This window comes from Mixophyes fleayi, chromosome 3, assembly GCF_038048845.1.
Source record: "Mixophyes fleayi isolate aMixFle1 chromosome 3, aMixFle1.hap1, whole genome shotgun sequence".
Lineage (NCBI taxonomy): Eukaryota > Metazoa > Chordata > Amphibia > Anura > Limnodynastidae > Mixophyes > Mixophyes fleayi.
In genome coordinates, this window is record NC_134404.1 from 132,600,632 (window position 1) to 132,672,720 (window position 72,089).

General features: G+C 41.0%; 1 protein-coding gene across 6 annotated transcripts; it reads right to left on the reverse strand.

The window, feature by feature from the left end:
* Positions 1-15,721: 15,721 nt before the first annotated feature.
* RUBCN (rubicon autophagy regulator) lies at positions 15,722-53,371 on the reverse strand. 6 transcript variants are annotated; one of them, XM_075202348.1, is made up of 21 exons: positions 53,236-53,371; positions 47,998-48,151; positions 46,503-46,586; positions 45,068-45,224; positions 43,712-43,818; positions 43,343-43,496; positions 42,523-42,984; positions 42,292-42,336; positions 40,377-40,457; positions 39,692-39,807; positions 38,825-39,023; positions 36,962-37,048; positions 32,600-32,654; positions 29,957-30,089; positions 24,323-24,468; positions 24,172-24,236; positions 23,467-23,705; positions 23,282-23,343; positions 22,949-23,102; positions 22,597-22,687; positions 15,722-18,800 (listed from the first exon to the last, which is right to left on the reverse strand). In XM_075202348.1, the coding sequence occupies exons 1-21, from the start codon at positions 53,316-53,318 to the stop codon at positions 18,637-18,639; spliced, it is 2,838 nt and encodes a 945-aa protein (XP_075058449.1). In that variant the 5' UTR covers positions 53,319-53,371; the 3' UTR covers positions 15,722-18,636. The 6 variants fall into 6 exon arrangements, with proteins under 6 accessions (XP_075058449.1, XP_075058448.1, XP_075058454.1 ...); XM_075202347.1 differs by having other exon boundaries at positions 47,998-48,175; XM_075202353.1 differs by having other exon boundaries at positions 46,503-46,578; positions 47,998-48,175; positions 53,253-53,341.
* Positions 53,372-72,089: the final 18,718 nt, after the last annotated feature.

A 72,089-nucleotide genomic window follows, 5' to 3' on the forward strand; every position in this document is an offset into this window, starting at 1 on the left:
TAATATTAAGTATTATTGCCGAGCTAGGAGCCGCTCTGTTAATCAAGTTCTGTGCGATATCAGCTGCTATTCTATCAAGTGATGAACCTATGTTTCTCCGTGTATTGGATTCCTATTGTCACGCTGTACTTCTAGCAACATTCCTTTGCATGTCTCTAGTACTTGGACTATATACATCTGTTGTTCCGCTGATAAAGAACCATTATATTACCTGCAACTACCTGCTTAAGTGAATAACATTCCATCTGGATCAGCCAAGTCTCAATACTATCTGCATCGGACTTTCAAGCTGTGTCAGTGATTCTTCTCTATTGATATTGGTGTTACAAGGTGTCAAGTGTTCTGGATCATCATCATCTCAGCGTTGAACTGTATTATTTGTTTGCATGCTGTTGCCTATGGTTACCACCTGAAGTACTGCTGAGATTATTTTATTTATGAGTTTCTGTGTACTCAGCACAGCTGAATTGTACAATACTTATTACTGCTGTTGCACCATTGAACAATATACTAAAGTTGCAACACTACTCCATCGTCTGTATTTTTTTATTGTGACTCTCATCTGAACTTATCCCAGCGTGTTCTGTCTCCACCACCCTCTGCTTTACCACCTATGTAGAGGTTGTCGATCCAATAATATCCTTAGCCGTGACAATAAGATCAGGCCAAATGTCTGATCCCCCGGTGGAGCCTTCCACAAAGGATATGCTACAACATCTGATTGGTCGTGTGGAACGACAGGATAATACACAGCTTAAGTATTGCAATGTCTCCAAGCACTTGCTGGTCGTTTGGACTTATTGCCAACTAATCCACCAGTAGTGCCAGCTTCTTCCCTGGATCAAGTTTCGGGACACCAGGCCTCCCCTGTGATTTCATCTACACTCAGGTTACCTGTTCCAGCCAAATTTGATGGGAATCCCAAAATGTGTGGCGGTTTCCTTAATCAGTGTTCGATTCAGTTTGAACTGCAATCACAGAACTTTCCCACTGATAGGTTTACAGTGGCATATGTGGTTTCTCTGTTGAATGGCCAAACCCTAGCCTGGGCATCTCCCCTCTGGGAAAGGAATGACCCACTTTTTTCTGATTATGCAGCCTTTCTTTTGATGTTTCGTCGGATCTTTGACGAACCTGGACGTCTCACCTCTGCCTCAATGGCCATACTTCGTCTTCGTCAAGGGACTCATGCAGTGGCACAATATGTAATTAATTTTCGTATATTATCTTCAGAACTTTCATGGAATGAAGAAGCGTTGGTAGCTGCTTTCTGGCAGGGGTTATCAGACCATATAAAAGATGCATTAGCACCTCATGAACTCCCTACTGCGTTGGATGCTATTATCTCCTTATGTAACAAAGTGGATCTACGCTTTAGAGAAAGAACGGAGGAGAGAGGAGTAGGACGCCGTGTAACTTTTAAAGCGATGTCACATCCTCCTTTACAAGTACCTATGGCTGATGATCCTATGCAAGTTGGAAGATCTCGTTTGACCCCGGAGGAACGTGACCGTAGACGGCGTGAGAAGTTATGTATTTATTGTGGTGACTCTGGCCATTTCTTGAATACCTGCTGTAAGAGGCCGGGAAACACCAGACCCTGATCTGTTCTGGGGAGGTCAGATTGGGGACAGAGGAAACCTCCTCTTCTATTACTTGTACCATTCCAGTTTTGTTATTGTATTCCAAGGAACATTCTACCCAAGCCTTAATTAACTCTGGTGCTGCAGGAAACTTTATTTCACAAGATTTAGTTACCTTATGGGCCATTCCAACTGTTCCGCTGGAGAATCCTGTAGTCATCACAGCTATTGATGGCTCTCGACTTCCTAAGGGTGTAATTCATGCCCACACTAAATTAATTTGCCTTAACATAGGAGCTCTACATTTTGAAAGTATTTCCTTTTTAGTAATGCCATGTACTACGTCTCCTGTCATCTTGGGCCTCCCATGGCTTCAATTTCACTCTCCTCAACTGGATTGGAAGACTTCAGAGATTCTATTGTGGGGTCCACAATGTCATTCTAAATGTTTACACAAAGTGAAACCTCTTTGTTCTTCCAAGGTGAATGTACCATCAGAATTTTCTACACTATCTCCTCAGTATCAATCATTTGCTGATGTCTTTGACAAAGTTCGTGCAGAGATTCTTCCTCCTCATCGTTTGTGGGATTGCCCTATAGAGCTACTACCTGATAAAAATCCACCTAGATGTCGGGTGTATCCTCTTTCCCAACCAGAGACTGAAGCTATGTCCGTTTATGTACAAGAGAATTTACAAAGAGGATTCATTAGACCTTCTGTTTCCCCGGCTGGGGCTGGATTCTTTTTTGTAAAAAAGAAAGACGGTTCTCTCCGTCCTTGCATTGACTATCGTGGCCTTAATTCGGTGACTGTAAAAAAACGGTATCCGATCCCTCTGATTACTGAATTATTTGACCGAATTAAAGGTGCTAACATCTTCACAAAACTAGACTTGAGAGGTGCCTACAACTTAATCCGTATTCGGTCTGGAGATGAGTGGAAAACCGCTTTCAATACTCGTGATGGACATTTTGAATATTTGGTAATGCCATTTGGGGCTAGATTTACTAAGCTGCGGGTTTGAAAAAGTGGGGATGTTGCCTATAGCAACCAATCAGATTCTAGCTTTCATTTATTTAGTACTTTCTACAAAATGACAGCTAGAATCTGATTGGTTTCTATAGGCAACATCCCCACTTTTTCAAACCCGCAGCTTAGTAAATCTATCCCTTGGACTTTGTAATGCCCCAGCCGTTTTTCAAAGTTTCATTAACAAAATATTCCGGGATCTTCTTTACTCCTATGTTGTTGTATATCTAGATGATATTCAATTTTTTTCTAAGGATCTGGATACTCATAGGAGACATGTAGTTGAAGTACTAAGTAGGCTCCGCAAAAACCACCTTTATTGTAAACTGGAAAAATGTTAATTTGAAGCTATATCCATACCTTTCCTAGGTTTTATCATTTCTGGATCTGGTCTACAGATGGATCCAGTGAAAGTTCAAGCTATTCTGGACTGGCCACTCCCAGTGACTCTTAAAGCCATTCAATGTTTTGTAGGTTTTGCAAATTACTACAGACAGTTTATTTTGAATTATTCTACCATCATGGCTCCTATTACAGCTCTTACTAAGAAAGGGGCTAATCCTAAAAAATGGCCAGCAGAGGCTTTGGGGGCCTTTTCTTATCTCAAGAAGACCTTTTTTGTCAGCACCCATTCTTTAACAGCCAAATCTTTCTCAGCCATTTTTTCTGGAGGTAGATGCATCTGCAGTTGGAGTTAGAGCAGTTCTCTCCCAACGCTCGACGGCCAATCGTTTGTTGTCATGTGCCTTTTTCTCTCGAAAGTTTTTGCCAGCTGAACAAAACTACACTATTAGAGATAAAGAATTACTGGCGATGAAATTGGCTTTATCTGAATGGCGATATTTATTGGAAGGAGCACAACACGTAGTAACAATCTTTACCGATCATAAAAATCTGTTATATTTACAAATGGCACAGTGTCTCAACCCTCAACAAACTCGATGGTCCCTCTTTTTTTCTCGTTTTAATCTTCATGTCACTTTAAAACCTGGACATTTGAATAAAAGAGCGGATGCCCTATCTCGGGCTTTTGACACTTCAACAGATTTAGATCTTTTTGAGAATCGTCTCATCCTGGATCCCAAGTGCCTGTTGGCTTCTACTGTGTCTGAGACTCCTCCTCCTGGTAAATCTTTTGTCCCATCGACTCTCCGGAAGAAGTTATTACGGTGGTATCATGCCTCTAAAATTTCTGGCCATGCAGGATTTCGAAAGACATATGAGCTAATATCTCGCTCATATTGGTGGCCATCAATTCGTACTGATGTTAAAGATTTTGTGGCCTCTTTTGATGGTTGTGCTCAGCATAAATCTTCTCGTCTGGCTTCTAGGGGGCCCTTGTTGCCTCTTCCCATACCTTCTAGACAATGGACCCACATCAGTATGGATTTTATAACGGATCTTCCTCCTAGTAGAGGTTATAATACGGTTTGGGTGGTGGTGGACCGCTTTTCAAAGATGGCTCATTTTGCACTGTTGGAAGGATTGCCCTCCTCCTCCGTTTTGGCACAACATTTTATTAGGGAGATCTTTCGTTTGCATGGATGCCCTCAAGAAATTGTGTCTGATAGAGGAGTACAGTTTACCTCTAAATTCTGGCGAGCATTATGTAAAGCTTTGGGAGTTCAGCTTAATTTTTCATCTGGATACCACCCACAATCGAATGGGCAAACAGGGTGAATCAAGACCTTGAGACTTTTATTCGTATGTTTTCTTCTGCTTCTCAGGATAATTGGACGGATCTTCTTTCATGGGCAGAGTTTGCACACAATAATTTGTTCCATGAATCTACCTCATCTACTCCATTTCGTGTTGTGTATGGCTTACATCCTGGCTTGCCGAAGTTTTCAGCACTCCCTCCCACCCATGTTCCTGCAGCTACAGAACTTATTCAAAATTTTTCAACTATCTGGAATCAAGTTGTATCTCAACCTATGAAAACTTCTATTCAATATAAATCAGCGGCTGATAAGAGACGTAGAGCTGTACCTGCCCTAAAAGTGGGTGACAAAGTTTGGTTATCCACTCGGAACATTAGTCTTAAAGTTCCTTCTATGAAGTTCGCTCCTCGATTTCATCTGTCCATATAAGATTTTGAAGGTCATCAACCCAGTATCCTTCAAATTAAAACTGCCATCCTCACTTCATATTTCAAACTCCTTTCATGTTTCACTGTTGAAGCCTATAATTATTAATCGTTTTTCATCTACAACATCTTTATCAACAGTACCTGAACTCTATCAACAGGAGGACTTTGAGATCACTCAAATTTTGGATTCCAAAAAAGTTTGAGGAGTGATCAAATATTTAGTGGATTGGAAGGGCTATGGTCCTGAGGAGCGTTCCTGGGTATAGGCTTCTGAGATTGATGCTCCTGCATTATTGCGCAAGTTCCACATTAAGTTTCCACGTAAAGTCATGTTTAAGTGTCCAGTGGCCACTTCTAAAAGGGGGGGTACTGTCACACACCGCTCCCATGACTAGGTGCTGCTGTGTGACTTGCCCTTTAAGGAACTATGCTGGTGCTTGTCTCCTATTTCAGAGTCTCTACCTGTTCATGGCTGTTTTCTATTTTCCTAATTGGAACCTCCTTCTGAATCTTATTGGTTACTGAAGACTATTTCAACCTCTTGTGATCAGGGACTCATTGCCTGATCTTCATGTTACTTACCCTGCCGTTGGTTCTGGCTGTATACCTTATTCTTTGAGTGTCTTCTGGATGTTATCGGTTGCCGAGATCGCCTGTCATCGCTGATCTCTATCTGGCTCCGCTGAATACCAGTTCATGGTTCATCTCTAGCTGCAATCATTACTTGAACTTTATCTGCACATTGAACTGTCCCGTGAGTTGCCTATTACAATCTGTGCATACTGATTGTCTCTATTACCTCTCTGCTCGGCAGTCTGTAATTCTTATTGAACTACAATCAAGTTCTGGTCATCTGTGGTTCTGGTCCGGCACGGCTATTATTGTCATTCTGCTGTTAGTATTGCTGGACTAATATTAAGTATTATTGCCGAGCTAGGAGCCGCTCTGTTAATCAAGTTCTGTACGATATCAGCTGCTATTCTATCAAGTGATGAACCTATGTTTCTCCGTGTATTGGATTCCTATTGTCACGCTGTACTTCTAGCAACATTCCTTTGCATGTCTTGGACTATATACATCTGTTGTTCCACTGATAGAGAACCATTATATTACCTGCAACTAACTTAAGTGAATAACATTCCATCTGGATCAGCCAAGTCTCAATACTATCTGCATCGGACTTTCAAGCTATGTCATTGATTCTTTTCTATTGATATTGGTGTTACAAGGTGTCAAGTGTTCTGGATCATAATCATCTCAGCGTTGAACTGTATTATTTGTTTGCATGCTGTTGCCTATGGTTACCACCTGAAGTACTGCTGTGATTATTTTATTTATGAGTTTCTGTGTACTCAGCATAGCTGAATTGTACAATACTTATTACTGCTGTTGCACCATTGAACAATATACTAAAGTTGCAACACTACTCCATCGTCTGTGTATTTCTTCATTGTGACTCTCATCTGAACTTATCCCAGCGTGTTCTGTCTCCACCACCCTCTGCTTTACCACCTATGTAGAGGTTGGGGATCCAATAATATCCTTAGCCGTGACAGACTCCTTTCGAAAGCTGGGAACCCGTAAGCAGGTGTTGAAGTCCTACAGGTTTAGAATTGGTCTGAAGGACTGATCTGGTTTTAGCACCAGAACAAGGTGAGTGTAAAAGCCTTGACCTCTCTGCCCCAATGGAACTGGAACAATCACCCCAGCCTCCCGAAGTGATTGTACTGCCCCCTGCAAAGCCTGTCTTTTCTCTGACTCCCTGGGAAAAGGTGTAGTCATGAAACGCCGTGGAGGTGCCCCCACTAGGTCCAAGATATATCCCCTGGCCACTATACCTTTCACCCAGGCATCTGTGGTGGACCTGAGCCACCGCTCCTGAAAGAACAGTAGGCACGCTCCCACCACCGCAGCCCCCTGGTGGAGTATACAGGAAGTCCATGCTGCTTGTTTGTCTGCTGGCTTAGGGGCAGGGCGACATCCTGTCCAGGTCTGTCTGTTTCTTTGGCTACCTCCCCTTGTAACCGGTGCTTGACTTCTCTAAAAACCACCTCTACAGCGACCAACATCCCGAAAGGAGCAAAAACGCCTCCCTTTTGCTTTTGGCGCAGCTACCGGAAGAAGAGCACTCTTCCCATTGTGGTCTGAGAGATGAATTTGTCGAAAGGAGAACCAAATAAACCTGCTCCGTCATATGGGACAGATACCAAAGCTTTCTTCAAAATAGCTTCACACTTTGTCAGTACTGTCTTTAAGCGAAGCTGCCTTCAGCAACGGAAAAACAGTAGACTTCGCCAAGTGTGCAATAGGAGCATCAATGCTGGGATAAGTCTCCCATGATCCTACCTCCGAATTGGGAAAGGGGTAGAAAAGTTTGTATCATCTGGGAATCTGAAATTTATTGTCAGGCTTAAGTCTGGCCTTGTCCCAAATTTCCAACAGTTGTGCAGAAGGAGGAAAGAAAACCGTTCTTTTCTTTACCGTTTTAAACATGGAGGTCTGTTGTTTCCCCATCAGATATGTTAAGAACTTGTTGCACTGCTATAATAAGGTCCTCAATGCCCTGTCTATTGGACATATCTTCCTCACCTGTGGGCAAGTCCTCATAGTCAGAATCATCTAGAACATCACCATCTCCCAATTCGGATGGATCCATGTCCGAATCTACTAACTCCTGGGCAATAGGCAGACCCAAGCGTTTACGCCGTCCACCTGCCATACTTGAATGGAACAATTGTTCAAGGGAATTAGACACTCTGGTCAACCCCTGCACAGACCGTTCCGAACTACTCATCCAAACAGGCTCCTGGGAGAGCACTCGGACCACCCTGCAGCAACTGAGACGCCTGTGGACTGTGTACCCGGAGAAGAGGAAAAGGTATCGGCACTTACAGTCCCCAGGCGTGGGTTGTCTCTCCTTAATTCGGCAATAGTCCGTGCCAGCTCCTTGGCCCAGGCTGGTTCCATGATGTCCGCCACAGACGAGAGCCTGCCCGCCCGCCCAGGTCCTCAGCCTCACATACCGTGCACAGGCCCCCCTGGCCTGTCTGTCCACCAGGCAATTTGAACTCACACCTAGTTCAGGTGTAGTACATTACAGAGACAGCATTGGATTTGACCCCGGTCCCCCTTTCTGACATATTGCAAAACAGAAAGGTAAACGAGAGACCCACTGTAGAACTCTTATAACAAAGAAAAACTGTACAGTATATGGCAAACTAACACTATAAAAATATACAGCTTCAGCTGAGACTAGAACCAGATGTGTTCTGTAATGCACCCCCACAGGCTGTAGAGCAAATAGAAATCACACAGACACTGAAAAAGATATAAGAAAGAGCAAAGCCACTCTATATCTACTGGTTCTCAATCGCCAGGGATGTATCTGCGTCTGAGTGTCCTGCAGTCAGGGTGGGAAATGGCTGATAAGCTTGCCAGAGCCTAGAAAAAAAACTGGCGAGTTAAGTGGGCGTGGTTAGGTAATAATTAACTCTTTGCTGGCCTGCACAAAATCATCAAAAAACATACATTTGTAATTGCAGAAAAAAACACACATCCGACCCTGGTGGGGACTGCGCTCCAGTGACAGCTACCCACCAGCATAATATGCCTCACTACCTGTTTGCACCACAACTTGTACTCCAAATGCCAGCTGACAGGCTGGGCAACTGGACCGCCAGCAGCTCAGCCTGCACAGCAGTCACGGGCGACTGGCGCATGCTCCCGGGACGGCCTGCATCACCTCCCTGGAAGCGGCTGGGTCCTGGACACTACTGGAGTGCGAGGTAACCCTTTTCCCGGTAGCCCTACATAAATCAGGGGGGCGGGACTAAAGCGCCTCAGGCGCTCTCCCTGAAGTAGCCGTGGTGGTCACCCGGTGATCGCCACGGAGACACTAAAAGTGCCCTACTTCGGAGTGGGCATAGAGGGGAGGGGAGTAGTCTAGACAAATTTTTTAGTGCCATTACTCCCACAGCGCCCTCTATACCCCATGGTGAGCAGTGCCCCCCAACTAGTGTGAAAGAGGAAACTGTAATGTCAAACCTACCTCTGTAGGTTTGGTTTTGTATGAAACTGCGAACGTTATACATCCTATATGTTTTGGGTTTTTTTTTATTCTCACAATTAATTATTTTTATTTGTATTACTTGAGTTCCTGTGTGCGCAGTTGACTTAACGGACTACACCGCAGGTGAATGCATGGCAGAAGATTTTTATATTTTTTACATTTTTTTCTTTTTTTTTTAATTATATTGTGTGATTTTGCTTTACTATGAAGATGAGAATGCAGCCATAGAGGCATTACTTTGTATGAACAATGACTTTCTCTACTTCCAGCAGCTTGTTTTTAAAAAAGAAAAAAAAAAATCACACTACCAGGGTCTGTGTAATTACTGGTCCAGTGTGTTTAAATGACTGGTGCTTTCTTTAGCTGATCTGTGCAATGTCCTGCAGGGCAGGTAGGTTTCCAGAGACTGTTTAACATGTTGGAGTAAAGGGAAAATAGTGATCCCGTGGAAGACAGAGCTTGCTCTTAAAAATCCGATATTGAAAAAGGGGGTGGGTGTGACAATTGCAACAGTAACCTGTTATTTTGTATTTCCTGAAGTCCCTCCATTGGCATCAATAACTGTAAAGGTTAAACCCCATAATAGCTGAAGCTAGACAAGAAAGAAGTTTGCGTCAAAACTATACAAGACCAGCTTCTCTTTCATCCAGTGTCTGACTCTTCCCGAGCATTACACACCCTATAATTCTCTTACGTCCTATTAGGGGACACTACTAGACATTGGGTTTCGTGTTTCAGGATGCTAGCTTTGGCCGCAAGGTTTCGCGTGCAGCTGTTTCAGAGCAATCCCCCCCTTATGGACAACTTTGGTGAAAAGGTGTACCCCAATAGGACATAAGAGAAAATAGGAATTTTGTGCTCACCGTAAAAAATCCTTTGCTCGTAGTCTATTCGGGGACACTGTGCGCCCACTCTTGCTCTGTGGTGTATGTTGGGTTGACTGTTCCTGTTTGTTGACCTATTTTCTTGGCTCTCATTTGGGCTTTGTTATGCATAAACTGAGTACTCCTTCCTGTGGGAGAGGTATAGTAGGGATGGAGCTACACTCACAAGTTTTATGTTTAAGTGCCTTGACTTCCCGAACCACCTACTATACCCCAATGTCTAATAGTGGCACCCAATGGACTACGAGAAAGGGATTTTACAGTGAGTACAAAAATCCTATTATCATAAGAAAAAACACACTGCATAATAACAATAATAGTACTGATAAGAATGAAAATAGGTTGCCATGTAATGTTGTATTTCCCCTTTATACCAGCATGGCAGCAGTAACATTAGGCTTTCTACCCAAGTAGTTACATTCACTTTTATCATGCACTGTTCCAGTCTCTACTTGTATAAGGAGCTCTGTGTTCTCTGCTCTGAATCGTAGTAGCAGATGCTCAGTGCTTTCGTGTATACTTATACTTGTAGTCAGCTAACGTCACAGGAACAAGTAATTCAAACGGACCAGCCTATTGAAACCTGGCTCAGGGCACTGTTGCTAGAGTATCAGGTCTACCTGCCTGTAGCATTCTACATAGTTTCTCTCCTACTCTTTGTTAAAGACTTCAGTGTCCGCTTGACTCCAGACTTGTCACTTCTGTTCAGACTGCTCCCTGATTCCCTGCTGTCTTCCTGGTTCCTGAAGCCGATTTACCTGATTCTTCTTTTGGTTCTGAATTGGTGTTTCTCTGTCCGCTAGTTTACCAGACCACGGCCCCTCTGACCAATCTTCTCTGTACTGACTCAGCACTCTGTATTACTGGCTACCAGCTTGTCAAGGGGCAGTACAGTGGGCTACAAACTGCCGGGGTTTCAATTTCCAGACCTGGCATCTGGCATTCTTACTGCACTAACCATTCTGCTGTGGCGGCAGCAAAGCATCTTCTGGGTTCTCTGGTGATTGTAGTCAGCTAATCGCTGATGTCATCATAGGCGGCAGTTTCAAATCCTGGGAAACTATTTAAATAGTGCACAGTTTAATGACAGATTGTTTAGGTGCTCTAGATATAGTGTTCTTGGTTTCTTCCTGCTTGATATCTTGTGTTTTGACTACAGCATGTTCCTTACCTTTATTCCATCTCCAGAATTTGTACTACACTCTGTGTCATCTGGTACTGACCAGGCTTGTCTTGATTTTTTTTTTTGGTTCTCCATCTAGCCACATCAAGACCTTTCCTTGACAAAGCCAAAATATCTTTGCAGGAGTCCTTGATGAAAACCGGGGATTTGTTATAATGCGTGCCTCTGATCAGCCGAAGTGTATCTTGATTGGTGAGAGAATCCACTACTTTATGGAAAAAGACTTTGAGTAAGCCGAGACATGTTGGAAGTTTCCAGTGAAAGTGCGGCAACAGTTCTATCAGATCCATTTGTCATCTGCTGGCAATAGAGGGGGGAGAGGATCACCCGGAACCTTCTCGGCTTTCTTGGTTGCTGGTAGGAAGAAACATAGAATCATATACCTGAGAATTGTATTTCCTTGACTCCTTCATGTCAATACACGTTGATGGGTAAATTCCTCCTTCTCCAGAGTCAGAACAGGAAGAGAAGACACCTCCCAGAAAGTATGTCTAGATGGTCTGCACCACTTCCTGTGTCTTCTAGTTTTCTCAAAGCTGTAGTATATCTCAACATATTACCGTAGTATAGTAACTGAGGGATGGGCAGTGTGCTGCCATGGAGTAGTCAAGGAAACACAATTATCAGATTTCCTCTTCCTCCTCAATGGCAGCACACATTCATGGGCGATACCCAAGCAGTTACTTTACTTAGGACGAGTTACCTTAATATGTATAAGAACTTTATTATCAAAACAATTTTTTTTTATTTTTCTTATATAACTGCACTGAAGAATTTTCTGCCAAACTTGGCTTCTCCAGAAACCTTTATGTTGATACGATTGTGCTTTGAAAAAGTATGTACTGATGTCCGTCCGGCTGCTTTGCAAAGTTCCTCTATTGATGCAGATTCTTTTTCTGCCCAGAATGTGGCCATTGCTCTTGTAGAATGAGCTTTAATGCCCTCTGGTACGGAGAGTCCTTCAATTTTATAAGCTTCTTGTGCACAAGATTTGATCCATCTTGCAGTAGAAGCCTTTTTACCTTCAATTAATACAAACAGTTGTTACATTTGTCTTTATTTTTGTTCTGTGAAGGTAGATTTTTGTAGCTCTGACTAGGTCAAGATTTGGAAGTTTTTGCTCCTTTTCCCCTTTTTCGCATAAAGAAGGGAGTACAATTTCCTTATTTATGTGAATCTGCAAGTCCACTTTAGGTAGAAATGCCAGATTAGTTGGTAGTACTACTTTATCCTTGAATATGTTTAGGAGTGGCTTCTTCGCCCTTAACACTTGTTATTCTGACACTCTTCTAGCTGATGTGATTGCTACTAAAAAAAAAAGAAGTCCCTTTTCATGTAAGAATTTTCAATGGTATCTCTGTAAGAGGTTCAATATCTGTTAAGACATCTAGTAGATTCAGGTCCCAAGGTGCTATTGGTTCTGAATACAGGTCACAATTTCTTCCTCCCTGAATCAATCATCCTATGTATATTTGTTGCAAGTTATTTTATTTAGTAACGCTCCCAATAATGCTATTTGTACCTTGAAGGTACTTACTGATAATCATCTATCTAAACCTTCTTGTAGGAAGTTCAAAATGTTACTGACAAACCATTGGAGAATGTAATTCATCATCCCCCCCCTTGATATATTTTTCTGTGGGGCATGGATGCTCTATACACCAACATTCATCTCTATTAAACACAAGGTTTTAAAATTTCAGAAGCTCTTTGGGTTAAATCAATGGCCTTTGGGCCTCATTAAGTCACCCCTCCCAGTCACTGTTCAAATTGACCAGGGTATAACCATTCCCCCACCTTAAACAGTGGCTCCTGTTGCAAGGTGTTCTTGTTCCCACCTAACATGCACATTTGGCCTGTGCGCAAGGGCATGGGTACAAATGCAGCCTGGAGGGTGACGTAAGTCGAGTGCAGTTAACACATACATAGTCTTTTGTTTCCCTATATGCCCAAATCCCCTCCAATACCACAGTATAAAGTGTAAAAGATCTCAATAATGCACCCTCTCTGTATCTGTTGACATTTACATTCAAAGGCAGACAATACAGCAAAGCTACACTGAAAGCACCTCAGTTTTTAATCAGGGCCTACAAACAGATCTCCAGAATGTCATGTTACAGTCCACCCTCATACAATATGAGGATGACTTTTTTACTGTATAGACCTGACATATGCATACGACTTTTAAGATTTCCAAATCCTCTTGCTAGCCCTAGCCAGCAAGGGACACAAGGTATGCCACACCAAACTAACTAGCTCAGTAAGTTTACCTTGCCCACCACCTTAATCCTGGTGCTAAAGCCCTCTACACAGATCGCTTACTGGACCTCCATAGTCTGTGACTCTCAAACAATCCCAAGTGCCGCCCCTAGACCTCCCAGACTAACAAAAAAACATTTTATCTTTGTCCAAAAGGGGGATGTGTTTTCTCCCAACAGTTCATACGTGGGATCATAGCAGGCACCGCCGCCCCATGCCCTTAATCTCCTCCATATTAGACAGTTTTAGGTGCGTACTTTCGGATAGTCACTGTTTCAATTGTTGCAAAAGAAGTCTGACAACATGGTACTTATAGTCCTTATTAAAATACTCAAAGGGCTGCTACCAACATTTACACTGAATCTAGATATGTCTGGAGTGTCCTTCATGATTGTGGCATCCTCTGGAAAGAAAGGTTTACCGGCCTCTACTGGCACCACTAATGCTCATCTAGTTTCCATGTTGCTAAATGCAGTTCTGCTGTCTCTCAAATACATATGAAATATTCAGAGCTCATCTCCAAAAATAATGGCTCTGCAAATGTAACAGCTAAAGCCAAGCTGCCCATTTCACTGGACAGTATGCAAGTAGCTGCATGTCTCTTATACTGCAAGAGACAATATCCAGATGCAAATGGATTCTCCATTCAGAGCTAGATGAATAATCAGTATAAACTACACGGTGGTCTCTGGCGACCTGCAGTGTGGATGCTCTGCTAACTTGCTCATCAGCATGTTCCTGCATTTTCCTTTCTAGGTCACATGCATCCATAGGGGGAATGTGTAAAGATTTTATAAGACAACGGTGGGGAAAGTTTTGCCAAAATGACGACCATTGTGACGAACCGCAGCGGCGGCCGGCACTGCCGCAACTCACTCCCCTCTGTCCCTGGTGTTCGACGTCTCCATGACGAGCGGGATGCCGAGCTGTCAGTTTTTCACGACCCAGCAACACAGGGCAGCCGGGCACATGCAAAGACTCCTACTAAACCTGTGGCTATTAAGTCACAAATGGGGGCTTATTATGCCATTTCATTCTCTGCTCCTGATTGGCTGTCTCAAATATTTAAGGCAGGGAGGGCTTAGCCTCCCTGCCGGTTACAGCGTGGATACTGTCTGTTGCTGACCTGCTCCTGTTTGTCCCAGTGTTCCTGTGGATACTCTGCCCCTCTGCTATTGGACCTCCTGTTGTGACCCCGATTTCGTGCTGGTGACCCTGACCTTTTGCCGTGTTATTTGACTACTCTGTTTGCTTCAGACGCCTGACCTCGGCTTACATCTGACCATCCGTTACCATCTGTACAGCCTCCTCCGGCCCTGCCGCTGTGGTGTTGTTAATAAACTTGCACTACATCTAGAGTTAAGACTTGGGGGCATCAGAGTACCTGCAAGCGCATAAAGCTCTGCGGGAAAGGCAGCTGCTACAGACAAAGACCTCTTCCACAACTTCTGCAATTTATTATCAGACCGGTAGCCTAACAACCATATTGCATTAGGACTTTGTCAAAAACAAGCTCAACTGGGATTAACTACAAAAGAATGGCAAGGATATCTTAAAACTATTTACTTGTGTGGTTTTAGCAAAAACTTAATAGTCTGTGTAGCATTGTATCACTATTTTGTTTTAGGGGTTGATTATTGACACATTTTGTAGTCTTGTCCTACGGTTACTGTCTTGTGGTAACTTGCACATTGTTTCTTGGCCTTCCACATGGCTGTGTATACCAGTAATAAAACTACTAGGCTCAATATAAATGTATAACAGCACAATTAAACATTGACATCCAATGAGGCTCCATACTACTATTTCACCTCATAGTGAATGGAAATGTCAAAATTGAGTGACTGGTCAACCCAGCCAGGATTTATTTACATCACCCTAATTCCACAGAACAGTGCAATACGTTAAAAGCAATAATGTGTGGGTGCATCTAGATTACAATCTATTTCCACCTGATCACTTTAGGAATGCAACTTCACCACCCAATTATTTACTTCAAGTTTTATAAGTAATGTCACAAAAAAATCTGGGTTGCCATTATTACAAAATCTGTTCTAGTCAACTATGGTATTTACGATATTAGAAAATATTGTAAGATGTATTTTATTTATGTGATATTTTTATTTAAATCAGGGGTGTCCAACCTTTTAGCTTCCCTGGGCCACATTGGAAGACGCCGAGTTGGTTTGGGCCGCACATAAAATACACTAACACTAACGATAGCTGATCATCGAAAAAAACGTAGAAAACATAGTTAACATATTAAACTTACTTGGAAATGAAGTTAGTAAGAGTTAGGAAACCCGTTGCAGAATCATGATTAAAGCAGTAGTCCCATTACCAGCTACAATTTAACTTACCTGCTTCAGCCCCTTAGTGGGGTTTGGGGAATTAAATGGCAAAAACTTTTTTCCGGAGGGAGCCGGAGCGTCAGCTAACGTGACCGCAACGTAAGTATTTTCTTTTTTTTTTTGCAGGATTTTTTTTTCCAGCGCTGCCCCCTTGCCACAACCAAAACTCCTGCTGGGCCACATTTACAGGCATGGACAACCATGATTTAAATGTTAAATATTTCAATAAAAATCTAAAGTTAAACAAACAATAAAAAACACACAACTTTGGGCTTTCTTTTTCAAGTGATACATTTATTTAGGACAAACTTAAATTTGCAATTATTTTGTGCAACAGACATGAGGCTTCATAATACAATTGGAACAATAAGTATTTACAGGGTTATCTATCACCAGACATTTACAGTGTACAGGTTTCAGTCACCAATAGGACTGAGATGCTGGTCTATTTAGCTGGAGCCTGCAGCAGCAGTGCCGAAAATGTGTCATAAAGTGTCCAGTCAGTGTGAACAAGATGTACTACTTATGCTGATAAGTCTTTTGAAATCTTCATAAATATATAACAAATGGTTGATACTGGTTAGAGGATGTATAGCTTAAGCATTAAACAAACATTTTTCTAGTCTTCTCTACTGAATTAAATTACGGTATTTTTATATTAAGGAGATACAGTAGGTCAGGCAAACTGTATCCAAAAAGCAGCAATTTAGTAAAGTGCTATAACATGTAACAACCTGTAGGGGGAGCTGTGAGCTTTCCCATTTATGGAAGGCATTTTACTCGTCTTTTTTTTTTTTTTTACAACATTTTTATACAGGTCTGAAGCATGAGCAGCAAAACTTGTGTATAGAGAACAGCTGAGTCTCTAAGTGGAAAGAAATCAAGGTAGTAAAGTAAAGAGCACAAAAATCTAACTTGGTGGTGCTCAAACCAGTCCTCAGGTATCCCACAACAAGTGCATGTTCTGCATATCTCCGATCAAGGCAATGAAAAGAAAGGTGCCTTAAGTATTGCACATGTGTAAGGAGACAAAGGAAATATGGGTTAATGTAAGTAATCTAAAGACAGGTTTGAAATCTTGCGATAGAACTGAAGGAACAGAGCAACCAAACGGCTCTTTAATATAAAGCGAGAATGCCCACAAAAGTAGTAACTGCCACAAGTACTTTTAAATGTCTCATGTCATCACTCCTGTAATATGTATTAGTAACTACAACAACTCGGGATTGAAATTATCTTAAAAAAATATAATAAAGTCAGCATGTTCCCACTGAGAAATATTGTTCAGGAAACCCCAGATCACTGCCACAAATAGAACCTGTTTCTACACAATGCTATTCTATTGGGAGGCATTTGATGGTTACACATACATCTTACGCTGATTCTGTGTCCTTGGCTGTCACCCTCATTTATTCAATAGGCTAGATGTCACAAGCAGTCAGAGAAATTGCTTTGATTGGTAAAGTATAGGTCAATGTGTTTGACTTGTAAAAATACAAGTCAAACACATTGACAATTACTTGCAATACACAATGTGCCTCAGTAAAGCCATTACTAGTGAATGAGCAACATTCTTATTAATATTAATTGTGCCATGAAAATCACCGCCACCACTGTTTGAAGTGCACTTAAACCCTTAAACTGTTCTCTAAATAGTGAGTGTTAAACTGCACTGCAGATACACTGTAGTCCGACTGAGGAAACACAGCCCACTATAACTACTTAGGAGCAGATAATATGCAACGCGTTTTTCTCATGAACTGTACAGTGACGAGATGCTCAAAGGCCTTCCATGAAAATTCTATGAGCAAAGTATTCATAGCTTTGCATGACACCTTCACACCAACAATGGTCAGTCCAGTGTGAGTGCAGAGCAGATTGCAGTATTTACACAGGAGAGTGTTCCAAGAGCTGCCATATCAGATGGAATGTTGAGAACACCACCTAGCATACATTTTTTTTTAATCATTTACATTTCAAACTATCCTCACTGAGGCTCCAGCTAAATAAGTCATTTTAAATGTGGAATAAGATAGTGCATATATTTAAATAACATAAAATATACTTTAATAGACAATAAAAGTTTCTCAATATTTTGTACTGGACAAATCAATACTGTAATTGGGTATACAATCAGTTAGTACATTAGTGCAATACAGCGGGACACAGTCATGTGACCCAAGGACCTCATGGTAATGTCAGTTCAATCTAGTTAGCTCTTGGCTCCCATTTAAAATATAGTTAACATTATTTATATTTAAACTTATCTGCTCCGATTAGTCCCGTCCCCCCTGTTATGTAGCAGTTACTGTATTACTAAGGTTTACAACAGGTTTAAGTAATCTTTAATTGTATTGTTCCAAATTAAACTGCCAGTATGTGCTGCCAAAGGCTAAATAGAAAACCATAAAGGGAGTTGTAGTTTAAAGGCATCTGAAGAGCAACAGATTACCTAGACCTGCTCACCTTACAGACAAATTGAAGAACATAAAGCAATTATATTTTTTCTAGGTGTGCTCTAGATAAAGAACTTGCTAAAGCACCACATGTGCACTTTAAATTATCCAACTTGTGCTAAAGGAAACATAATACTAACATGTGTATCATTGGCAACCTTTGACTTGCCCAAATCTGCTGCAGAACATCACATGGTGTCTGAACCTGCATGTGTACATCATACACCAGATCCGTGACAGATTTGCCCCCCCCCACTTAATGGCCATGATCAGAATATTCATTTGGCAGCACCTAATTGCAATATAGGGTGAACATTGTCAAACAGATCTACATGTGAAAGTCCAACTTTGGATATTCTGTGAGCTGGGGTTTCTGGAAGCAACTCAGTCACAATTACACAAGAGTTAAGTTACCCCCAAGATACAGTATTCCAAAAAGATGTTCCTTATCCCACACTATAATATGACATTGCTTCCAAATACAAATAGGAGTTAAAATATTGATTGGCTGCCAGTAAAAAATAAAACTGAATGGATTTTGGAATCAAGATAAGAAGTGAAACGGTTGGCAGTAGCAAATGCACTTTGTCTATTTGGGAGTGTCTTTCAAGGAACCCCCTCTGCCCAAGCTGCAGTGGAATATGGCTGATGATGCTTCTAATGGCCCTGCACATTTTAACAGTACAATGGTCTTTCTAATTCTTAGCTCCCCATATGCTCTTTTAAATGCATTCAATCAGCATTCCTCTTCTGTGATGTTTCTTCCTCCTCCTCTTGTTCAGAATTGTAGGACTCGAGGCTCAGTCTGGCCATTTGATCTCTCCTTGCCCGCAATCGTTCACATTTTGGGCAGTGGTCAGAGCGGAAGCAACACTTGTGATAACATGCTTTACAATCTGTTGGTGTGGAGAGAGAAAAAAGTGTGGGTAAGATATATAGTTTGGAGACAGTTTTACAACATACAACAAATCTATTACTCAATTAGAACTGCAATGGTTTCACCACTATGAACATGGAAGCAGCCAATTAATAACCATTTCCTCTTCATTCCTCCAGGGCAGCAATTACAACGGGTAAATTCCCTTCTAGATTAGGTAAAAACAGGTTAAGTAAAAATGCCCCCAACCAGTATATAAGGTAATTCCTACTCTTCCCCTATGTCTTTTCCCGTCTCTAGAACTAGGTAGGTAGGCTTTATAGCAGCCACACATCTGGAGAATGATGGAGCATGAGAACAACCGCACACAGCAATTTCCTTTCAGTACTATTGTAGGGCCTGTAGAAGGGAAGGACAGCAAATGTGCAATATGTCGCTCTCAAGCAAAAAGGTGAAGGGGAGGAGGTGGTCAGCCCCTTTAGCAGTTTAAGGAACATATAGCCTGGAAGAAGGTATCTTTTGTGACCAAGGGGGATCTGTGTGCTATGCAAGGTATAAAGAGAGCAACGTTTCAAACAAGTATCGTTTTTGAAGATAGATACTCTCACAGTCAGAGTAGGACAACCACTCTAATACTTGATGGGATTAAAGAGGCATCTAGGATGTTTAATGTGGATTAATGTGGAAATTTTGCTTAAACACATAAAAGTCTATGGAGATGAATGAACTTCCAAGGTGGACAGTTGTTTTTAATTTCAGGGACCATAGCCTCAGTGGCCAGAGTGCTCAGACTACAGGAAAGACACTTTATTCAGATGTCCCGAAGAAGATGAGCAAACAATATATGTTGGGGTATTGCGGCTATGCAGAGATGCATATCATTTTTATGTGAAGCCTCCTTGGATACCAAGGTCAATAACATCAGCAGCAGTGAATAGGAGAACTCTCAGGTTTCACGCTTGGGTAGCAGAAGCTCAGTCAAAGAATAGTGTAGACAATATCCCATTTGAGGGATCAGTACTCTAGATAAATTAGACACCATGATACAAACTTCATCTGGGAGTACATCTAACCGCTTGCAACAGGATCGAAAGTCACACTATTTCTAATATTCCTCGTCTCGTCAATACTTCAAAGAAATGAGAAGCTATGGCCCAAGAAGTAGATCAGGCAGAATATTCCTACTGCACCCAAATAGTTCTCTTGAGCTCAAGTGACCCTCCTTTTTGAAAGAAAATGTACGGATTGTGAACAAGGCAAAAAAATCATCCCATCACAGCAGATAAAGTGTCCAGATAAACACTATACAAAACCAAGAATCTCTGTCAAAAGAAAGGTGTTCCAGGCCCTGGCACATCAACTACAGACTTGTCACCAAATAATGCTAAAAAAAAAGTACTTTGATTATCGGGAATGTTTTCCTCCACCAAAGAGATCAGACAGATTTCTCTGAATAATGCCATCACACTGCCAAGAACTACCAGGACATCTTTCAGCTGGTGGCAGAGTCTAAACTTAAAGGCAACAGGAGTGTCGATTCCAGAGCCAGAGTGAATAATACTCACAACGGACTCCAGTATTGCAGGCTAGGGAGCCCATCTTCTAGATTAAATAGCACAAGGAACATGGCCAAGAAAAGAGAATGAATGTCTCTGAAATTAAAGTGCTCAATTGCCTTCAATTAAAAGGGACATACAAGAAGGCTGTTGTGGCCTTCATAAATCACCAAGGAGTTAGTAGAAGCATAACCATGAACGTGAGAAGTAGCACAAAATCATGTCTTGGGCAGAAAGAAATCTAAAGTCACTGTCAGCGTTGCATGTAGCAGGCAAACAGAACATAGTAGCCGATTACTTCAGACAGAAACAAGTTCATCCAGAGGCACTGCATCAGAAAGTGTTCCACCCAACAATAGAAGTTTGGGCTTCAAAGAGATAAAGAAAGCAGAAATGATAACAATCCTTTCATTTTGGCCACATTATCCAGAGAATTACAGGCACAGATACAGTGCTACTCACATTCAAGCCAATGTGTGTCAAAAGTAATATATGCATTCCACATTAATCAGAAAGTTCTGCTACCATCCTTTTGTCTACAGCCTAGTGATGAAAAATAAAGAGAACTGCACTCAGACTTGGTTAGTGCAATCTCTATATATTTGTGCAGGACAGAAAAAATTACAAATACTGAAGAACATTTTGTGATGCCTAGAGGAACTCTAAAAGGATATGCCCCTACTAAACAAGCAATTTCCCGATAGGTGTAATGGTGCCAGAGATTCTGAGAGTTCACTCAACACGAGTAGTAGTAGTAGCATCTTGGGTAAGAAGGTCTCAAGCTTCAGCAACAGAGATGTGCAAAGCAGCTGGATAGATTTGCTAAGTCACAATCATCTGGATGTCTTATCTTCTATTAACGCTCAGTTAGGGGAGACATTCTCCACATAGCCACTGAATACATTCTTGAATATGCAACATATGTGGCTGATCTGGTTTGTTTTTTATAGCCCTCTATTGTATTGCTTGGGTACATCCCATTGGTATGTATCATGGAGGACTGATGAGGAAAAATGGTGAATAATAGTTACCATTAATGCTTTTTGCTCTAAATACTCCATGGCATCCCAGTTTCCCACCTATGCTTGATATGTTTATATTTTTCAGAGAAAGCTTGGTAAGTCATTCACAGAAAGGGGAAGAGTAGAAACAGCTCTATATATTGTCTGAGGGCATTTTTTTTTTTTTTTTTTTTTTTTTTTTTAAATCCAGTATTTTTATTGAAATTTTTTAAGTTATAAACATACTAAACAACAAAAAGAAAAGAAAAACAATCGCATACATATCAGAATTAAATGACGGAATTTACAAGATTACATTAAAGCATAATAGTAATAAATGTGCTATATTCTGAGTGTGTAGTAATAGTAATAAATGTGCTATATTCTATAGTCTGAGGGCATTTTTACTTAACCCATCTGTAACAATCGCCCAGCTTGTCCCAGATACAGCAATCTGAACAGCTGTCCGTGACTGGCGTCACCTTAACAATGCATACACCTTTTCTTGCACCACAAACGATTTATTATGGTGTCCTTATGTTCACCAGAACCACTTATTAATGTTTCACACTTAAATCACATACACATGTAGCATGAGCCTCCCTGAGTTCACAAAGAATCACAGAGAACACACTAGATTAAATTTATTTCATCTGAAAAATGTTTCCAAGGCTTATTTACAAAAATTAACAAAGACATACAATATGCTGCACAAATGAGTTTCAGAAAATTAAATAGGAAATAAAAGCCAGAGTCCCTACTTACAAGTTCAGGGATTGGCGTGTGAGGTGTACACATTGTGAAGACTGGCACATTTCAGTCAAGATAGACCCCCTCAAAGAAATGAACACTGTACTACTGATACAAGGATTTTTAAACCATTTCTTGTTGGCTCTTCACACCCCACCTTAGGAATATCATTTTCACCTAAGTAAATTATGGATGTCGAGACCTGGCATTTTCACAGGATCCGAGTTCTCACCTCTGCTCGTTCAGCCTGGCTAAGTCCAACGCCTCTGAATACACAAACTACTCAGAAATTTTATCTGTCTCTGGACCTGGCTACTTTCACAAGAGCCTTGACACTTGCCTAGGTCAGACTCAGGTCAGTATTCATACTCAATGTAGGTTTTATAATTTTTCCATTTATCCTTGGATTGTATGTTGAATCTTGTGCATACATTGTAATATGTTATAGCAACAGATTTAGGTCACTGCTAAATCACATGGCAAGGTTGCTGTCCACTGTGGAACATACCTTCACATCGTCGACACTTAGCCAACTCGAAGGGGAAGATGATGTCCTCATTCTGGCAGAATTCACATATGAAGCCCTTGGCTTGGCACAGCTACAGGGCAGGAACATAATAGACAGTGAGCCTATAGGCTTGGCAGTGCCAGAAAATTAGAGCACAACATTAATTAACATTTCAGATATCTAAAATGTGGACTTAGCAACAAAGGTCCAAAACAATTACACCTCTCTATAAAAACCTTTAAATAGGCTCTTTGCAGTTAATGTATGTATTTTTAGTCTGTGACATTGGAACATTCAGTATAATCACTAGAATTGTATAGTTCAAAGATAATGTTATTTTGTAGATATTTACCATGCATTTATCAACATGCAAGGTTCCAAGCCTCACTAATTCCTTCAACCGTGGAGCCAATTCCCCTTGCTTTATGGCAGCAAGGTCATTCAAGGAGAAGAGATGGAGGTCTTCTGTCAGGTGTCCAGGTACACAATCGTATAATTCCAGTATGCTATGTAAAAAAAAAAATGAGATGAGATTTGTGGTACGACTTGGACGACAAAAGGGCTACATAATAACACAAACATAACCATTTGAGATGAGATGATAAAGAAAATGGTTCATTTCACAAACCTATCACCGCCTGTATCTATGGAACAGCACCCCCAATATTTGAAATGTACCTCTCACCTTTTGGCAAGTCTGCAAGTTTTGAACATGTTTTTCAGATGCACCAGCTGAACTCTTAATAGCTGTAATAATAAACAATGAACATCCCCTATTAAGTCCAACAAAGATATATATTACATATGCAAAATTCCTACATGTCTGACCAGTTTATAATGGCCTCACGCGGACCAGGAAGCAACACCTACCCGGACTTGCTCCAGAGCTTTCACTTTTCGATACATTGCATTGTTGACATCATTCAGGTTAAACAGTGGATCACTCCAAATCTTTGTGAGAAGGTCCTTGGAAAAGTTACTGACATAATATTTGCTAAAGTCCCATTTCCGTAAAATGCGACCAGGAATAACAGATTGGGCATTCTCGTGGCAGCATTGGCAAAAATACTTACCCAAGTACTCACAGTAACGGAGCCTTTTAATGTAATCTGATGAGAGAAAACAGACAGAATATGCAATCAAAGGGTGAAGCCACACAAATGCTTTATAATGTTGTGCTTGTCCAGCCAGAGTCTGGCATTTTAAAGTTAGTAGAAGGCCACATAGCAGTGAAAAGGAGACATGATTTTCCTATCACACAAGAGGTACTTTAGTAGTCTCAAAACAACTGAGGGAAGATGTAGATTCTGGCTAATAAATTGTCATATGAAAAAAACCCAAGTAACATTATCCTATGTGAAGACACAAATCTGTATGTACAATAATATACTATAGTTTAGACTCTGGCCTATATAAAAATAGCATTATGAGGAGCAAATTTAAAAAATCACCCAGGGCATGGATTTGTTCACTAGCGCGTGCTCACCATTTTAGGTGGTAGTGGAGTTTTCATACAAAAATACAGTATAACACTGTGAAAGTCTGAGAAAACAGAGATACTGAGCAATAGCTTACCAGGCTCAATTCTAATACCACAGCCGGCACATCTGTAATTCTGCTTTGTGACTGCCACCTTTTTTCTGTTAAAATGGAAGCATAGATATAAGTAATGCCACAAGATCGCTCTAAATCTAACCAAGGCAAGATCTGCAATGTTATGACATACGTGGGAGCTGTGTGGATGTTGAAGATGATCTGTGGTCTTGGTGGTGCCCATTCTAAGTTCCCACGAACACGAATGCGCAACTTGTATATGTCCGCATGTTCTCCGTCATCTGGCGAGATTGGCACGGAATCTGGAATTGGCAGAAGCTGGAGCAAAGAATAACGTGTTGATAACAATGCAAAGGTGGAACAGAGCGCAGGCAACACGCATCTAAATCCTCATCAGATCAAACAAGTAAAGTAGCTGTGTAAATTTACATTACGCCACTGTTAATCTTAAAAAAAAATTAAAAATAATATGCAGAAAAAAAAACTTTACAGAATTAAATTCTTTTACTGTGCATGGAATTTGTAATGGGCAAGCATTGGTTTAACAGGCAAGCTAGTGGCTACACAACTCTTTGGCTAGTTAATGGGAAACCATGCAGCCCTTGCATTTCCACTTTTCCACATACCAGTTTCAGTTTTCTAGCAAGTCGTTTTATCTTTTTGCGCTTTTTAAAAAGTTGTCGGAATGTCTGGAAACCAATAAATGAATTCTGGAATAAGGGCACAGTTGTGGGGAGTTCTTACAGACTGTGCTACAAATATGTACAGATAGGGATGGAAAGATCAGAGCAGATGAGAGGGGTAGTGATGGTAATTGCAGTTGGAGTTTAGGTATGGAATGCCAGTTGTCAGAGTTTATGAAGATTAAGTCAAGACTCCATGCTGGACTCCACCATCCTCCTGCATATATGTACAACTCACCAAGGAATGATTAGCCACCTTTATGCACGCAACTCTCCACTGACTTCCACCTTTTATCCACTACCCCTCAGTTATCTTCACCGGACCCAGCACTCCTGTGTTCCTTCCAGCATAACTCCATGTCTCTTCTAGTACAATCATGGCCAAAAGTTTTGAGAATGACACAAATATTATTTTTCACAAAGTCTGCTGCCTTAGTTTTTATGATGGCACTCTGCATATACTCCAGAATGTCATGAAGAGTGATCAGATGATTTGCAATTAATTTCTTTGCCAGGACAATGAACTTTATCCCAAAAACAACTTTCCTACTGCATTTCAGCCCTGCAAAAAAGGACCAGCTGACATCGGGACAGCCATTCTCGTTAACACATGTGAGAGTGTTGACGAGGGCAAGGCTGGAGATCACTCGGTCATGCTGATTGAGTTAGAACAACATACAGGAAGCTTTAAAAGGAGGGTGGTGCTTGAAATCATTGTTCTTCCTCTGTTAATCATGGTTACCTCCAAGGAAACACGTGCAGTCATCATTGCTTTGCACAAAGAGGGCTTCACAGACAAGGATATTGCTGCTAGTAAGATTGCACCTAAATCAACAATTTATCAGATCAAGAACTTCAAGGAGAGAAGTTCAATAGTTGTGAAGAAGGCTTCAGGGTGCCCAAGAACGTCCAGCAAGCGCCAGGACCGTCTCCTAGAGTTGATGCAGCTGCGAGATCGGGGCACCACCTGTGCAGAGCTTGCTCAGGGATGGCAGCAGGGATGGCAGCAGGCAGGTGTGAGTGCATCTGCACGCACAGTGAGGTGAAGACTTTTGGAGGATGGCCTGGTGTCAAGAGGGCCAGCAAAGAAGTCACTTCTCTTCAGGAAATACATCAGGGAGAGACAGATATTCTGCAAAATGTACAGGGATTGGACTGCTGAGGACTGGGCTAAAGTTATTTTCTCTGATGAATCCTCTTTCAGATTGTTTGGGGCATCTGGAAAAACGCTTGTCCGGAGACAGAAAGGTGAGCGCTACCATCAGTCCTGTGTCATACCCACAGTAAAGCATCCGGAGACCATTCATGTGTGGGGTTGCTTCTCAGCCAAGGGACTGGGCTCACTCACAATTTTGCCTACAAGCACAGCCATGAATATACAATGGTACTAAAACCATCCAAGAACAGTTTGGTGACGAACAATGCCTTTCCAGCATGACGGAACACCTTATTATAAGGCAAAAGTGATAAAGTGGCTCAGGAATCAAAACATCAATTTTGGGTCCATGGCCAGGAAACTCCGCAAACCTTAATCCCATTGAGAACTCGTGGTCAATTCTCAAGAGGCAGGTGGCCAAATAAAACCCCCACAAATTGTGACAAAACTTCAAGAATTGATTAGGCAAGAATGTGCGGCCATCAGTCAGTATGTGGCCCAGAAATTGATTGACAGCATGCCAGGGCGAATTGCAGAGGTCTTCAAAAAAAAAAAAAAAAAAAGGGTCAACACTGAAAATATTGACTCTGTGCATAAACAATAAAAACCTTTGACACTTATGAAATGCTTGTAATTTTACTTCAGTATACCATAGCAACTGACAAAAAGGTCTAAAAACACTGAAGCAGCAAACTTTGTGAAAACCAATACATGTGTCATTCTCAAAACTTTTGGCCATGACTGTATATTTTCTACATATACTGTAGTCCCCATTTGCCATTATGCAATGCCCACTTCAGCTTCCTAACCATCTAACAAATCGGGCCTTCCCTTCACTACCCTTTTGCTTCCTGTCTAACCACCTAGCACTATACCCTACAGTTACATACATAAGAGGTCTGTCCTCTTTTTTACATCAGACATTACCTACATGTACCTTCCACCTAATCTCTTTCCCTCTCAACATTTCCTACCATCTCCATCTCTACTTTTTCTTCACCCCTAGTATCCAATAGTACTACCTTCTTCCTACCATCACCATTTTCTCAACTCTGGTACTCTCTCCCCTGTCTCATTCACACCATCCCTCCTTATCCCTTGTTCTCTTTGCTCTCCCCCCTTCCTTTTTAAGACCTTCCACTGTTTCTGCAACATCCCTACTCCAAAACTCCTTAGCCTAACGCAGGGTTTCCCAAACCCAGTCCTCAGGGCTCCCTAACAGTGCAGGTTTTCCATATCTCCTTGTTGGAGCACAGGTGTATTCATTACTGACTGACACATTGTAACAGATCCACAGGTGGTCCCAATTATGTCACATGTGATCCAGAAAACCTGCACTGTTAGGGAGCCCTGAGGACTGGGTTTGGGAAACCCTAGCCGAACGCATTCCTTCCTCCCCTCAGCCACATATTCTCTCCCCTGCATCCAACGCCAGCCTCCTCACTGCCCCATCTACCCTTGCCCACTAGCTCACCTTTCCCCCCAACTGCGGGTACTGCCTCCACCAATCCTGAGCCCCACCACTGGTAAGAGTCCCACCTCGACTTTATCCATTTCAAATTCATCCTGTCCTCCTACCACGCTGCCCTCTCTCTCTTGCGAACAGTCAGACTTCAAAAACCTTCTCTTCCCAGTGCACAACACCAGTCACCTATTTTACACCGTCAACTCCCTTCAGTGCCCACCGCTCCTACTCCTCCGCCGTTGCTTCTTACTTCAAGGGGAAAACATGACTCAATACATCACATCTCCTCCTTACTGTTTGCTCTTCTCCCACCTCAGCCCATTCCTAAAGCCCTTTGCCTCCTGTCACAGATTTAGAGGTCCTCTTACGCCTCACCTCAAACTTCCCTTCAACCTCTTCCCTCTACCCTGTTCCCTCCCACCTTCTCCGTTCTCTCTACGCTTGCTGTCACCTACCACTCTCTTCAATCTTTCCCTCTCTACCAGCATTTTCCTTTCCGCCTTGTCAAGCATTGCACATCTTTTGATGCTGCCTGTCCCTACAGCTATCACCCCATATCCCCTACTCCTATTCTTTTCCAAACTTCTGGAACTAATAGTCTACAAAATTTCTCATCATGCACTCTCTCCTTGATCCTTTATAATCTGCCCTCTCTGCTAGTTCGAGACTGCCCTCATCAAGGTGACTAATGATCTACTCTTGGCCAAGTCGAAGGGCCACGTCTCCTTCCTCTTGCTCCTTGATCTCTCTGCTGCATTAGACACAGTTGACCATCATCTTCTCCTTGACAGTTTTCTCTCCCTTGGCCTTCATGCCACCATCCTTTCAGGGTTTTCCTCCTACCTATCTGATTGTATCTTCAGTGTCTCCTCTTCTGGTGCCTGCTCAACTCTTCTCCCTGTATCTGTTAGGGTTACCCAAGGCACTGTTCTTAGTCAACTCACCCACTCCTTCAGAATCCAATATCACCTCTATGCTGATGACACTCTAATCTACCATTCCTCTACAGACATCTCTCCGTTTCTGCCATCTCCACTTGGATGGCCGATGGTACCTCGTCTTTCCACTGCCCAGTGTCACATCCCCTCCTCCCGTCTCCCTTAAGGTTGATGTTTGAACCTCTCCCCTGTTCCCTGTGTGCACTGCCTTGGGGTTATTAACGACTGTGCTTTCAATTTCTCTCACCATCACAAGTCCTTCACAAAATCCTGTCACCTCCACCTTTGCAACATTTCTTCTCCCTGGGTGCTACTAAGAATCGTTCATGCCCTTGTCCTTGATTACTGCAATCTTCTTCTGCCTGGCCACACATCTGCCCCCACCCCGCAATCTGGCTGCCCCTGCAGCAGCTTGACGAATACTTCTCTCACACTGTTCCTCTTCTGATGTGCCTCTCTGCAAAGCCCTCCATACTCTTTAAGGGGTAAGCAACTTGAATTGTATTCTAACTATAAAGCCCTCTTAAGCGCCTTCCCTTCCTAAAGCTCCGAACCGGTCAAGAAATACTCCCCTACTAGCCCATTATGTTCTGACCTTCGTATCACCTCCTCTCCTATAACCATCTCACATTTCCGCCTTCAGGACTTCACCCGCGCTGCTCCTTTCGGAACTCGCTGACCCACCTGATCGTACTCATCCTCAATCTCTTTCAAATGCTCCCTCAAAACTCACCTTTTCACTCTTGCCTAACTCACAACCATCCACAAAAGACAATTCCCTCCTTATGCTCCACCTGTCCTTTCCACTCATTTCTCTCCATCCCTATTGTCTCCATTTGTTACCACTCCCCATCCGAAACAACTCCCTCCTCCCGCTTCACCTACCTCTTCCACTTGTTTCTCTTCACCCCTATAATATCAGTTTGCTTCCCTGCCTCTCTTGAATGTTGGCCATCATGAGCTTGTCCCTACCTGCCTCCTGTCACCTGCTCCTCTTTGCAAAGGTTTCTTTTTTTCTAGTGGTGGCTTCCAATGAAATTGCCTTCTCTATTGTTTGTTTGAATTTTTACTGATTCTATTATTTCTTCCCCCCCTTACTTATTTGTATATGGTTATGTTTATATTTAGTTGATTGTGCGGCTCTGTGGATTCTGTGGCGACTTATAAACTAAGATGATGATGATGAAGTCAATGACAGTGACTGCAGATATCAATATGCACATGAAACGGTTTAGAAGTGGTAAATGGAGTTCCAAAAATTACAGAGGGAACAATGTTAGATTATGGAGAAAGTTATTAGAGAGCTGGAAACAGATAAGTGGAAGACCGTGTGTATTTCTTTTTTTTTTTTTCTCTGTATGCCACATTCTACCAAGTACCATATTTTACATCATCTGTGGCTTTCATGTTTAGCAGCAGAAGGTATATGTCCATATAAGATACAACTTTTTTCCCCATGACAAATATAGGACTGTTACCCATTGCTGCAGAGGAGAACAAGCTGTTAAACGATGGTGTTTTTCATAACGGACAACAGACCATAAATCCAAGACATAGCCCCTACCTTCTGGGGAGCATCTTGTTCTGGAACCAGCCAATCCAGCTCAGAGGCAGCTGGTAATTGCATCCCCTCAAACTGTTTCAGGAGACCCATGGCGACGGCTTCAGCAGAGTTAGAGTGAAGGAGGGAGTGCAATCTGGAGGTAAAAGGGAATTAAATGTACTGTCATAAAATACGGTAATCAGAGATGTTACAGATATAAACCAATTGAAATTTGATTGCTATTTTTGCATATTACTATATAAATATATGTTTTGCTTTATTAAATAACATGAGTAAAGTGAGAAATAAAATCCAATTTAAGATTGTAAACTTGTGAGCAGGGCCCTCTTTCCTCACTGTATATATTACCCAGTATTGCTTTATTACTATTTGTTCCCAATTGTAAATCGCTATGGAATCTGCTGGTGCTATATAAATAAATGTTGATGATGATAAATACTGGCACACACTAGACAAACACTTACACACTACCTGAGGGCATTTTGCAATAGAGGCTGACAGGACTATTGGTTGTATCTGGGGCTTTCAACAAAGGGTCCTACATTTTAAATGTCTTATGTGTTTTGAGTCCATAAAAGTTACCTTACAATACATGAAGGAGTTGTTTAATATTTGTATCTACTGTGCATTCGAGGCGTTTCTTTCACACTTACACATTAATAGCATTAGTCAGTGGGCATAGAACAGAAGTATATTCTGTAACTCTACTGAAATGATTTTTCCCACTACTCAAAATAAACACATTAGCGAAAAAGACCCCAGGATAAAATCAATCACTTGGTTTCAGGACTCTTATAAGTGGATTTTACTAAACATGTATAAGTGTTTGGTCTGTTGATGGTTCCCCCAAAGTCTCAAAAGTGAAAAATAAACTCTATGGGGCAGATTCAATTAGCCAAGATCTGCCACCAGACATCGCCTTGATGTCTGGCTGCGCACCTTGACGACTAATACGGCACTGATACCTCAGCCCATTTTTCCTCCATATCTACGGGACACAAGGGAAAATGTGCAGAGATTTTAGTAAAATCTCTGCCACTAAGTGTCTCCGCGGATTGTTCCAGAGACACACTGCAGCACCGTGCGGTCAACTGAATTCCCCTGATGAACCCTTTTCATTTGCACAAGTCTTTGAATTTCTTGCCCTAAGAGCTTACATTAAGATCCATTTCACTATGCTTCTATAAGGGCTTGATATTTAGATTATATTCGGTAGTTGTTCAGTAAGACCATCCTTATTCAACTATTTGCTGTAGGAGGTGGAGCCTGTATAACTTCATGTTTAAGCACATTTATTCTTTTCCCATTAGCCGTTTAAAAAAAACAATAAAACAAAAAACATTTTTCTTTACATTTCTGTATTTAAAATAATCTAAAAAAAGTAATACTTTGGGCAACATCCAGATTATTAATTGTACCTCATAGGGAACTATGTGCATGTACTAATATATATATATATATATATATATATATATATATATATATATATATATATATATATATATATATATATATATATATATATATATATATATATATATATATATATATTACTATATCTTTACATTTTTTTTTTTTATTGGCATACAAGTTGCAATCACATTTTTTGAAAGGCTATTGCTTCACACATTTTACATCATATTGTAGATTGAATACAATCAGATTTAGATTTCTGAATCAGCTATGGTCACCCAAATGTTTTGCTTTTACAAGATCAGATTTCAATGTGTATGGCCAGCTGCTTTGTCTAGGACACTTTAAACATACAACAATATACATTTATATTGATGGTTTCCAAGATCTTCTCATAAAATATCAAATGTCTTTAATATACTTTAACGATTTTCATTACAGATATCTAACTATTTTCACTATCTATTTCACATGTGGGAATTTGCCTCCCCCTCCCTCCCTCTCTTGCATGTGGTACATTCCGCTATGCCTTGTGAAAAAGCTTTTAGCATGGGGTTGACAGTTCACATTTTTACTTTATTTTTTATTTATCCCTACTTTCTAGGAAGTGGGGTTTTCTTTTTATCCAGGAGCAAGTACCACAAACATCCACTGTTACCCTCAGTTAACTTGCCCCAACAGGGACCAATTATAATATTGTACTATTATCTGATAATTCACAAACTATTACAGGTGCTTGTGGATTACTTTGTGTACTTTTACATCATTTTATCTTTTTAAACACTTTTTCAGCACATGCATTTTTTTTTTTGCTGCAATACTTTTTATATATAGGCATCAGCTGATCAATCTTGATGCAGGTGGTGGCGTCTCTGTTCATGGAGTATGTGTCACTTTGGTTGCACATACAGACATAGGTTTACAGTTACATTTTATGCACATAATAGCCATAGGTGTGAAGACTACCTACTGAACACTAATGTATTTTGTTCTATTAGTCTTTGATTTTGTGCACGGTACCTGGTAATGCGTTTTCATTTATTGTTCTAAAAGTGTGCATGTGAATTGGTTTAGCTTTAATTATTTGTTGGACAGCAATTTGCTTATGACAGCATAAACAGATAATATCTACATTTTTATATGAGCAATATTATTTGCACCTTTACGGTATAAACTTTTATCACATTACAAGTTAGAAAAGTAATGAACGGAATCAAATTTTACACTCACATGGAGTCGGAGCTCTGAACAGGCTGGATGCTTGGGGACTGCCTTAAGTCCGTGTCTAAATAAAAGCAAAACAAACAGTTAATAGAAACATAGAACAAGAAAAAATGGCTTTATGGCTGCCTCCACTGTAAATAAGAAATAAATGCACTTTTTCTTTTAAAAATGTCATGTCATGGGACTCAACTGAGGAAATGAAGACTGCACATTTACTTTTGGCGAAAGACACCCAAATCAAATGACTGGAAATCTTTCAAACACAAATTGCAGAATATTAGGATATCTCATTAGCTCATAAATAATAATGAAACTACTAAAACACTCCAATCACACAGTCAACGATATGTTTGTAATGCTCTTTTATATGAATCAGACAAATGTGTAAAGGGTATATTTTTTTTAACAGGTCATTAATTCCTGGCATAACCCTCACTGTCAATGCATACATTAACAGGAAGGGTTATTTGTTTAGAGTTGTTTAAGAAGTAAAATTATAGTGTCAGTTTAAAAAAAAATACCAAGCTACTTTATTTTGTGCGATACATATGACTACCCATTGTAATGCTCCCCAACACCATACATTCAGGTATATTTTCTCCACACACATGCGTGTTAAAAAAACAAAGGTGTATGATGGAAACATCTCCAGCCCAGCTTTTCCCTAAAAAGTAGAGTTCAAAGTGAAGGTAGGAGGGGCGACCTGTTTAATCATTTGCTGTGGGCTTCAGCTTTTCATGCCACTGTACGTTTCTCATTACCATCTGCGCAATACAGAGCAGTGTGGAACCTCAAGACTGCTATTAAGAAGTGGAAACACTCCCCAAATCCTACCAATAAGGCACATTATCACGAGATACAGATACACTTTGATAATGTGGTTACACAATTGGGGAATAAGTACATCAAAAAAAGGCAGATATCAAATCTATAGATATGAAAACAAAATGAGTCGTTTACGCTCTACTTTATTACAAGGAACTAAACCCCACATATATCACTTCCCTGTGTGACGTTTCTGGAATAATAAGATATTCAGGTAATGATATCTTGAATATTCTACAAACATTTTATGAAACACTCTACGCACGGGATACACCCAACTTAGAGAATAAACATAACTTTTGGTCCCAGATTGAATTACCTCAGCTCACAGATTTGCAGATTACTTCCTTAACTGCCCCCAATCTCATATGAGGACGTTGTATCATTAATGAAACACCTTAAATCTAACAAAGCACCGGGGCCTGATGGGTTATGCGGAGAGTTCTATAGAATTCTTCTCACTCGAATTTCCAAAACTTTACAAATCTTCTATAATACTATAATAACAGACATATACCTTCCCCCTCATTTCAACACGGCAATACTGATGTGAATGAGTTCTCTGTACAGGGCTGCGGAATTAGTGCTGCTATATAAATAAATGGTGATGATGAATACTGAAAGATTTACCTAAATCCGGTAGACACACGAAATTACCTAGTTCTTACAGACAATATCACATTTGAACACCTGCAAAAATGTTTGCTAAAATTTTATAATCGAATGTGTTAAAGTAATTCTGCCTTCCATTATACACTCAGATCAAACTGGTTTTAATTGGGGGCGGAATTCAGTGTACAATATCAGAAAGGTTAACACGGTACTCCAGTCAGGGTGGGAAGCTGATGGAGACTACTCCACACTTTTTCTCTCCTTGGATGCCGAAAAAGCCTTCAACATGGTGATTGGGATCACCTTTATGAAAATCTTTCTAGATTTGGATTCCCGGTGCAATTTGTCAAAGTACTTAGGAATGTCTATACAACCCCCCTGACGCAGAATGTAGTGAATGGTCTCAGATTCACAACCTTTTCTATTTGTAGTGGGACACATCAGGGTTGCTCCCTATCGTCACTTTTATTCGCCATTGGTGGCAGCCCTTAGACAGACTCAATCTTTCTCGGGAATTATGGTACGAAATAGGAAAGTGAAGCTTTCACTGTTTGCTGACGGTATGCTGCTCTTCATATCCAAACCCAAAACTACTGCCCCGGTAATTCTTGGTGTCATATAAAGATTTAGCTCTTTTACAGGATAAAATACTTTATCTAGGCCATCCCCCCCAAACAAAGATTCAACCCCAACATGACTTTGAGCACAAGTTTTACCATTGGGAATACATCAAATATCTAGGGATGCAAATAACTCCCACCTCCTCAGTTGTATCAATATAATTTCACCCCTATCATTAATAAGATTCAAACACAGTTAAGCAGCTGGAAACATTTGCGAGGGTCACTGATGGGAAGGGTAGCAATTATCAAGAGTCTAATTTTTTTCCAAGCTTTCATACCCCATGTTGATGCTCCCCAAAGCAGTCAGTACATTTCAATATGTCATTTTTTGCTACTATCTTTAGTCACTTTATACGGCGTCAAAAAAAAAAAAAAAAAAAAAAGGCAGCAAGACAAAAACTCACCTTACCTAAAAGTAAAGGAGAACTGGAGATATTCAAGCTATCAATAGAAAGGCCATGTACAGATACATATCAAACTGGCTATTGCACTTAGAACAATTTACTAATGGATCTCTGGAAGAGGATTATTTTTTTTTCCTCACGCACCAGCTGTATTACTTCATCTTCCCAAGGCGAAGATTCAGTCTACGAAATTACATAATATCTTGATCAGGGACACATACACCGCTTGGTTAGCAATAAATAAGAAGCTGAGCAATGATCCAAAATTTACAAAGTACTTGCCATTGTGGGGCAAACCAGAACTCACCCCCTCGCTTGATAACCAGACTTGTAGGTTTTGGAAAGAGAAGGGCATTTTAGCAGTAAAAAACATTTTTACTCATGGAGGTGCTATGTATTCATATCAACAGCTATGGGAGATGCATGCGTTTCCATACACCCATTTCTTCTATATCTACAAATTCGCCACTATATTATAAGTAAATAACAAATGTGAATACAAAGTGATGATGATAATATGGTTAACCTGGGATCTATTGTAGGTTTTTTCAGATTACATAAATTCAAGATTAAATATTTATATATAGATTTGATCAATGCAGATATAAATTCTGTGTGGTCTAAAACTTGGGATTCTTGTAAACGTGATCTTATAGATCTCCGCCCTCTTAGAGAGATTCTACTTAATATGGAGCATACAATGAAGGCCCTAAGCTTCGCAAGACTCCAAGAGGTTCATATTAAAACAAACAATTAATAGAGCATACATATCTCAGATGCAGAGACGACATGATATAATTGGAATCGGGCATTTGCCCGAAAATGTTGGATATCTGATGCTACACTAATACATAATTTGGGGACATGCCCAAAAATTTACAAATTTTGGAATAAAAGTTACCTTTCTAAATTTTACATTTTGTTTACAATAAAGTCCCCATTTTAAGGCGTTAATATTTGTTGCTCTGACGTCTGGAAGGACCATATAAAAGACCTCCAGATTCTGTCATTATTGACAGTTTTTGTTACATTGGCAAAAGGGCCATATTGGGCAGATGGACTTTGCAACTGAAAGCGGAGCTGATGGAGACTCTGTATATGAGAGAGCCGCATTCTCTGATTTGGAAAAAGAATTCAATAGGAGTCTCATTAATTTCCCTTCTTTAATACTTAACTCTCTCTCTTCACAATTACCTCTATTATTATGATTAAGAATGAGTCGAGTTGGCAATTTGAATAGTAATTTGATTTAATAGATGCTTCATTTTAACATCAGATTATTGACATTGTTTTCTTCTGAATTTCAACCCCCCCAACTCCCTCCCCCTCAGCTGTATCAATATAATTTTACCCCTATCATTAATAAGATTCAAACACAATCATGTCAATGTCAGGCAAATCAAAGGTTATTATTATGTAGACAAAACAGTGTATTTTGTAACAGTAAGCTCACTTGGCTCCTCATTAAAATGAGCGGGTGTCATTATGACTGGCATAGTGGTGCACTGCGCAATGAGAACCAAGGGCTATTTCACCTGTATCTAGTAATAGTAGTAATATGTCGATTACCCACATTACATGCATCTCTAAATTACCTAGCAGATTTTAAAGTGTTCTTATTTCACATGTGCAGCACACAGCATGATGCAGGTTACGCAACAAGCACATAATCCACAGATACGGCAATACATTGTCACACTGGCTTTATGTGGAAGTACTATTTTTAAGGTCGATACAGAATTTCTGTCTGCATGATAAAACCTGTGTGACATACACTAAAGTACTGGGCTGGAAAGGGTATTAGAGAAGCACTGACACCTTGGATTTTAACACCCTTTCATTAAACCGTTTGAACACATTGTTGGAGCTTGTTAATATTTGTATGACAAAAAAAAAAAACGTACCTTCAAACTCCTCTACAGTACAAGAATCCGACAGGCGAGTTGAGTCATGAGAAATTATCTCAGAACTACAGACCATTACATCAAGGCCTGTAATAGAAAGCCATAAAACAAGTATGACGGAGAAGATGAAACTTTCACGCACTGTTGATACACTGTCACTATATTAAATAGCCATCAACTGTTTCTCATCTATGTGTCGGTTAACCTACAACCATCAGTCAAAACCAGTACAAGCAATAGAAACATAGAATTTGATGCCAGAAAACCTAGATCAGGCCTGTCCAACCTGCGGCCCTCCAGATGTTTGTGAAACTACAAGTCCCAGCATTCCTTTCCAGCTATCAACTGGTTGTCTACCTGCTAAGCATGCTGGGGCTTGTAGTTTCACAACACCTGGAGGGCCGCAGGTTAGACAGGCCTGACCTAGATGGTAATCTAGACTGCCTTTGCCATGTTTTTTATTTTGCTTGCTTGTAAAGAGGGGAAGGGGGTGGGTTTAGTCTTTTTTTTCTTAAAACTTCTTTTCTAAGCAATAGCAGTAGCAATATGTATGCCCCCATAGATTCTTTAATTATTTTACTGCACTGTACTACCTTCCTGAACTCTATATCTGATGTATTTGAATATTTCTCACATCTAATCATGTGCAGATGTTGGTCTTTCCATGTAAGTTTTGTTATGCAGCTCATGCACCAATTTAGTAGCCCTTCCCAGAAATTTTCATTAATGTCTTTTTGGAGACAGGGCATCCATAACTGTACATGGTACTAAGGGGAGGTCTTACCAGTGACCTACCACAAATTCCTCTTCCCATACAATAAAGTATTCTATTAACTTTTCCCATTGCTTGACTAGACTGCTTGCTTAACCTTCAGATCATCTGAAACTATAGTTCCAAGATCTCTTTCCTTGTTATTGGCAATACATAACCAGTCTGTATTTTGCTTGCAAGCTGTTGTCCCCCACATAAATCAAACAACATCAATATATAAATTAATCCAAAATTCCAAACTTTAGTCCATTACACTATTTTCTCTTAATCAGTACACATTTATTTTACCTCTTCTGGAGTGTCAACCACCCTATCACAAATCTTTGCATCAAGTGCAAATTATACTATCTTCCCTAGTAGACCACAAGAAATATCTGTAATGAATAAATTTAACACAGAACCCAGGACTAATTCTTGGGGGTAAACGTATCAAGCGGAGAGATTTCCAGCGGGTTCGAAAAACCAATCAGATTCTAGCCATCATTTATTTAGTACATTCTACAAATTGATAGCTAGAATCTGACTGGTTGCTATAGGCGACATCGCCACTTTTCAAACCCGCTCAGCTTGATACAATTACCCCCTGGAGTACGCCACTGGTTATCAGGATTTCATCTGATCTCACACCATTGACTACAACACACTCTCCGGTCCTTTAGCTAAACTTTTATCCATTCCACCATTGTGTGTCAAATACAAACATTCAGCCTCAGAATAAATTTATTGTGGTCTCAAATACCTTGCCAAAAAAAATCAACAATCCACTAGATTTGTTTGACATGATCTGGCAGCAGCAACCCCACATTGCGCTGGATCTGGTAATTTGTTTGCCTCTAAATAGTCAGTAATAGTTTTTCTTAACTTTCCTACTATTTATGTGATAAAAATGGCAAACTGGCAAAAATGGCAAACTGAGTAGAGTTAATGATTGGTCATCGTATTCAGAGAACATCTACAAATAGCACAATGTGCTGAAACCTAAGCTTACATTACATATATTTGCATTAAATCTGTGGATTGCTATGGGCAGCAGCCAATCTGATTAAGTTAACCTGACTGTATTCTGCTTCTCTCTTAAACTTGATGCTTACTGCTGGGTTGTTCATCATTGCTTGATGTCTTCCTGTTGGTTAGGATCTGTTGCCGACGTAGACGAATCTTCTGTTTCAGCTCCCGGATCTCAGGGTCAATGTCATCTTCCTCTTCCTGAAGCCGACGGCTCATCATGTTACATTTCATGAGCTCAATGGCCGCTATAAGAGACTCTGAAATGCTGAAGTGAGCATTCTCCTACACAGAGTACAAATAGGTGAAGTTCATTCAATGACAACTGAAACATCAGATGTTCTCTCTTCATTCAGCCCTCCTTCTTCTAACTCCTCTGCTACCACCTCTACTCCCCCACTCAGTGCCACCTTTTTGTGACTATCCATTCCCTCTAATGATGTAAGCTCTCACGAGTAGGGCCCTCGGCCCCCTATGTTTTCCTACTACTCATTGCACCTTCTCCTCTAGGCCCGTTTCTTGAGACTATGCTCCTGCAAATTCTACTGAATACTTATCCCTTATACTCACTGCTTTGTCAATAGCTTAATCTACAATACTATGTCCTCTGTTAATTAGTAGCTGACTGGTCATTGTTTAATGTATAGTGTAATTATGTACTAGTCACAGCTGTCTGTGCATTGGGTAATACTGTAAATGTGTGCTCTCTTCACCCCTTATGTGTATAGCCATGAACCCTTTGTGGCACCTTATAAAAGGTAATAATAATAACAATAATTACATGTCCTTACACTACAGTTTGACTGTTTAAGTCAGCAAATAATCAAAAATTAACATAGAATTTTTAGGTGGAAAAACATTTTTTTGCCATGTTATCATTGTTAAAAATAGTCTTAATGAGGCCACAAGTGTACCCATGGGTGCAAAAAACATCAATTAAGTTTCCGCTATACCTTCTCTAAGTCAGCACAGCTTCCAAAATCTTGCTCAGAAAGATAGCTGATTAATGATTGCCCCTCTGAAGGCCTTCGAAATATCCCATCAGTTGCACTCAAGTATTGAGAGCTGTCTGCAAAAGATAGATGATACAATATCAGTATACTCAATAGAAATGTACCAGCATTCACTGGACAGCACAGTGGCTCAGTGGTTAGAATGTCCCAAGATCCAAAGGGGCAGGAACTGACAACAATGACAAATAGTCTCCCAAACCGGAGGTTTTAAAAGTCGTCAATAATGGCATATACACTGTCCTGTCATGGATATGCCAAACAATGTGTGCACACTAATGCATTTCCTTCACAGTGATCAAGGATTCTTGTGAGGTTCCATCTCCTCTCTCTCTCATGCGCTTCAACTAAATAAATAGTGATGAACACAGGTGGATTAAATATAACTGGGTTTATTTTTTTTAAATCTAAAATGGAGGAGAAATGTATTCTACTGGGGTAGAGCTGATGTAAGGCTAGAGAGTTAGAATGGAGAGTGCAGGCTGTTACAGAACGAGAATGGAGAGGATTGCAGGCTGTTTAGGGAAGAGAGCTACAAAGGAGATTGCAGAAGCAAAGATACTTTGAAGCAAAGAAAATTGAAGTATCTCGTCCCTGCATCTTCAATAACATCCTATGTACCACATACCGTAATCTATATAGAGTGAGCTGGTATTTGTTGTTCCATTAACTGCTGTATTATTTCTTCTAGAGAGATCACAAATGGATTCTACAGAGAGAGGGAGGAGGTAGACAAAATTAAAGCAATTCAATGTATTTTCTCCATTTAGAAGATACCACCACAATACCTTCAGTGAGATACATGCAAATGACACTACACTGTATAACCAAAAAAAAAAAAAAACAGAATGAACAAAATTTTTAAAATAAGATAAATCAATTGGCCTAGACACATTTTGATCATATAACATGTCAATACACTATAAACAAGAGAATTAAATTCAGTTCAATTACAAATAATAGAACAAAATAAAATATGTACTTCACTTCCAAAAAAAAAAAAATGTACAAAACAGCAGAAAACCATGTAGAGGAAGAAAAAAAAGAAAAAAAGAAAATCTTCTATAAACCAAACATGCAACATACAAAAGGTAATAAAAAGAAGCACTGGTCTAATATGGTTTGTACAAATATTGCTTTACCACTATAAAGTGAATTAATAATCTGCCTCAATTCTAAAAGAACTCTAGTTTGGATACATGAATTAAACACAAATTTAATCATAATGTTTTGCAAATCATTATTTTGGCTCATATATTGCTGTATAGCTGAAATGCACCACTTGTTTATGCTATTTTTATTATAAAAAGAACTCCAGCCACAATGGTCTCAAACAAGCTTAGTGGGTGTTAATGCCCCTCCCCTATAAATATTCAATTCACATTAGTGGAAAGTTTACAGAGAAAGAGCATAGACACCCTCTAGGCCTGGCAAATAGCGAGAGTACAAAACTGGGCCAGTACAGGTATTAAGCAAAACCGGTTGATCCAGCGAATGGCACATAGAAAGGTATGACTGTTTTTCAGTTTAACTCACTGAACTCCATTTAATACTAATCTATTTAATGTACATTGCATCAACCATAATCAAAGTGTTCCTGGAGCTTAGTGCTGCATTTTAAACAAAGTTTGTTATCTAAGTAGAGCAGCCCTTGAATACAATCCATCATTCACATTAACCACCCTCCAAAGGGTATAAGTGCTTCAAACAAATGTGTGGTGTGTGTGAATCTGTGAGACAGAAAGAGTGATGAGGGGAAGCCCAGGCAGTGAGTGAGTATTGTGGCCTGTAAGGAAGGTTACTGCTGATGTAATCATATGCATGAACTCAGGGCCCTGCTTGTATAATAATACGAGTGGGCACAAATATGTGACCACATAACAATGTGGTTACTGTAATAAGGCAACTCAGATTAACGCATTAAATACTGAACAAAACCAACAAATAAATAAAACATCTGGCATAATGACTGATATACATGGTGTGCAGGAAAATGACAACTTTGATGAACTTTAACTGAAACGCCTTGTGTTCCAGAATAAAACAGATGAACTATCATACTTTCCTAGCACCGTCTATTAGTAGCTGAGAGGACAATGTGGGGCTGGCTGCAGGCATGTGCTGGCCTGCTGTAATAGATACAGCGAGTAGGAGGAGGCAGGAGTGGGGAACTTTTAACTACTTAATTTTCAAATTTGCTTGGTATGAGTTATTTGGAAATCTGAATGTAGAGAATCAGATACCAAATTAATAAGAAATGAATAACAATGATTTGCAAATCACAGTAATAATAATTTGAGGACTGAATTGAAAATATGTTAAAAATTATCAAATATAAAAAGTGAATTCATTGGCTGAACTGTATTATTTTAATTACAATTCAGGAACAACTTTACATCACTACAGGGTGGCTATATCAAGCACAAAAAACAAAAGTTTCCAATACAACAGTGTTGTATTATGCATCTCATTATAGTATATTAGCAATGTATTGTACCAATAGCACCAGTGCTTCTGCTATTCAATTATAAAATATTTTGGACCTGCCACAGGATGCTCCATTATAATTGTGATATTCCGATCACCTCCTAGTGCCAGCAGTCAAAAAGTTAAAGTAAGAAAATACATTACTGACAAAAGAATATAAAATATAACACGAGGGCTCTGTTCAAACCGATGCATAATCGATATTAGATAAAAACATTTGGCAACAGAGCAGTTAAAATTAGTAAAATTACTCTAAAATAACAACGCTAATATTGGCACTCTCTTACCTTTATTTTTTCCAATGGCAACACGCGTGTCTGAAAGCGAGCGCATGTGGCTCTTCTTGACATGACTCATTCCATTACTCATTTGACCTTCTGAGAAACTGGAGCGGCGAGGGACAGAGAGCAGTGTGAGGTTGGGGATAACCGGAGTGGACTCAACCGGTGTTTCTGACTTTTGGGAGCTAGAGAAGAGATTTGAGCTATTACTACTCTGGTTGGACGCTCTGCGGCTCATGTTTCCTATAGCCAGGTACTCGGGTCCATCATCTGCCTCACTTGGTAGGTCCTCTGGGCTGGCAGTTTCCTCGCTGTTGCTGGTCAAAGTACTGATGCTCATCTCACTAACAGGAGAAAATGGCTTGCAAGGAGACAAGTCTTGGGAGGGAAGCATGGACTCGTTCGCAGGCAGAGATGGACACACTTTATAAAGGTTGTTTTGCTGATCAGTCAAGCTGGAGCAGAAATCTAAAGGAAGGAGCACCACATCTTTTTTTTTTAATAAAATACACAAATGTACAAACATATTAAAGTAGCAAGGATTCATATAGATCTGCATATTTCCCAATTCTATACTCTATAGAAAAAACTATGTACACATTTCCCCTGACTGAATCCTCTTTACAATTTAATTTCAACAGCTATTGCAGTCATTATAGAGGTAAAAGAAAGTGATGTTTGTACTGTGCTGACATCTCCAAGCTTCCAAAGCTATTTAGTGTCACTTCCAAAGCCTATAAAACAATATACATATTTGCTGCTAAATTCCTGAAGACAGTCATACAGTCTTCCAGAGCAGTAAATGCCCCACCCTCAGAAATCTTACCATTGCTGATAATACAGGGCGGAACTTGCAGGCTGCCATAGGAGCTGTACAGGGACGGATCTGGATTTCCTGGGTATGGAATGAAGGGACAAACAGGTAGAGCTGTAAGGCTCAAACTTTTTCCTGAAACAGTGAACTCTCTCTTGCCAGCAAGCTGGGAAAACAAACAAAAGAACAATATTTATTGTTTTCATTACCATTTAATTACAGTGCAATGTCTAAACCCGCAAGCATCAAAATGATATTACATGAAGAATTTTTGACAGCTCTAATTCCCATAGTTTGCATAGCCGATGATTAAAATGTAACAGAAATAGGAATAACATGTCTTTACACAAAAAGCAGCGTCAGAAGATCAGGAATGCTCACCATAGATGTGTCTATCTGGGCCAGTAACCTGGGGTTATTCTGTTCCACGGCTTCTAGACACTGGAACATGGCCGTTACGTGTGTTTCACTCAGCAGGAAAGCAAAATCTTGGGGGAAAAAAAAAAAAAAAAAAGACAGTGAGATGCTTAGCACCCCAGGAAGAATGCAATGGGCACTTCTGAAGGTCACATTTTTCCAGACAGAAAAATGTAGTGCTCTGATGCTGTCAAATATTTGTGTCATGCACTGTTAAATGCAATGCCAAACATTAAGTTGCTGTCATATGAGAGCGCTTTAGAAGTCACAACATTCCATGCAACTTGACTTCAAAATAAACAAACATTGTTTTCATTGGAATTATATACCAGTCATATAAAGAAAGGTTAAAGCAGCAATCCTACATAGGTTTAATTTCTTTAAATAGCAAGTGAAGTACATTTTAAGCATGCAACCAATTAATTTTTCTTCGCTGTCTGCCTACAAATCATTATCTCCTTTTCAAAATCTCTCTGGAGGGCAGACAAGTATGGCTGCCAGTCACAAACACACTCACAGCATGCTATGTGGTGGCAGAGAGGAAGATTTTCAGTGCAAATGAGAGATTGAGCTCTGAAGGATGTCTCAAATCTCTCAGCTCACTCCATCACGTGCAACTATGCAAACCCTGCATAATTATAAATCATTAATGGCCTGAAGAAACAAACCAAGGGACAATTGCAGTTACCAAAATGAATCTTATAGCCTGACACAAGGATGTATGTAAAAACACCTATTTATTTTTATTTAACAAAATTGCTGCTTTAACATTCTTTATATTGACCACATCAGTTAATCATTGTCTGTAATGAGAAAACAATTATATACCCCTTACTTGTTTAAGTCGGTCATCAGTGTATGCAATACCAATATAATAAAAAATCTGGGGGCAAACAAATTTTTATGTTTCCAGATAACTCTTGCTCACCATTGCACCACCAATTTATAATATTTGAGGCGTTGTAAACTGTGCTATGTAAGGTTGTTAAAGTCAGATTATTTAATGACTGCTGCAGCTTTTTCAACCAGCGATCTATGACAATGTTACACTGTATAGTCTACAGGTGAGGAGGTGAGTTCATTGAAAGAAATGTGTTGCTTGAGCCAATAAATGCTGAACATTATAAAAATTACAGCTCTAAGAATTTATCTGTTTTAGTAGGTTTCTTATTTTGACTGAGGAGAAAAGAACAAAATGTAAATGCATTCCTACTAGGCATAACTGAACATTTTAGGTGTGTTTGCTAAAGGTAAGAAGCACAGCTTGTGCAATTAACATTGAAAATCGAAGCAAGTATCAGTGTTCTAGGATATTATTACCTGAGTAGAACTTCCTGGTGTACTGCCTGTTGCCTAGAAGGGCCTTCAGTTGAGTTGACAGACAGTGAAACTGCAGACTCTGCTGTAACCACAACTTCCCGCTCTCTTCACCAGTGCCATCACCACTTCTCTGGCTGTTCTCGTAGAAAAGCAAAAACTAGACAAAGCAGCAAATAAATGGGTTAAGAGTGAATGAAACAACAATACCCCACGGAAATATTTATTCTCAATAAATGGATTCTTTTACATTTAAACATTCTATACTGCCTGTGTCTCATTATTTATTTAGGAGTACAGGTACTCCTCACTTAACAACCTACCCATTTAATGACCACTCGGACTTACGACCAGGTTCTCCCTGGGTCCTCATTGTTATAATTGCTGCTGTTTGTAGAGCTTTACTGTACACATGTTTATTTTCTGTTATGCAGTGTTTTGTAATGTAAAGCACACTAACAAAATACAGTTTTCTTTAGTCTATTTCTTCATTCAGAATCAATAAAAATGATTACAATACATGCAGGTGCATATAACAGTACTGTACTCACTTAGCGACCAATTCTCTTAACGACCTAGTCGTAGGAACGGAACTCGGTCGTTAAGTGAGGAGTACCTGTATACACAAATATTGTGTATGACATTTGTCTGTAAATGGAACAAAATTAACTTCAATATTTTAAACAGATATGTTTTCAGGCTCTAAGTTTTGTTTTTAAGATAAATAAGATACTATGGGGCCAATAAAATATGATCACGTTATTCTATGAATAACGCGGCGCTAATAGTATTACCATTAATAGTGTAATTTTAACACAGATTTTTGATCGCGACCCGAGGGCTGCGAGCAAATATTTGCGCTAAAATTACCGTATTAACGGTAATAGTGCACAGGTCGGGTTATTCCTAGAATAGCGTGGCCGAATTTAATTGGCCCCTTTAACTCCTCAATGATAGGAATATTCACAATAAATTAAGAGCAAAATATAAATGAATTATTCCAGGACATAAGTAAAAAATAATTAAAATGCCATTAAATATTAATAATTGCAATACAAATCATTCCATAAATATAATTAATAAACCCATGAGGAACCTTTATAAACAAAATAGACAACCAATATAAATAATTAAAAAAAATAATAATATTAAAACAGACAAGAGTAAAAGTTATGTGAACAAGTTACAAAACAAATGTAGAATCTTTTATTCATTCAATCAAACCATGTGAAAATGTATGATTGTGTAGGAGAAAATGTAACTGCAAATGAATAGAGTTGATTATCCAATATCATAGGATAAAAAAAAACTGTTTTAAACTAAACAATGGGCATACACTAATAATGCACATTGAAATTCTTCTTTACAACGTTTTGTATCCTCTTAGTTTGCTTACTTGAAGAACAAGGCTTTGGAATGTAAAACAGTGTGTAGTTACCTGGTCCACCTGTGGAGATGATCCAGGAAACAGTCTCTGACTGCCTTTCACAAAGTTCCAGTAGTCCTGCTGCTTGCTGTAGAGCTGACAAAACAGAGGTTACTATGCAATCCTAACTTGCTTTGCATACTTGAAATTTTTATTTAAAGGGAACGCAACATTTAGCAATAGTAAATAAAGATGACAGATAGCTGATGGAAACATACTAACACATGACAAGATTCTAGGAATTTTAATAGGAACATCTTTTCATAAACAATTTAATTGAACAATCTCAGAAAAAGAGTGCTTAATTTTGCTTAATATACTTCAATTAACATCTATTATGTACTACACATAATTGAAAAATGTCATTGAATAATCAATAATTAGAAAACAAGTGTTGTGTTTGGGCACCGTAGGCTGAAGATTGTAATGCAACTAGGCAATAACATAACATACAACACACATTTTAGAATATTGATCACATGATACAAACGACAATAATAAGTGTAGATACGCATGAATGGGCTGCTGGATGATATTTGCAAGCAGCAGGTGTTCAGGAACTTAGGACTCCAAAAATAAATTCAGCTTTATGACGACTAGAGAGTCGTTATAAATTATACCTCAATAAGTATCTGTTCAGAGCTCACAGATACAGGGCAATATTCTTCTCATCTCTAGAGTTTAGTGATTTTATCCCTCTACAGCCCCATGAATATACAAAAACAACTTTGGCAAGTATTAAACAGCACTTTCTAATCAGACCCCCTAAAGTGCAGAATAAATGTTCTTGTTTTTCCACATTAAACTGGCTACTGCATATACATAGAAGCAGTCAGAACTTTCCTATAAATAAAATCATATCAAGAGTCAGAAGTTCTGAGTACAGCGAGAAGACCTCTTGCCCATGAGAGCCCTCCTTGCGGAATTTAATCAGCATCTTTTTGCTTGACTACAAAGTCCTCTCATTGGTGGTATTTACTTTGCATCAACATTTTCAAGTATGTCTGATTAGTCTACAAACTACCTTTATTTTTATTTTTTTTAAAAAAGAGCACTTTACAGCTAAGATATAATTGTTTAATGTTATTTTGAGAGTAATCCTTGACAAGGATCTATAAATAAGTGATGCGAGTATTGCTGTCCGTAGACTGGTCTATCGAGGAGCTGTCATGCCTCTGTTAGATTTGGCCATACACATGTGGGGCTAAAACTGCAAAATTCAGCCCAACAGCACAATTAGTATGATCGGACAACGAGCGTATACATAATGGATGCAGCCACTGCCTGACTGAATTTACCAACCACCCCCCCAAAAATTTAATGGTTTCAAATTAAATATTAATGCTTATAAAACGGTGTTTATGGGCTCATGAACACTGCAATTTGCAACCAATTTGTTCTTAAATGACCTTATGCTATATCATATTCCTGTCAAAGATAATGGATTTTCTTTAGATTATAACCTACTATTTCACTCAGCAAGGCTACTTGTAATTGTCACTATTACCTGATCACAAATGAGACCATGCTGAAGAATACTGCTCATATCTCGACAGAGTCTCTGCAGGCCACCGTACTTGGACCACACATTTCGACTGTTGCCCGATACCAGCCCTTCCACTGTAGTCTTCAGATTATCCAGAAGCCTCCAGTGCTCATCCCTGCCGAGTGTTGCACACAAAGATCTTTAGGGACAGAGGAAACGAATAGAGTTGCACAGGAAAGTAGATATCAGTCTTGCTGAATCTGCAACTGTTACTGTTTGACTGGCCAATGTTAACATTCTCTGAACACACTTCCGTATACCAGAAATTTCTCAAGCAACAACCAACCTAATTGTGCATTGTCTTGTATTATTGTCTTGACTCTCTGTATCACATATTACAAAATAACCTATGGGCTCTATCACATTGGTGAGGCAGTCACAATGACAATACATAAATAAGGATTTGAAACAGAAACCTTAATCAAAAATGCTAACTTTTTATTCCTTTACCTTTCTAAGAGAGTCATATCAGATGGAGGTGAGCTAATCATTGACACAGAAATAATTATTAACACAGAAACATGTCAGATAATATGGTTATCTGTTGCTTCTGGACATCTTATCTGTGAGGTCACTTTTACAGCTAGGCTCAAGCACTTTCACCACACAATGAATATTCAGAATAGTGATAATATTTCTCACGCAACCAAAACTACAAACATTCTATTCTTACAGAGATTAGACATTTCTGATCACACAACTAATTACTCGACTCCCGACATACTATCTTACTCCTAGGACAGGACTAACCCAACTTTTAGTCCTGTCCCTCCACCAATACATCCATTGTCCAGGGTAAAATATGCCTCTATCACCAATAAGTAATGTAACGTGGCCCGGTCCCACATTCCAATCACACCCTCAGGCTGATTTCCGGTGTGCGGTGGCTATTTTCACAGTAACCAAGAGGAAACTGTCTGAAGGGGCTTCCTATCAGGTTATATAACAGTGGACACAGTCATATCTCAATCAACCTGGGATGAGAGGAATGTGTGGTGAATAGGGGGTGTCATGGAGTAATGTGACAGTAATAACAAGTCTGCACTGTCACAACACTGGCTCCTCCACCAGTGTGACTATGCCTCACAAACCATCTGGACCGTGAATTTCTCATTGAAAGAGAGGTCCAATCCTGGGACTTACTGGACAGTTGGCAACACCACTTGCCATACTTAGAGTTTCATTGACCTGCACATTAAAGTGGAGCTGTCATCTATTCAAGGTGGAGACAGCTATTTTGAGGGCTAAACTAATTCAAAATAATGTAGCCAGCCTAGTAACTCACTAGAAACAAGTACCTCAAGAAAGGAATTTATGCAGACTGATGACACTGGTTCTTGGCAAATTGATAGGCCGCATACTGGTTCAAGATGCAAAAATGATACCTCCACTGAGTATAGATGGAAGATTCACTTTAAACATATCTCTGAGAAGAAAATATAACTAAACTATGTGGCATTTACCATGTAATTTCTTCTAAATGTATGTGTTTACATGCCTACAGGAAGTCTACCATTTCAAGGCAGCTCTCTCTCTCTCTCTCACTCTGTGTATGTTAGGGAATTCAGAATGTAAGCGCCAATGGGGCAGGGACTCATGTAAATGAGTTCTCTGTACAGCGCTGCAGAAGTGGCGCTATATAAATAAGTGGTGGTGATGATGAAGGCAGGTATAAATATCCAGAAGTATTAATGAGTATGCACTGGTGAGTGCATGCTCACTGTGCTCCTGAGAAACTTTCTATGACATCTGTAGGAAGTATGCCGAATTTAAGCATATTGGTTCAGAATGAATAGGAGTTTAGTTTCACAGAATCTACAACTCACCACAGGCAAATTTAAGAATGCCAAATCATGCCTATACATTGCCATTCAGAATGCAATGCTCCTCCACTTATGTTATGTACGATTTAACCACCACAATGCGGCTCAGATTGAATATTATAAAAGGATCACTGATCCCTATAATGATCACATGCGCTGTTTACAAACCCAGTAGAGGCAACACAGGGTATATGCTCAGTAGAACATAGAGAAAAACACAAAACACTACAAAGCTGCGTCTCTGCTCTCATTACCACTCATCCTAATTTGCCTCAAGTGGCATAACGATTATTGTTTATATAGCGCCAAACAGACTATTCAGTGCTGTACAGAGAATATGTAGTCAATCACATCAGTCTTTGCTCCATTGGAGCCTGCATTCTAGATTTCCAACAACACATAAACACTCACTAAGGTCCATTTTGTCAGAAGCCAATTAACCTACTAGTATTTTTTTGTACTATGGGAGGAAACCAGAACACCCAGAAGAAACCAACACGGTGGCTAAGTGGTTAGCACTTCTGCCTCACAGCACTGGGGTCATGAGTTCGATTCCCGACCATGGCCTTATCTGTGTGGAGTTTGTATGTTCTCCCTGTGTTTGTGTGGGTTTCCTCCGGGTGCTCCGGTTTCCTCCCACAGTCCAAAAACATACTAGTAGGTTAATTGGCTGCTAACAAATTGTCTGTTTGTCTATCATCATTTATTTATATAGTGCCACTAATTCCGCAGCGCTGTACAGAGAACTCACTCACATCAGTCCCTGCCCATTGGAGCTTACAGTCTAAATTCCCTAATGTAGACACACACACACACAGACAGACAGAGGGAGACAAACAGACAGAGAAGGGAGACAGACAGGGAGAGACTAGCTTCAATTCTGATAGCAGCCAATTAACCTACCAGAATGTTTTTGGAGTGTGTGAGGAAACCGGAGCACCCGGAGGAAACCCATGCAAACACAGGGAGAACATACAAACTCCACACAGATAAGGCCATGGTCGGGAATCGAACTCATGACCCCAGTGCTGTGAGGCAGAAGTGCTAAACCACTAGGCATACCGTCTGTCTGTGTGTATGTTAAGGATTTTAGACTGTGAGCTCCAATGGGGCAGGGGCTGATGTGAATGAGTTCTCTGTACAGCGCCGCGGAATTAGTGGCGCTATATAAATAAATAATAATGATGATGATGAAACCAAACACAGGGAGAACATACACCATCCACACACATAGGGCGTTGGTTGGAATCAACACCTTGACCAAGAGCTGTGAGGCAGCAATGCTAACCACTGTGCAACCCATCATCAATGCCTCTTTCTTTTTAGCTGCATTTTGTTCTAAAAAGAAAACAGCTTAATTGTGAGCTGAAAGTCTATATGTATGCACCCTATGGTATTATAGCAGGAAACAGTAGACAGAGGGGAGTGTGTGGTTTTTATAGTGTATGTTGATAACTGTACATTACAATTAAGAATTCAGTGAGGTCATTGCCTACATCTGAAATTCACATCCAAAATTCATCAAGACTATATAGAACGTTCTTGGTGACCAGATCGGAGAACTGTTATACCAGACAAATATCTTTAAGGACTAATAAATATATGTAGCCCCTCAACTGAATAGAAGCAGGTAAGGCAGTAAATACAAACTAGCTAGGTTCTAAAACACCTACAATTTGTTGTTTGGTTTTAAATGCTGGAAATATAATATATGTTAATTTGTTCAAACGAATTCCAAATCTTTAATCCTCTAACTCTCAGAAGTTCAGTATCAAGAAGTTTTATGAATGGTGAAATTACTGTGTAACCTTAAATATATAGGGAAGACAATCACATTTGAAACTCTGAATGCAGGAACATACAAAAAAACATTAGGTAATCCAAAGATTAAAAAAATATGCATTTTAGCAATTATTACAATTTTTTTAAAAAGTAGTGATAACACTTCTTAGTAATTAATGCACGATTGTGAAAATTATATAATACTACAATTACAACTCAATTGCTGGTCATGTCTTGGGGGGGGGGGGGGGGGGAGAATACTGGGTGGCCCATCAATTTACATTGCTCACCCCAGAAACAGCCCAGTGGCCTAATAATTACTACAGTTGTACCAACAGATGGGGTGGGTAGGTGGCCTAGCAAGTATTTTCTTTATTGAAAATTGCGCATGACCATAACACTTAAATGTTGCCCCATTATACTGTTGACTTTGCTAGAGATAGGAAAACACCTGGATCCTTACATAAATGTAAAAGAATGGCAAAAAAATAGATAGTTTTGATACAAAAATAATCTGCTGTCTCAATAATATTTACTAATTAGACTGAATGATTACACCAGATTCCAAGACATGTGGCTGGCAAGGTAACTGCAGCAATCAACATGATGTGACCTAAATTCAGGATTCTGGGATTTTTTAGGACTAATTATCATATATGTAACCCATTCTATTTGGGAAAGCCTATTTTGAGGTTCCAAAAAATGTCAAACGCACACCTGGGGAACAAGTGTAAAATAAAGTTTGGGTACCACCAGGGCCGGTGCTAGGGTCCACGGCGCCCTAGGCATTTTTAAAAAAGCGGCGCCCTCCTCCCTCCTCTCCTTACCTTGTCTCACCACCGCCACCTCTATGCTCCGTCTCCTCCCCTCCACTCACTGACACTAGTAAGTGGAGGGGAGGAGACGGAGCAGAGAGGCGGCGGTGGTGACAAAATAGCCTCTTTCCCATGCATCTGAATGCTGTGCTGCGGCCGTGACAGGTATGGTCAGCGGTCGCCGCACAGTTTTAAAGTCTTTTAGAATTCTGTGGCGCCCTCCAGAGTGCCGGGCCTGGGTACCACTGATCACCCTAAAGCTATGGTATAGTAACAGTTATTCTGCTCTTCAGTTCAGTTATCCTCCAAAAAAATATAACTTGCCTAATGAAGAGAGCAACCCTCTCCCCATAAACACACCTTTAACAAAAATGTGAGCCAAAATGCTGTTGAAGCAGAGCACAGGAGATATGTGGTGTGTATGCTTACACTGCAGATAGACCCCAATGCTGCTGGGTTGTCAATTGCTGATGCCCTGGGAGACAAATACCGGGTTTTCCTTGCAGTAGTCTGGTCATACTAGCTGCCCAGAAACACAGTCCTCGGTGCGAGACTGTTCATGCTGAGTACACCACATTCTACCTGTCAACTCAATGTGTGCGTTCCAGACCCTACTCAAAGCAATAGAGCTCTACTTCACTACCTGTCTAAGCTGTATCATTACATCAATCGTTCTACTTTGCGGAGCTTGTAACTTCCACAGCACTATAGACGTTGTCATCGCACTAATATAACAGCGGTTTGTAACCTTAGTTGTAGACTGGGAATAAATATGTCACCTGATAGCGTGACTCACCCCTCGGGCTGGAAGTGGTGTGGCCCGCTGATCTCCATGTCCACTACTGCTGGAGACACTTTCCATCTCACATCAAAACAGAAGCCCCCCTCTAAGGCACGCCCACAACAATAGTACTTCCTGCTTCCGGATAGCTTGAGGACTACATGTCCCATCTACACCACGCCAAACACTGTCAAAGCTCCTGTAATGCGCACTTTCACCGCTAGAGGTCGTGCTTTTGGATTCATATAATAGGAGGATACATGTGAAAATGGACATATAAAAATTGCTGCATTTTGTACACATATTGACAATTGATACATTAATAAATAGATAAATTGATAAACAACATGGTAATGTTCAAAAGATTAAACATTTTATTTGCTCGTAGACTACATTTTTCTTACCAAGCCAACAATATTTGTTTGCTGTTCACTTTACTTTAATCAATACTTTACATTTTTCCCTTAACCAGGGGTACATTTTAACCCTTTAATGACCAGTGAAAGTTTGCACCCTGAAACAATTTTTGTGTTTTTGTGCTGCTCCCAACACGCAAAATCAGGACAAAGCCCTGCTCCTGCTCTCCCCAAAAAGGACACAAGATCTGCACCTTTTGAGATCTGCTATTCCAGACAGTCATGGGCTTGCTGGGCTGGGCCGGCACTTAGTGGGGTGCAGTGTCGGACTGGGGCATGAAGGGCCCACCGGGGGACTGCAACACTAGGGGCCCAACAGAGGGGGTGTGGTCAGCCATCATAGAGGCGGGACCAGACACTAGAGGGGGAGTGGTCAGTCCACAAAGGACAGTTAGCACCATAGTGTACGATATAAAGAATGCAGTGTGTGTATAAAGAATACACAGTCTTGACCTGCCCCTTAGATTGGGCAGAACAGTCAGCAAAAATCAGGATTGTCCCACTGGACCAGGTTTGGCTAACCTGTGGCACTCCAGGTGTTGCGAAACTACAAGCCCCAGCATGCTTTGCCAATATATAGCAGCTTATTGCTGGAAGGGAATGCTGGGACTTGTAGTTTCACAACACCTGGAGTGCCACAGGTTAGCCAAGCCTGGACTAGACTCAGAACATTTGACACACTGTCCTACCTGTTCTTGTCACTTTTACCACCGGTGGCTGTTGGTTTCTTTAGTTGCGACTTGTCTGGATCCTGGAATGTTGAGGGTCCTATTTGGAAAAAATAATGGGTACATTTAGAAATGACAACCATCCCTTCCATTAAATCAACAGCACCCACATTTAATAATTAGGCCTCTCTCCAGATTTGTCTGATGTTGTCAGTGGGGGAAAAGTTCCTCCCCTCTAAATTGTAACTAAATAGCAATGTTAATTTAGGCACCAGTATACTAGCAAATGTTTTCTAGTATTGGGCGGGTTGGCCATCTGAACCTTGGGCGGAGGCCACTTTCAAGTAATAAAGATTGTCAACCGTCTCTTCTTCCAAGATTGTGGTGTCTACGAAGGTGGTTGCAAGGGAGAGTTTGTGAAGATTATATGAGTGCAGGTGATCATCAATCATGGCCTCTTGGTGATGGATTAAAGTTTGTGAAGAATTAAGGTTGTTCAACATGGAGCAGAAATTCCTTAATAATTAATTCTGGATTGTAAACCAGTTGACTAGCTGAATTTGATGGGAGATGACATTCCGAGTTAGTTGTTGACTGAGTTTTTTTGTCTTCAAAAAATACAAAATCTTTCTTTTTTTTTTTAGATAGTACCACGTTGAATTGACCCTGTAAAGCAGAGAGCTGTTTTATATGTTCTGTTCAAAGAGAGCAATGATGCCTGGAAAACATTGATTGTATTTGACAATAAGCTCCTCCTCCTCTCCCTGCCTGATGGCAGGCATACTGATAGATTTACCTCTCATGTGGCAGTCTGCACTTCCCATAATACTACACACTGTAGGGAATTCATTAAACAAGAAAAACACTGTAGGGGCATCAGCTATTGTATAAACAATATGAGGGACTGATAAATAGTCACCAGGAGAACTATCTGCTAGACAGATTAGAGAGGTCCAGCTGAAGGGTGACATCGCAGTGATTGGTCCAGGAGAATCCCTGCACACCCGCCCTACTTGCTTCAGCAGAGGAATATAAAACCAATATGAAAATATTCTCTGTGAGGATGAGTAAAAAGCGAGTCACTTACCTGTGACTGTGAACTGCTCCGGCATCCTGCTCCTCTGGGCGGCCGACGCTGGTGACAGGAAGTCAAATCCTCTTCCCCTGCTGAAGTTAAAAACACACTACCGCGCAGGTGCAGAGAGCTCTCTCTGCACCTGCGCGGTAGTGTGTTTGTTACCGACACTGCCGCCGCCGTCAATCAGTCAGCTGTTCCCTGCAAGCTCCGCCCCAATATCGGAGGGGGCGGAGCTTAAATGTGGCTGGGCCTACCGGTGGATAGTCCGGCTGGCCGGCAGGCCAGTCCGAGGCTGGTGGGGTGTATTGGTTTGGGTCACTGGCTTTCCTGCATTTTTTTCCTTTAAAATGTTCCTAATAGGATCCTGAGCAGAGTTTGGCCCCATGGCATGAAAATTTACCAGCTAGCGACTGCAGACATTCCCACAGAAATCAGTAAAAATTAACTATGACTGATGTTTGGGCATCCTATACCATGAATGCAGACTTTTGAAACCTACCCTCCGGGAGGTCATGTGACAGGTGTATAATGGGGCATGCTGACATACGAGAGCCTTCCAGAAATTCTGGGAGAGTAGGAAATTATGTTCTAAACACATTGATACATAAAATTGACAGTCAAATCAAATATTGTACTAATTTAACTTGGGGAAGGGAAACAAGGCTTTTAGCTCTTATAAGGTTAGGTCATGATTATGCCAGGAGTTAATATTACATATGCATTTATAAATGATTACTCCCAATGATATGAACTGCCCTTATCATGGGCAGCACAGTGGCTAAGTGGTTAGCACTTCTGCTTCACAGTGCTGGGGTCATGAGTTCAATTCCCAACCATGACCTTATCTGTGTGGAGTTTGTATGTTCTCCCTGTGTTTGCATGGGTTTCCTCCGGGTGCTCCAGTTTCCTCCCACACTCCAAAAACATACTGGTAGGTTAATTGGCTGCTATCAAAAATTGACCTTAGTCTCTCTCTGTCTGTGTGTGTGCATGTTAGGGAATTTAGACTGTAAGCTCTAATGGGACTGATGTGAATGAGTTCTCTGTACAGCACTGCAGAATCAGTGGCGCTATATAAATAAATGATGATGATGAACTGTTTGTAAGTAAATTAAGGAGCAGACCTAGCTTTTCTACTTAGGGGGGGTAATTTATGCCCCTCCCCCTTTTTTCTGTGAAGCGCACACTATATTCCTGACCCTGTCGGCAGAGACAAGGCAAAAAAAATGCAGCCCGGCCGCCTCTGTTTTCTCTCAGATGACAAGGACAAGAATATAATGTCCGGCTGCAGACAGCCCACACCTGCTGGTATTTTTCCTGCTGGTAGTATTGCTTATATTCAAATAGACCTAGGGTTATATTAACTAAACTATGGATATAAAAAGTGGAGATGTTGCCTATAGCAATCAATTTTGTAGAATGTAATAAATAAATGGCAAAAAGTATCTGATTGGTTACTATAGGCAACATCTCCACTTTTTCAAACGCGCAGTTTAGTAAATATACCCCCAGTGTATCTCAAGTCTCCAGGGTAGATCAGCCTATCAGATAAAGTTTCCAGCACCCTCAGATTGTGAGTGTAATGAACAGTAGTATTGGTAAAACTTAGGTTGTGGTTCCTATAGGAGATGTAACACATTAAAACAATTCCTTTTATAATCTGTAATTGACATGACCACTGCACATATTCATAATCAGGGAGACAAACTATATCAAATATGTCAAGCATAAAGGTCAGTCTCAAAGGGAAACTATAGTATTAAAGTATCTTGCTAAATAATGTCCCAGTATTGTTTTATTGCATGTGAAAATATGCAGAAAGTTATGGCCTGCTTATTTAATGTAATTTACTGTATGTCTCTGGTATGTTCCTGAGAAAATATATATCGTATTTATAGAATTCAGCACTAAAAATGTGCTTGAACACAGTGTCATAAAACCTTTTAGCATATCCACTCCACCTCTTTCAGTGAGGTGACAAGAAAAGGGGTAAAGGTGGAACAAGTGTGTTTAAAACTCATGAAAAACTGTAGAAGATTGTCAATTCCAGGGGATAAATCCGCTATTGCAGTTATTTCCATTTTCCTCTTTACCCAGTAATAGTTACTAAGTTACTTATAGTAATAAGTATGTGAGTTTTCTGTTTTTGTGCTATCCTTTTTATTTTAGAAACGTGTTGCTAATTTGTATGTTATTTTAATAATCATTTTTTACTTTAAACTCCAGTTACCTATCCCAGTTATTTAAGGAACCTGTGCCGTTCCCAAACTGACAGGTCTTCTTGTCCTTCAGCCTGCTCAGTTGAGGATTATTTGGCTTCTTGCAGTTACCTGTCATACTTGGAAAACCAGCATCTCCAGCTTCCTAGCTTAACCTGGCGCTCCAGACAACCAGTACCAGCAGTCACCTGTCATAGTAAGAAAACCAGCACCTCAGCTTAATCTGGCTATCCAGACAGCCTGTACCTACAGTAACCTGTCATACCTGGAACCCAGCATTTCCAGCTTCCCAGCTAAACCTGGTCATCTAGACACCTGTACATGTCATACACATACACCTTCTTCAACAGGTCTCGCTTGGTCCCCACCCGGAGAACCGCGACCTGCAGGGCTGAAGCAGCTAAGACCAAACCTCCTTACAGGGGTCTCTGGTGAATACTTTCAACCCGTTAGATTCCACATCTCCGAGATAAGCAGAGCTAAACCACACAGACCGCGAAGGTCCGAAAGTTTACACGCACAAACAGGTTTGTCTTCAGACAACACAGCAGGAGAGCTATGATGCATAGAGGAAGCTGGCTCAGGAAAGAACTCTCTATTTTGAAAACCTGACTCATCTTTTTTCAGGCTGACTAGCTTGATCTTTCAAAGTTTTATGCTGCGTGAGCTGGAGGAAGGCCAAGGGGAATGCATTAGTGTGCTGAATAAAATACTCTGTGCTGGGCAAACAAGGTTCCTCAGGAAAGAGACATAAAGCACTATATAGTAAAGTAAACACAATACCAGTGATGGGTCCTCTTTAAAGCAGCAATCAAATGAAAACATTAGGTCTGATTTTTTTTTTTTATAAAGAAAATGCCTTCATATTTCATATTTTAGGAAATTAGTGTGCCACTAAGTACTTAAGGGCAAAAACCGCACAATGGTCGTGAAAGATAAATATCAACTGCACATGTCTTTTGGAATTAGATCTGATAATGTTGTAATTCCATCACATTTGGTATGTAAATGTGAGGGAGGTTAAGACTGGTTTATTGAAGGGGGAGTTATGTCTCTGGGATATATCAGAGAAAAGTTAAAAAAAGGTCAAAACTCTGGGAATATTTTTTAGCAAACCATAGTTGACACCCAGGGGACATTTCCTCCACACATTAGCATCTACACTGTTCCTCTAAATGCTGTCCCATGTCAATTGGCTTAAAAAGCATGTGTGTGAAGGGACAAATTTTCAGCTCTTGGGGTTCAATATAATTGATGGACTGTCCTTCTCTTCTGCATGCCCCAGGCATACAGATTATCATACATCAATTTAGTCATCCCATTTGTTTTTATATTATTTGTACGTCAATTGTTATGCTTGTTTTCATATCCAACCAGTGTTGGACTTGGGGCATGAAGCGCCCACAGGGGAAATAAAATAGTAGAGGCCCACAAGAGGGAGTGTGGCCAGCCACTAGAGTGGCGTAACCAAACCACTAGAGGGGGTGTGGTAAGCCCATGAAGGACACCTAGCACCATAGTGTAGTATATAAAGAATGCAGTGTGTATATAAAGACCTGCCCCTTAGATTGGGCAGAACAGTCACAAAATCAGTATTGTCCTACTAGAATCAGAACATTTGACAAACTGTCCTGCTCTCTCCTACCTGTTCTTGTCACTTTCGCCACATGTGGCTGCTGGTTTCTTTAGTTGTGGCTTGTCTGGATCCTGGAATGTTGGGGGCCCTATTTGGGGGAAAAAATGGGTACGTTTAGAAAATTCCAACCAGCCCCGGCGTTAAATCGATAGGACCCACGATTAATACTTAGGCCTTCCTCCACCCCCAACATTAAAATAATAGTATTCCTATTTAATAAATCAACCTATTTCCCACCCTACAAATAGCCCCAGCAATGTAATTAATAGCATTTACGTATAATAATTGTACCTATTTCCCGCAATCATCACTGCCATTAAATAATTCATATTTACATTTAATAAATAGACCACATGCTACCCAAACTCAGCCCACATTCAATAAAGAGCCCCCAAACCACCCCATCTTAAATTAATACTCCCCACTATAAAAATTAAATTGCCCCACCATGACCCCACAAACAAAATAGCACCATTAATTAGCCTCCACCTACCTTACACAAACACACACTACATTGCGACAAGCCCCCTGTGCCATCACACACTCTACATGGCCACAAGCCCCCTGTGCCATCACACACACATACTACATTGCCACAAGCCCCCTGTGTCATCACACACAAATACTACATTGCCACAACTCCTGTGCCATCACACACAAATACTACATTGCCACATGACCCCTGTGCCATCACACACACACATTACTGTGCCCCTTCATAACCATGCTGTGCCCCTTTATGATCACACTGCGCCCTCCATGCTGCTTTTGCTCCCCCCTTCACCTGCCCCTGCTTCATAACATTGTGCCATGCTGCTTTTACTCCCTCCTTCTCTTGGCCCCCCTTCCTCACACTATGCCATGCTGCTTTTGCTTCCCCCTTCATCACACTGTGCCAAGCCTTACTTTTGCTTAACTTTAAAAATGAGGGACCTGTAAGTACATGTAAAATTGTTTACTATCCAAAGAATGCTTATGAGAAAGCTGTTGGAAAGAGTATAAGGATCACCTAGGGTCAAATATGTCTCTGATAGAGGCAATCCCCTTACATTTCCAGTCCAAAAAGTGTTTGTTATGTAGCCCAGGTTCAAAGGCAGGATTGCTCCATATAGTAACTATGGAAGATGTAGGTCTGCTTTTTAAACTTAAATCATTGTGTGACTGCGAGAAAAAAAACTTTGTAATTACCATTTGTCCTTAATTTTTTTCTTCAGGCTGCTATTAATGTTTTATAATTCAGCACAGCTTCATGTGACTACCATGATAATCACACTCACATGGCACATGATGTAGTAAGCAGAAAGGCTTTGGAGAATCCCTCTGAGCTCTGTTTGCACTGTAAAATTCCCCCCTTCCCCCTCTGCTTTCACATGACATGCTGAGAGTCTGAGTCCCTGTGTGTGACTACCAGCCATACCAATCTGCACTCCAGAGAGATTTTGAAAAGGATATTTATAGGAAGACAGCTGTTAAGTGCTCATTGTCGCTAACCAATAACGATTGTCGAATCTCGATTTGTGTTTCCGACGCACAAAGATTTATTCTCTAAAAGTAGCAGTAGATATTTAAGCGAAAATTATAATAAGTACAGCCGTTACTTATCGCAGGCGCTCTGGATCCAGTGTACAGTCATTCAATCCTGAAGTCTGGGGACAAGATGTCTGAACACTAGATGAGGAGCTGCTGCTTATATGCACACAGAAATACAGTAGAACAATGCAGATGGTATAGCTTGCTTCTATTGGTCCAGGTTTCAGGAAGGTCCAAGGGGTTGTCAATCATTGGCTAGTTTAAGCTCAGGAATCCAAAGGAGGGGGTCATCTCTCTAGGGGATGAGCTCTGATCTTCCCGGCAATATTACTCAGTCATAATAGTCCATAATTCCTTAACATTAATAGCTTGCGTATGTACTCTGCGATTCCTTCGCAGAGTGAACCAGACAGTAGCAAATGCGAAGAGGATTAGTATGATACCACACATGACTAGATTCCTTCAACGTGTACCATATGTTTTACTGATATGCATATAACAATTATTATTACATATAAATACTACTATATTTCGACATAAATGACTATGTGTTGCAACTACCTTTAATGTGTGCTATTTTACAAGTGTGAGTGTTTGTGCGAATGTATGTAAAAGACTAAATACTGTTGTTGCCACGTGTTGCAGCTGCGTACGCCCTTCCACGCCGTAGCGTGCCCTTTCACGCCGTAGCGTACCGTACGCATCTTTTCAGACAAAGACAACCAAGTTTGCTCGATTTGAATTGAAATGACTTTATCCAATATGCTGACTTCGACAGCTCCACCCTTTGATAGTATAATAAACTATCACCTAATCACCGTTTCAAGTTCAGGGTTATACAACACTTCTTCACATACCATGATCTCAGTGTCTTGCACCATCCTTTCTGCCTCGTTCTCAGTGTTTCTCCTAGAAGACTGTTTCCCACACTTCAACACAGTAGGAACACATTTGACAAATAAACCAATTGCTAAGATGACACCCAGTATAAGGAGAAGGAGCTTACCTACACCAGCAACCATTTCCTGTACCCACTCCCCAGACCAGAGAACCATTTCACAGGGTTCAACCATGAGAACCAACCTGCCACCTTTTCCCCCGACCTCATATAACAAAGAATTATGGTTCCTTCGAAATTCCAATTTCAGTTGCAGAATTTCATCCATCTTCCGGTCTATAACCTCCTTAGGGTCATCTGTATTATTGGTGATGTACGTACAACATTTGACACCGAACTGGTGTTACACAGTACCCACCAGTAATAGAGGTGAGATAATTTAGTACCAGTCTATGTTGCACCAACTCCTTCTTGTACGCTTGTAGCTCCCTTCCAGTATACCTGAAAGTGTCATCATACATCTCGGTGATATTATCTATTAATTTAGCTAGGTCTTGGATATATTTAAAGTTCAATGTTCCCCGAGCAGTCCTGGTGAGATCTAGAGCAACCATAACTTGAAAACCAGCGGTTTCACTAATCAATTTTGAAGCTATGGGTTCCTCACCAGGACTCATATTTCTCTTGCCATGGTGTTCATACTGTGTGTGTATGTATGGTGGTGATGTAGTCTTGTGAATACCAACCATTTCTTCATGAGTAATAGTCATGATTTCAGGAACCAGTTTAGCTAAGAAACACAAGCCCTTGGAACTCGGAGTCACCCAGGAATAAGCTTTCCTTCCACAAACAAAATACACATCATCAGGGAGAACATAAGGAACAGTATGCCCATTAATTATATCACACAGAGTTTTGATAAAACTACCCCTGCCCAGTGTCTTCATTTGCTCAAGACACGTATCCGCACGGATGACATTCTTACAATTATCTATAGAGACTTTTCCAATGGATACATTCTTATGTTTGGTTATACGCCCTAATTTGTGACTTCCATCAACATTCCTGCCTATTGGTGACCTTGTGAGTCTCCCTCTAAAATGCGTGTGGCGAGCCATTGTGTCACGGGCACTAGGAGTCTTTACCCAGGGATCACCAGATGGTAGGCTTACCAGAGCAATGTAGATGGTAATAGAGTACTCTGGTAGCTGGGTGATCACGGAACATGAAATGATGGCCGATGAGATGCTCAGGAAAGTCTATGACTAGCAACACTGGTAATAATGAGGTAATAATACACAAGGAACTGTATGGACAAGGACACGTGAAGGTAGTCAGTGGTCTGCGATAGCAAGTTGTACCACTGCTATAGTAAGGAGGAATGTCCAACAGAAACAAGGAGGTGATGAGAGTCAGCGGTCTGCGGGTAGCAAGTTGCACCGCTGTCTGAGTGAAGGAATGGAATCCAAGTGGAGGTATCCAGGTAGTCAGTGGTCTGCGGTAGCAAGTTGTACCACTGCTATGTGAGAGGATGATGGAACAGGTGATACCGGAAACAGGGATCAGTGGTCTGACATCAGCAAGTTGTACCACTGAATATATATGTGAGGAGGTGCACAGGGGAAGACTGCAACACAGGATATACACAGGCACCTTATACACGATCCACAGTAATATGCACAATATAGATATATATATGGATATAAATGACTGAGCAGGTCTGCAATCTAGAAAGTCTCTTGAAGTAGTCCAGAACAATGATAACACAGTCAATGATGGCAATAGACTCAGCGGATAGCAGACTCCAGAGAGAACCAAACACAGTCCAGCAAGATATGCAATACACAGCACAGTCAATAAGAAGTATGCATACCGTGGTTCAGCAGTAGCAGTCAGATGGGATTGCAGCGGTACCTGAGCGGCTGGAGGCCGACTGGATAGGAAGTCCCTGGATAGGTGAGGCAGCGGTCTAGCAGGTGCAGCGCACAGGTGAGTAGACCAACAGGGACACGAATCCACAGGAGTCAGCAACACGTGGAACTGGGCTCATAGGGGACCCAGGAGAATGGAGATGATCCAGCAGAGGGTAGTAGATGAGATACAAATCCAATGCTGACAGGAGGGTAGAGACCAGTGGAACACGTGAAGGCGTGGAGAGTGGATCAGCAGGAGATGGACGATAGCGCTGACCACAGCAGCAGGACTCAGCGGCACACGGAGGTAACCAGTAGCAACCACAGGAACCAACAGCGATGGGAAACAGGAGTGCAGCGCAGGGCAGGAGCTGTTGATCACGAAGTGTAGCAGATGGTAATGAAAGCGGCAGTCTCGAGGAAGCCACAGCAAAGATGAGATGAGACTGTGGTGCACGGAGGCAGCGGATAGTAATCAGCTGGCAATCACGATGTTGAACACAGGCGAGTTGCAAGCAGGAGACTGTAGTGCACGGAGGCAGCGGATAGTAGTCAGCTGGCAGTCACGATGATGAACACAGGCGAGTTGCAAGCAGGAGACTGTAGTGCACGGAGGCAGCGGATAGTAGTCAGCTGGCAGTCACGATGATGAACACAGGCGAGTTGCAAGCAGGAGACTGTAGTGCACGGAGGCAGCGGATAGTAATCAGCTGGCAGTCACGATGTTGAACACAGGCGAGTTGCAAGCAGGAGACTGTAGTGCACGGAGGCAGCGGATAGGAATCAGCAAACAGACTTGATGAGAAGCAGGTGAGTGAAGTAAAAGCTGGAGTGCACGGAGGCAGCGGATAGCAATGAGCAAACAGTCACATTGATATAAAATAACGTTGAAGTGGTTTAGAAGACTGTAGTGCACGGAGGCAGCGGATAGGAATCAGCAAACAGTCACGATGATACAGTTGATGGTAGAAGTGGTATGGGAACCACAGTAGTAGAAGTGGTTTGGAAACCACAGGAATAGAAGTGGTTTGGAAACCACAGGATTCAGCAGCGCTGAATACACGAGGAATACAGGAACACCTTCAGAGACTCATGAGGAATGAGACTCCAAGATCAGGCAACGTGGTGTTGACCACAGGTGCTTAATATAGGGAGGTTGCCTGATCTGCCAATTGAGTTAAAGGGGTATACACTGAAGTATAGAAAAGGGCTGCGCATGCGCAGACCCTCAGGGTGGTGGACGACCACGGTTCCTAAATGTCCGGGAAGAGGCACTCACGGTCCGGTGAGTGACACATTGTCTGATCTGATGGGTCAGCTTCCCAATACTCCAGACGTTTTGCATGAGAGATATTCAGGCACAGCAAAGATCTGTCTACAGAGTATTGTCAGAGTGTTAGACTAGGGGACCTAGTGTTATTTTACCTTCCCTCTATGGGCCTTCCACCCCTCAATTCGAGTACTTCGGAGATGTTTAGAGGGAATGGCACTAGTCCTATATTATGCTGCCCTTGCGGCACGTAAGAGCACACCCAACACTCGGTTTGGTTTAGTACCTTACCCACCAGGGAGTGATAATCCTCCAAAGGATGCCCGCCCACATTCAGATTACATGACTGACATCGCTGGATGCATCTCTCTTCAATGAGAGAGTCGCAAAACTTGCAGATACAATACTCATCAGACAATAGCCCCTCACACTGCCTCCGAGTTCCTGAGCTAGCAGACCTTTTCATAACCCCCGGACCAAGCTTGATAATGGGCTGCTCTGAGTATTCTAATAACTTTTCCTCTGCCTCCATCTCATCCGCATCACTACCAGAACCCTCCTCCGTCCTCCATTCTCCTTCACAAAAATGGAATGTCCTAGAAAAAGTAAAAACAAGGAAAATCCTGGAACAAAAGAAAAACAAAAACCGCCACTCCATCGCTAGAAAGATAGTTCTGGGGCAACGTCTCTGGTTCAGGTGTCTCGACTACAGGCTTTAGGTCTCCCGGAACAGACTCACAAGTGACAGATCTATGTCGTCGGTCTGTTTTATCTTGCACTTTCTCCGGATTACGGACTCTCCTGCAGTGGGTGGAATGGACCCAAGTCTCTCTCTGCAACCTTCAGTGATGTAGTACTGGTCAGCAGCACTTGGTACGGGCCTTCCCAACGGTCTGTTAAACAACCTGAACGTAAGAAATTGTGGATCATAACATAGTCTCCAGGTTCAACATCATGACAGTTCGTTTCTGGCATACCAGGTGACAGCATTTTTAGTTCTTGTTGTTGTTGCTTTAGCTGTCTACTCATTCTTATAAGATATTATACAGTCACTTCATTATTACACTTCAAGTCGTCTTGTGGACTCACGATCAAATAAGGTTGTCGTCTGAACAGTATCTCAAAGGGGGACAGATTAAGAGGTCTAGGAGTGGTCCGAATGCTATGGAGGACCAATGGCAAAGCCTCAGGCCATGCCAACCCAGTTTCAGCCATTACCTTACCAAGCTTGTTCTTTATAGTACCATTTACTCTCTCCACCTTACCACTGGCTTGTGGTCGGTAAGGGGTGTGAAGTCTGCTACCGATTCCCATGAGTTTACACATATTTTGGAAGATATCACCAGTAAAGTGGGTACCCCCATCACTTTCAATGATTCTAGGGATACCGAACCTACATACAAAATCTTGTACAATTTTCTTTGCAGTGAACACAGCAGTATTAGTGGCTGCCGGATATGCTTCTACCCAACCGGAAAACACATCAATACACACTAACACATACTTTAGATTCCTGCACGGTGGTAATTGGATATAGTCAATTTGTATTACCTGAAAAGGTCCGTCTGTAGGAGGGATGTGGGATGGCTCAGTTGGAATAGTTTTCCCAACATTTTTCCTCAAACAAGTAAGACATGACATTGCCTTCTTACCAGCCTGAGAGGAAAATCCGGGAGCACACCAGTATGCTCTCACCAGTTTGCACATACCTTCCTTACCCAGGTGAGTCAGGCCGTGTGCTGCTTCAGCCAGGCTTGGATAGTACGTTCGGGGAGCTACAGGCTTACCTTGTCCATCCCTCCAGAGTCCTGAGGACTCTTGACCACATCCCTTCGCCTTCCAGACCGCCTTTTCCTGCAGGGAAAACAAATCTTGCATTTCAATTAATTTCTGCGTGTCTAATGTCTGAAAAACCATCATAGTCTCGGTCGATAAAGTCATAGGTTGCCCTGCTGCCCATTTAGCAGCTTCGTCTGCCCTGTTGTTGCCCAATGACACTGGGTCTTCTTCAAAGGTATGGGCTTTGCCAGCCTCGGACTGGCCTGCCGGCCAGCCGGGCTATAGACCGGTAGGCCCAGCCACGGTTAAGCCCCGCCCCCTTTTGATGCAATGTGATAAACAGTCTGAATAACATTAACAGTCTGCCTGTCAGCTATCGTACGGAACGTATAGGGCATGGAGACTGATCCTGATTAATAATTAGGTTTAAAGATGCCCTAGTCTAGGGAATCTTTAAACCTAATTACTAATCAGGATCAGTCTCCATGCCCTATACGTTCCGTACGATAGCTGACAGGCAGACTGTTAATGTTATTCAGACTGTATCAAGAGGCTATGCAAATTAAGGAACCACAGTAGTTTCTTTTGAATTCAGCCACTATTGAGAGGCAACTTCTCCGTTCCTTATGTGTTTCAATAGCAGCTAACTAGCAGATCGCTAACGTTATCTAGTCTGCTAATTATGTGGACTTAAGAGGTTCCATACGGAAGAATTCTTAGCTTGGTTTTGAGAGTTAATTATCAGTGGGAGTTAATCCCCCGTGCCTCACATAAATCAGCAGCCAACAATGATAGCTGACAGGCAGATCCTCAGTGTCTTTTAGACTGCATATCACACTGAGCTAATAGGCTATAGACTAATACAGTATTGCATTCTCAAGTTAGCCACCATTAAGAATTAACCCCTCTGTGCCTATAACAATAGCTGACAAGCAGAGTGCCAGCGTTACTTAGACTGGTAATTATACTAAACTAACAGACTGCAAACGGAGACATCTCTATATCACATTACTACTGAGAGTTAATCTCTATATGCTGTGTATGTCTGAATAAATAACTGATAAGCGGATTATTAGTATTATCTAAAACCACCAAGGATATCAAATTAATAAGCCATAAAAGGAGAAATATACAATTAGCCTCTCCTTGCTTTATATGTTTAAATAAAATCAGACAGGCATATAAACAATGCCAATTGGACCAAGAGTCATATTGTACTAATAGGTTAAAAAGCAAGGGATTAATTTCCTTGAAATAATAGTGGATAGATATCTCATTACTATAGATTAGGTTGCATATTATAATACATCTGATATGATATAGAGGATGGGTAGCTCCTTATTTTGATATGTAAAATCATTTAGTGGACGGGTTATCATAATATACTATACAATGAATATCCACTGTCCTATATAAAGTATAATAGATATTGGATAGGATCACAGAGCTATTGCAGTTGAACTGCAATTTTAATTCACTTTATATGTTTTTGGATTTTATTATTTCGCAAGCCTTTCGGAATTAAGAGGAGTACACATGTTTTACATATAACAATAAAAGTTATGTTTTATTCAATTATCCAATTAATCATCTATAGATTCTGAGTGCCCCTTTTTTCATGTCCTTCCTGTCTTTTTCAATAGTGTCACAGGTTAGCCAACCCTGATCTAGTGGGACAATCCTGATTTTTGGTGACTGTTCTGCCCAATCTAAGGGGCAGGTAAACACTGTGTATTCTTTATACACACACTGCATTCTTTATATACTACACTAAGGTGCTAGCTGTCCTTCGTGGACTGACCACTCCCCCTCTAGTGTCTGGTCCCGCCTCTACAACTGACCACACCCCCTCTGGTGGGCCCCTACTGTTGCAGTGTCCCGGTGGGCCCTTCATGCCCCAGTCCGACACTGGGCTTTGCACTTTATGACGGCTACTGTTCTGGGTAACTGTATCGCTGTCAGAAGTCCTTTTATGTGTTGTGAGTGTGTCACTGGCGTACCTGCTGCTGTCGTGAAGTTTCTAAGACGCCAAAGGGCCCCAAAATCATGCACTACCCCGAAGGCGTACCTAGAGTCAGTATATATATATTGGCTGATTTACCCTCTGCCAACTCACACGCTCTCCTTAATGCTACTAGTTCCGCCACTTGGGCTGAGTGAGGTGGGCCAAGGGGTTCAGCTTCTAGCACATCCTGATCGTCTACAACAGCGTAACCAGTACATAGCTCTCCCGTCTCTGTCTGTCTATGACAACTCCCGTCTGTATAAAATGTAAAATCTACATTTTCTAAGGGGGTATCACGTATGTCGGGCCTTGCAGTAAAAGTCTGGTTCAGGTGTTCCATACAATCATGCGTGTCAGTACTCTTGCCTAACTCATCATCAACCAGGGTCTCCTCACCGCCCACCCTTTGTGTCTCTAGAGACACATATGGAAGGTATGTAGCTGGATTTAAGGTGCTACATCGTTTGATGGTGATGTTTGAGGGTGCCATCAGGGCTAGTTCCCACTTTGTGAATCTAGCTGAAGAAACGTGTCTGGTTTGGGCTGAATTTAACAGAGCTGATACAGCATGGGGTGTATAGACAGTTGAATTATGTCCTAATACTACGTCCTCGCTCTTACTTACCAGCAGTTGCTGCTACGCTTCTGAGACATGTTGGGAGTGATCTTGCCACAGTGTCTAATTGTGCACTGTAGTATGCTACCGGTCTGCTTGCATCACCATGTTTCTGTGTAAGGACACCTGCTGCACAACCATCAGCTTCCGTACAGTATAGCTCAAAAGGCTTTTCATAATCAGGTATTCCCAATGCAGGTGCTCTAGTCAGACTCTCTTTAAGATTGAAGAACGCTTGCTCTGACTCTTCTGTGTGTACAACACGTTCTGGTTTTGAGGAAGAGACTAGTTCCTGCAATGGTAATGCCAGAATAGAAAAACCTGGGATCCAGGATCTACAGTATCCACACATCCCCAGGAAAGTACGAATCTGCTTCTGGCTCTGCGGCAGAGTCATGTGTTGTATGGCCTCAATCCTGTCGGTTGTCAGGTGTCTTAGCCCCTTGGTGAGGCAGTGTCCTAAGTATTTGACCTTAGTCACACATGGCTGTAATTTATCCTTTGCCACCTTGTGCCCTGTTTGTGAGAGATGAAGCAACAACAATTTAGTATCATGTAAACATGACATAAAAGAATCAGAGCACAGCAACAAATCGTCCACATATTGAATTAGAACAGACCCATTGCGGGGTTGAAAGGATTGCAAACAGTCATGTAAGGCTTGGGAGAAAATACTGGGGCTGTCAATGAACCACTGGGGTAGTCTGGTCCATGTGTATTGCACTCCCCGATAGGAGAATGCAAAAAGGTATTGGCAGTCAGGGCAAAGAGGGACTGAGAAGAAGGCAGAACATAGATCAATGACAGTAAAATGACTAGCAGACGGTGGAATCTGCATGAGGATGACAGCTGGATTCGGCACTAGGGGGAATTGGCTCTCAACAACTTTATTAATTCCCCTTAAGTCCAGGACTAATTTATAGCCCCTGCCCCCACTCTTTTTCACAGGGAAAATGGGACTATTTGCTGTGCTCGATGTACGAATTAAAATCCCTTGTTGTAACAGCCTTTCAATAATAGGATATACCCCTAGTTCCACCTCTGGTTTTAATGGATACTGTGGGATTTTTGGAGCTATCCTACCACTTTTTAGATTTACCATGACAGGGGCTACGTTTGCCATCAGTCCAGTGTCCTGTCCATCTCTGGTCCATAGTGAACCTGGTATTTCCAGCAACATCCCCTTTACTTGAGATGGACTTGGTTCTATAACATTAGAGTGTAACATTAACCTTTGAGGGGTGTCCAATATGTCCTGTACCTCATGAGCGACCTTCTCGGGTATATCTAGGAACACACCATCTGAAGTACAGTATATGACACATCCCATTTTACATAACAAGTCTCTCCCTAGCAAGTTAGTAGGAGCCGCTGCAGCCAAGAGAAACGAATGCTTAGTATGCAGAGGCCCGATAGTAACTTCAGTGGGTTTAGTTAGAGGATAATGTAACACTCTTCCCGTTACCCCCATAGCTGGAATAGTTTTACTGGTCACCTGTAGATTAAAAGGAGAGGTTATCACAGATCTGGCCGCCCCTGTATCTAAAAGAAAAGTTTGTTTCCTACCAGCTATGTCAACTATCATTTACTGCTGTAACATGCGTGGGCAGGTGTGAGTCTTCTAGTCTATGTGAATCCCTCCTTGGAGGATATCTATGTGACCCTTCATTAGGATTATACCTTCCCTTTGTACATTCTTTTCTCATATGTCCTTCTTCTTTGCAATTATAACATCTCAACATTCTGCGTTTCCTGTTATGTGGGTTATATGCTGGTGATCGTGTATGCATTCCCTCTAATGCTTGTATACTCACCATCATCAACTTGTCACTCTTTTCTTCCCTTTTCCTAAAAATATTTTTGTCATGTTCCACAGCAATTTCTCTAAGAGAATCTACCGTGCTGCCTCTCAAACCAGGGGTTGAGGTTTGTACTCTTGTTTTTAGATTTTCCTTTAAACCATCCATCAGTACTGTTACCGCTACTTCCCTATGATGTGGGTTCTCCCTTATATCTGATAACCCAGTAAACTGTGCCATTGATGCAAGAGCTCTACCAAAATAGTCTGCTGCACTTTCACTATCTTTTTGTTTTATGGTGAAAATCTTACTCCAATTTACCACTACTGGAAAATAGATGGCTAAATGTTTGACAATTTGTTCTATATTCTCTTGGTCAATCTCATCAGTCAAGGTGTCATCTTTGTCCAACAAACAATCTTTAATAAATTTTTGTATGTCAGTATTGGGAGGAAGACACGCCCTCAACACTACACGCCAATCCTTATTGGTTGGTTCGTGTGCATTTCGTAAGTCTTTAACAAATTTCTGCCACTTAGCCAACTCCTTTCTAGGGTCTGGGAATTCAGTCATAATGGAACGTAATTCTGATCTAGTCCAGGGACAATGCATTGTAACATTCTTTAAAGGGACTACACCATCCTTATCCGCTTTCCCATTGGGAACTGATATTGTGCGGACTGGGTACGCACCCACTGGTTCACTGGCTCCAGAAGTCACTACCGGATCTGCTGTTTCAAGACTTAGAACGCTATCACTTCTAGTGATCACACTACTCTCACCTATCTCAGCCATTGCTCCTTTCCCATACTTACGCTGAACCTCTAGCATATTAACAGCATGAGCAATGGCCGAAATCACAGTGGGTTCATCTTCATCTTCTGATACACTTGTTTTAAACTGACTTAAAACAGGATATAACTTAGCAATTTCTCTTTTTTCAGTTTTAATAATGGCTGTACTTACCCCTCCGCCACATAAGGTGGCGGGGGCTCGCTTGCGTCGAGTTCGCCGCGCTTCTCAACGGCTACTTCCGCCGTGCGCGCGCTTTTCGCCACGCCTACTTCCGCTGTGCATTCGCTGAT

Excerpts from the sequence above, each read along its gene's own strand:
- RUBCN (XM_075202347.1), bottom strand. The coding sequence starts at position 53,318 with ATGGAAAGTGTCTCCAGCAGTAGTGGACATGGAGATCAGCGGGCCACA. Across the intron at positions 43,497-43,711 it reads CCCAGATAGACACATCTATG|CTTGCTGGCAAGAGAGAGTT; the intron begins GTGAGCATTCCT and ends TTGTTTTCCCAG. Across the intron at positions 42,985-43,342 it reads GCCCTGTATTATCAGCAATG|ATTTCTGCTCCAGCTTGACT; the intron begins GTAAGATTTCTG and ends TCCTTCCTTTAG.